General features: G+C 42.0%; 1 protein-coding gene across 6 annotated transcripts; it reads right to left on the bottom strand.

The window, feature by feature from the left end:
• Window positions 1–9,736: 9,736 nt before the first annotated feature.
• PELI1 (pellino E3 ubiquitin protein ligase 1) lies at window positions 9,737–52,196 on the bottom strand. Of its 6 annotated transcripts, none has more exons than XM_079324712.1 (8): window positions 51,915–52,196; window positions 39,180–39,344; window positions 16,525–16,666; window positions 16,157–16,286; window positions 14,554–14,655; window positions 12,350–12,547; window positions 12,043–12,231; window positions 9,737–11,088 (listed from the first exon to the last, which is right to left on the bottom strand). In XM_079324712.1, exons 2-8 carry the CDS (start codon window positions 39,232–39,234, stop codon window positions 10,522–10,524), a joined length of 1,383 nt encoding a protein of 460 aa, XP_079180838.1. In that variant the 5' UTR covers window positions 39,235–39,344; window positions 51,915–52,196; the 3' UTR covers window positions 9,737–10,521. The 6 variants fall into 6 exon arrangements, with proteins under 6 accessions (XP_079180838.1, XP_079180843.1, XP_079180839.1 ...); XM_079324717.1 differs by lacking the exon at window positions 39,180–39,344 and adding an exon at window positions 51,118–51,169 and having other exon boundaries at window positions 51,915–51,989; XM_079324713.1 differs by lacking the exon at window positions 51,915–52,196 and adding an exon at window positions 39,440–39,608.
• Between the last annotated feature and the right edge of the window lie 5,433 nt (window positions 52,197–57,629).

The following is a 57,629-nucleotide window of genomic DNA, read 5'->3' as shown; positions in this document are numbered from 1 at the left end:
GAGGCTGTGGAATGATGTGGGTGCCTAGATTAAATTGAGGAAGCAGCGCCCTCACTGCAGGCTGGCCCAGCCAGCAGGTTTCTGAGTGATGCTTCTGTCCTGTCTTTGACCTTGACTGGAAATCCCAGGAGTTAAAGCAGGTGGGGACCATAGGAAAGATTTTTTTCCTCTTAGACCATGCTGGGTAAGCAGCATCTATTATTAGGAGAGGGATCTGTATGAAAAGCACCACCGGGTCTTTAAGTGCACAGTTTGTCTTTGCTTGCTTTTCTTTGCTCCTACCCTGAGCTCATCTCAGCTTCAATGCCACTGCTGGGATTTGCTTTAAGTCAAATGTAATTCCAGCAACCACTTTGCAATACAGCAGATGGCAGCCTTTCCCCAGACTTTCAGAAATGAGGAGTACCTGGATTTCAGACAATCGAGTCTTTTCTTGTCCCTTGGTGTGTGCTAGCAGCCAGCAGAAGCCTCTGTAGGAACCCAGCAACTGATTCAATGCAGAGATAGAAACAACACCAAAATCTCCTCCTTGCATTTGGAGAGCTTGGCTTCTCACCAGAGGGTGATCATCTCTTGTATCACCTCTTTATTCATCCAGGATGATGTTTCTCTTCCAGTTTATATCAGAGTTCAACACTGAAGCAATTAAAAATCCATACTAATTCATTTATTCACCTTGACAACAATGCATAACAGAAAACACATCATACTTGGTGGGGAGGATGTCAAAATCAAAGTGACATTTCTCAGTGCTTGACTTGCTGTATTAAAAAGCACCTCTGTGAAGAGACCTACGCAGCTGGCTGAATAAACTGTGGTGTGGGTGAGGCCTCAGATTACTTCATCTGCTGGTGATTTTTCAAAAGAGACTCAGATATGCTCTGTGGATTCACACAGCCCTGAAAAATAAGGAGAAAAGTGATCAGCACTCTTCTCCCTCCTGCCCCTTTTTGTTCCACAAGAGGAATGCTTACTGGGACAGGAGTTTTTGAGATGACCATAGCCAAGCCCTTTCTAATACTTCCTGGATCCTTGGAAGCATTTCTTATTGCCACATAGCAACTCCCTTGTCTGAACTGTGCTTTTACACCTACCTGACTGCAATTAGGGTCTGTTTCACAAGAACAAGAAAGATGAAAAGATATCTTCTTCTGGGAGGTTGCTCCTGATGGAAACACAAAAGAACACAGATCTACTTCTACACAGGCTCTGCTTTCAATTTCTACTTTTTATCCTGCTTCTGTTCTCACAAAACATGTTAATGGCATCCAGATGCTTATTAACACGCTTCATAGTAAGAACCAGAGACAGGAAATACAGGCCAGATGAGGAAGAAAAGAGCTTAAACAACAGCTAAGAGAGATGAGAGGAACCCAGACTCAGCAGGGCCAAGTAAAATTTACTCTGGAACCTTCAAGAGACAAATCAAATCGCTGACGAATGACACTAGAAACTCCAGGGAACAGAAGAGGTCCCACAGGACCAGAGAACCTATTAGCAGTATTTAGGGGGACATCCAAATGCAGCATTAATTAAAGACCCACATAAGCCTTAAAGCAACTGCTAGGGGCTTAAAAAAAGCCAGGCCGTGTCTAATCAGCTCCATTCCTTTCTTTGATAAGGCAGCTGGCCTGACAACTGGGAAAGGGAAGTCACGGATGTGCTGCCTGTCCCCCTGAATCACGCTGGGTAAGGCAGCACCAAAGGAAACGCTCCAGACAGCTTTGCTGTGAGGGGAACAGGCAGTGGAGTTGTTTGTGCTCAAGGTGTAACATCCATCACATCCCCAGCTCCGTGTGTCACATCAGCCACTGCCATGGAACATCAGCTCTCAAAATTTGGCTGAAGAGCTAGGAGACTGGATTTCTGTGCAGATAATACTGCGTGGGATGGGAGACACAGGGAGACAGAGTTAACTTCACACAGGAAATCACCATCAGTGAGGAAATGACCCCAATTCCCCACACTATACTCAAGGCATGTGAATTCAGGGGCATCTTTTCCTTATAGAACATGTGTACAACTCACCTTCAGGTCAGCTTTTAATGAAAAAAACACTTAAAATACTCTTCCACCAATGCATGCAGCCCACAGAGCTTGCTGCAGACTGCTGCTTCCAGCTGTCCTTCACAGGAGCCCTCTTGTCCTTTGAAAGCTGCCCTCTTCTTTCCCAGCTCTATAGAGGAATCTGGCTAATGAGGAATGTCGAGGCCGTTCCACTGCCGTTCTCTCATGTTGCTTGCTGCATTCATTATTAATAGCTCCTCATTAAATTTTAATAAAATGGATATCAGAGGTTTAGGGCTTCATAGGCACCTTTCCTCCCGTTTTTTTTTTTTTTTTCCCTTCCAGGTCTATTTGTTGGACAATGTCATCCAGTGTCACACTGGATATGCCAATCGATACATTTTGCAGGAAGTTGCTTTTATGATTTATTTCCAAACTCTGCAGAAGTGCCTGGAATACAAAAGCTTTCGGGTTGTTTCTTTTTCTACCCAAACAGTAGGTAGATATTTGGTCCCAACTTGCTCTTCAGTTTACTTCAGTAGATACAAGTTTATGAGTCCTACAGTTTTATAGTTTGTGAGTTCTGTAACTGAACCATGGACCAGGCTGCCTGGAGATGTGGTGGAGCATCCATTACTGCAGATTTTGGAAGACTAAGCATGTAAAACATTAAGCGTGTTGAGGAGTATTTGGGTAGAACTGAACCTGCCACAGGGTGCACAATTGAAGGAGAGGACCTTGCATGGATCTGTGCTTACATGATGAGCAACATTTTTAAATCAGCTGGTACAAAGAAACTTGCATCTCAAACTTGCAAAAAGCTTGTTTGATGCAGCCTGAGAAGTCTTAGTGGTGGTTGTTGTTTGTTTGGGTTTTTTTTTTTTCCTTTTAAATAGTACGGGAACTCCAGACACACTGAGTTTTTTGAGTATCAAGAACAAAGGTGGGTTAAATATGCCCCGTCCTGAGGACTCCCAGAGCTGCTCTTCTCTTCCTTTGTTGTGCTCTTGGGAAGCCAACTTTGGACATACCACTTCTATCCTTCTATTCTGTAAATGAGCCCCTAAATTACAGTCTGAAAGATTGTTTAGAGCCAGCAGATCCTAAGCCTCTTGCATGATACTATTCAACATATTTTTTGATGCAGAAGCAAAAATAGAGCCTGGCTTTATTAACCATTAGCCTATGAAGTTAAAAGTATCACAAAATGCAGACACACTTGGGCTATAAATATATTTATGTTGTTGTGAGAAACACTAATCCCAGGCCTCTACGGTATGAAAAACACTCCACTGTATAAATAATGTGTATTTGGCAATATTGGTGTAGGGCCAGAGGGGATGGGTGGTTGGTTGGATTTTTTTGCTTCAGGGCTGGCATGGCAAACTCCAGGCAAACCCCACTTTTGTGGAGGCACTTAGCTTGCTCCGGTGACAGCTTTCCCTGGCAGGCAGCAGCCAGGAGCTGCCAAGGACTTTGCCATGAGCATGATTCATCATTGCCCAAAGGTGCTTGAACACACCTTTTGCTGCTCCTGCTCCAGAACAGGTGGAGTGAGATTTCCAAGTGATAACGAGTGACGCTGGAAAAAGCGCTGAGTAACACTGAAAGCCCCTGGAGCGATGGTGGAGCCAAGGTTGTTGGCACTGCTGATCCTGCTTCCTCAGGAAAGCTGCTGTGGATCCACTTCTGATGTGAATAAGTAAAAAAGCACTAAACATCCATGCCCTGGGTGGTTATGTGGCATTTAAAGGCCTGCTGACTGCACTAGCTCCCCTTCAAAAGGGAAGCAAGAACTTCAGCAGCTTTGCTGTGCAGAGCCTGAGCCCAGCTGTGTCCACAGGCTGTGGGGAGACCCATCTCCCTGTGCCCCATCTCAGGCAACGTTTGTCCTCCAGCAATGGCCACAGGTGACAGCACAGCTTCAGCCTGGGGTGGAACCCATGGACATGCCCCCATTACAGAGCAACACTCCAGGGACAGGCAAGCTGGCCAGGAGAAACTGTGACCTCTCAATCCATGGCAGTTTAGAGCCTTTCAGCTCCTTTGAGGTCAAAACTCAGGGGATTGTCCAGGCAAAATTAGAATTGGCACACCTGCATCACAGTCCTACAGAGGCTTTGGAAACTGCCAGATCCTGTGCCAATGGGAAGCACAGGACAGAAGGGAAAGGGGCCAATTAAAAAGCCAGGCTGCCTCTATGTTGCTCAGGGCAAACTGAGCAGATGATGGCATCGCTGGAAGCTGCATTTGCTTTTAATTGTCCTCATTCCACTGAATAACTAATTCTCTCCTCCTCCCACACAACAGCAGGAAAAAAAAAAAAAGCATGGGACTTTTGGAAAGGATGAGTTGACTCAATTCCTTTCATCAAGCACATGACAGCAAGCTGCAGTTTTTAGCTTTGCATCCAGGCAAGTTTAGAATATCACTGCATGCATTTGTTTTGTTACAAATCTTCTGGGATCAGCTAAAAATATTATTTTGGAGAGATGTAGATGTGGAAGCACTGAAGGCTTCTAAATTGCAGCCAGCCAAAGGGAATGACAGGGGTAGGTCCCAACTGTAAGATGGCTATATTAAAAAGTTATTTTACAGAGAGCTGAGAAGTGGGAGGTGCTTAGAATATGAGCATGATCCAGAGAAAGAAGTGGATCCCTTCAGCTTAGAGACAAGCTTTACACAAGATTCAATTTTTGTGAGCTGTTTCCCAAGAGTCCAGGAAAGCTATTGGTCTTCCCTCATCCTTGACCACCTTGTTTTCCAGCATCTTCCAGGACAGTCTGAAGGGAAATCCTAGCTAGGCAGAAAACTAGGTGCCGAAAAAAACCTCAAAATATATTTTGCAGGGCCTGGTTCCAGCCAACATGGTTCAATGAATTAAAAGTCATATATTTTAATAGAATCACATAAGGAAAGGCATCAGCATAGGAAACATGATTGAGAAACTTTCCAGTAAAACATTTGCTGAGAAATGTGAATTTAATTTTTTTTCTTTGGAGGGGTGTTGAAGCAGAAACAGATCTAAGAGTCAAGACAATTGAATAAATAAGCACACAGTCTTGGGAGTGGGTAGGAAAGAAAAAACCACACATAAAGAAGCTTTCCCCACTGGTATAACTATTTAACCACACTCAAATCTGACTGACAAGGTGAACTATCATGTCCTCCCTCCTTTCTCTGTGCACTCACTTTCCCTGTAGTGCTCACAGGGAATCCTCAGGAGTCTGGTGTGTGCCATGCCAGGGCTGGAAGAGGGGAAGCCTTTTCAGGAGACTTTTTCACTACAAAAAGGAAAAGTAGACCATCCTGGCACAAGTTCTAACTCCAAGGAACTCCACTCTCACTGTTTTTCTGGAAGGTAGCAGATCTCCAGTAGCAATCTCAGTACAGAACTGGTACTACAGATGTAGATGAGGTAGAGGAAGTCAGAGCAGATTAATAATTTACTCCTGCCTCTGTGTTGCTTATTGACACTAAATCAGCAAAAGTATTCAAAATAAAAACATTACAATATTGCAGGTATTGCCAAATTGCAGAGAAGTTGTCTTTGCAGCAGAAAAATCCTACGAGTTGATCATGAGGTCATTTGTACTCGTGTGAAATATCAGCCCCCTGCACTGGATCAATGCACTCTCAGCAAGGCTGGCAGAACCCAGGATTTGCTGGTGCTTCGCTGCTGCCACAAACATCCTCAGCACCAGAGCCAGGGAAACACCACAGCCAGCAAACAGAGTGATGGTGGTGCTGGTTGCCATCCTCTCCTGCCAGCCCTGCAAGAGGGGCAGTAGGACAAGGAGTGAGAGCTGGGCACAGCAGCAGCAAATCCAAGAGTGACAGGGAGTGGGCAGGGAACTCCTGACTGCCAGAGCTGGCACTTTGGCTCTGGTTACTCGTCTTGCCTGGAGCTTAGCCTTGAGGAATGCAGCCCCAGGTGATGCCTAACCTGATCCCAAAAGGACTTGTGCTGGGCAAGGCAAACAGGACCTGCTTCTGCTGGCACTTTCTCACTGTGACTGTGGAATGGGCTGTGTTGCCAGGGCTGGAAGGCACGGGGAAGATGGGCAGCAGGAGCTCAGGAGAGTCCAAGGCAGGAACATAAAGATTCAGGCACTGAAGTTTACAGTGAATGCCATTCCCTAGTGCTGCACTGGCCCCAGCCTTGGGCATGTCCAAGGCCACCATCCCTGCTGCGGCTCCCCAAGGCTGGGTTTGGCATGGTTGCTCTCACAGAGACACCTGAGACTCGAGTGAATAAAAGCCTGTTTTTTCTGCCCTTTGAATCTGCTCCCTCTGCTTTCAAGCCAGAGGTGGGACCAGACCAAGAACTAGCATAGCTGAAGGAGCTGGCTGCTTGTGCTGCAGTAGCACCTATCAGTGTTTCCCCTGCTCAGTTTGTGTCACCATCCATGTTTCCATGGGATACTGCCTCCCAACAGCACAGTGATGTGGAGCTGTTTGCCAGGAGGAAACAGGGCCCTGGGCTCCTGCTGCCACCCTGGAAGCAGCATTCGGGAAGGAGCAGGACTGCTGCTGCCCCTGCAGAGGTCACACTTGCCAAGGAGTCCCTGATCCAAGTCACAGAACCATCACAGCTCCTGCAGAGATGCTCTCCCAGATCTTCTTTGCACAACACTACAAGTGATCTGCTAGTCACAAATGAGCCTTAGAAACTGCATTTCTAGGATGATCACAGCCCTTATGTTAAAGCCAAGTGCTACAATTAAAAATAGACAAGCTCTGCCACTGTTTTTACAGAAGGGATGAGCCAAGACAAGGACCATGAAATCTGGTCTAATTCAACAGCAACCAGGCCTAATCCAGGCTGAAAGACAGCATGCAAGTAGCTGCAGTCATCAGGGTAGACTTATATTGCAAAACTGGAAATGTATTTTTAGAACTGAGCCTGGAAAGTGTCGCTTCAGAAGGAGATCAAGCATGCCATGGCAGGATCATTATGGGATTTACAGAGCACCTTCCAACACAGGAGTCTCCTGAGGTGACTTCATGTTTAACCTTCCAGAAGACCAGGCTCATTCTTGCAGGTGTAACAAGCACAGCTGGGATGGGAAGGCCTCATCCCCAGCCTGCACCACGCTGCTCAGGGCCACACCAGCCACTCGTGGGGCTGCTCCAACCCAGTGGCCAAGTCAGCAAAGGAACCAGAGCACTCTGTTCTCCCCAGGAAAGCCACAGCAACCTCCCTGTCTATGGTCCTGCCCCTCTTCTGCTCTGGGGAAAAGAGACAAAAGGGCTTTATTATCCAGCTGCTGCCTTCCAGCAGTGTTAAATCCATGCAATTTCCTACAGCTGAAAGGCAAATTAGTCCATTTAATCACCTGCTTTACACACTGCACTGCCCAGAACAGGGCAGCCACACACAAACCAGAACACTGGCTGCTCATTTCCAGAGGCACTTCAGCAGAGCTTCACTGAACTTTAAGGCTAGAAAGGTACCTGCACTTAAGGGAATGAATGGGAAAATGACATTATCAGTTCCTTATCCCTGCAGTGGTCTCCCAGGGAACAGTCCTATCCCATCTGCTGCTTGCATCCCCAATGCTTCTTGCCAGTCCAACAAACCTTTAAAAGTAGGTGAAAGCCACAGATCTCACCTGGGGGCTGGTCCTTGCTGCTGCATGGGGCTGCTTTAGGCAGTCACAAGTGGAGCTGTGATTGTCTTAAAGCCAGCAAGGTGCCACCTATTGCAGCACCAAAATTTGTTTAAAAGGATTGGCCTTAAAGTTCAGAGTGCTTCAGTGATCTGTTTGAGTACTTTTAATCTGAAATTCACTTTACCATTTACAGATGACTATTGCAATTGTTTATCAAAGAACAGAAGCCTGGTAGAATTCAAACAGGGTACCAGAGCAGAGGTGCTGCTGTTGGTGATGAACTTGCTCCTCAAACTACTCCACCACTGCTATGTTGCCTTTGACAGGGGAATTTCCCTGTCTCAAGTGTTTGGATTCCCCCTTTAGCTGGGATGTCTTTTTTTGAGGGTTGAGGACTGGGGTAGAGAACTACAGTGTAAGTATAATGTATCATCTTATATGGGGTAAAGCCTTAACACGGGCTGCATGTTAGGCATGACCCTCTCTTCTTCCCCTCTGCAGTTAGGTGTGCATGTACCCACCTGCACTCCTGGCTCCACACCAGCCTCCAACACCACTTCCCATATTCCTCCTACCATCCCGTGCTCCATCTGTGCTCACAGTTCAGCTCTGTGTTACTCATACTGCTTTGTGCCTTTCATCATGTCCTTTTCTGTTTTTTCATGCTCCTGTAGTGAACATGATCAGGACCAGAGAAGTGTCAATGAGATTTTGTAGAAGATAGAATCAAGACCTCTTGTCATTTTAGAAGAGTCCAGACATTTAGTTCAGTTTTTTGCTCACATTTCAGTATTTGTAACTTACTCATTTAACTGTGTTTTTTAAAAGACAATCTCACCTTTAACACAGACTTAAATATAAAACACATTGAGAGGACACATCTGAAAGGAGCCATTCAAAACCATGACCAGGGAAAACATCCAAAGCCTTTACATCTGCTGCTTCTCCATGCTCTTAATCCACATGTGCAGAACAGAGCACCCGAGGTGACAACAAAAGGGCCATCCCCAGCCACCTTTCCCATCTCTTGGAAACAAAGCCACAATCCCAGAATTTCTGTTTTTGAAAAGTGTTTACTCACGTAGTTTAAATAAATTAATTTGCAAATAAAAATTAAAACTACAGTATACTATAGTTTGAATAAGATGATTAGAACAACTACAATACAGGGATTTCTTGCTGCATAAGTTTCATTACTTAATGCACATAATCTGGAAAATGTCAAAATCAGATATATTTCTACGGAAAGGGAGTAACAGTAGTTACTTGTACATGACAGCTAACTGAACTTATAGTACAGGTTTCCTGACACATGCATTTCCTGAGTGAACCAAACAATATATATAATTTTTTTTTTTTTAAATGGAGAAATAATTGACAGTCAAAGTAAGTAATTCATGATATCTAAGCAACACAGGTTTCTTTAAACAAAGAAAATTTTAGAACAGCTTCAAAAGAAAAATGAAAGCTTTGCTATAAAGTACAGAAATTTTCTTACTGTCAATTATACAGTACATATTTAAAAAAAGTATTAAGCTGGCCAAAAAGCTCAAATCAATCCTAAAAAGGTCAGGTTGCCATGAAGCACAGTGGGCTGGCAGCAGAGCTGCATGTAGTGCACTGGTCTTTTCTGGAGGATACAGAGGGAAGGAGGGGGAGGAAGGGGAGAGCAGAGAGAGACCAGTAACCAGAGCCCATGGCAGCATCCCACACTGAGGGTCTGAGCCCAGCCCAGCCCCAGCTCTCCCAACAGACTGCCAGCTGTGCCCAGCTGCCCAAGGATGCATGGACACAAGCACAAATCCCCTGGCTACCAGGTTCCACATGTGGCCCAGAGGAGTACCTGCACCTGGCAGAGGGCAAAGGCCAGGCCTGAGGCCCCCTCTCAGTCAGCAGGTGGAAGGCTGAGCATCCGGCTGACAAACCCCTCTCAGGCTGGGACTGTGGCCAAGTCACAAACTGCTCCCCACACACGTACCCAGGTGCATCCACCTCTCCCCTTGTCCCCCCCCACCCCCAAACAGCAAGGAACAGAACAAGCCTCATCTTTCATGACTAACAATGGAAAAACCTTCACAAATGTCACTAATGCTAAATAAAGAGAAGTATTAGCGTGAAGGGAGAAAAAAATCCTTTATCTAGACTAAGTTGCATATTCGAAGAGTCTGGTAAATATTCTCCTCATAACCAGATCTTAAGTACAGTCCTACCAAAAAGACAATTTGAGAAGTCGTTCTTAGCTACCTTTCAACATGGTTAAAGCACAACTCTATGCCATCATAATTTGCATTAGCTTAGTTTAAAAAGCATTTTAACTATTCTAAGAACTCAGTATTTTAGATTAAAAGATTTTTCTACCATTTTCATCCCACGTTCTTCTCCATCCAGAACTACTCTACACATCCAATTGCTGGATGCAACACACTACGACCATGCTACTCTCTAAACATTCTAAGTATTTTCAATAATAAAGATAAATAGAAAAGAGTTAATATACATGTTATATTTTACAATGTTTGCATCCAAGCTGTAAACTAATGTTCTTTGAACTATTTACCCTCCATATACAAAAAGAATGAAACACCTTTCAAACACTGTGGGCATGTGATTCAAAAACCATTAAACTGAAGGCATTGAAGTTCACTCTAGAGCATTTCCTTCACCTCTTCAGAAGTAGTTATTAACTAAAAAAAGCAGGAGGTCTTCCCCTTCTCCCCCCATTTCTTCTATTTCCAGACTTTTCTCAATAAAGAAGGATTTAGCTGTTGTAACAAAAAAACCAAAAAAATTCTTCATCTTAATGCAAACCAGCAAAGCCCAGAGAATAGGAAAAACAGTTGGTTTAAAAATGAGAATCGCTTAGCTTATCAGTTTACTGCAGTCCTTGGGAACACCTGTGTTAGTCGAGAGGCCCTTGGAAAATGAGCCTGATGTAACCCTGCTCACCAGCCAGCTGATGCGCACAGAAGGGACAGGCTGCGTGAAAAGTGTGAGTACCGTGAGGAAGAGGGATCTGGGACCAATATGCAGTTGTCTTTTCTGAGCACACATGTCCACACGGGCTGAAGGCGTGAGTTGGAGGTCCGGCATCCACATAAAATCCCGCCTCACACCCGAGCCACAGAGGCACGTAGGGGCCGACGGAGCGGCACATGGGGCACTCGCGGTCCTTGCCGTCCCTCTCCTCCTTGTTCCCCCAGTTGTGGTAGCCGTGCACGTGGCCGCAGTTCAGGTACACCCACGGCTGCTTTTCGTCCACAACATCTTTTCTCTTCATGCTGGGGAAGGCCAGGGTGTTGAAGCCCACGGGGCACTGGGGCCTGGCCGCGTTGATCTCCTGCCGCAGCGCCTCCAGGTGCTTGACGGTGGGCGTGCGCGCCAGCCCCTCGGCCGTGCGCCACAGCAGCGTCGCCCCGCACAGGTCGATCAGGGAGCCGTCCTGCAGCTGGTTCGTCTCGTTCTCAACCTTGACATGGACACACACACAGAGCTGTCACCCACGGGTCTCTTCAAGAGAGACATGCACTTCCACAATGGAAGATCCAGCCAAGTTTCAAGCAGCTTCTGACCGTCTCCACAAGACACCCAGAGGGAGCTCAGTATCAGCTTCTCTCTCCCCTCCTTTTTTCTTTATTTTTTTGGAAAAACCCCACCCCAACATCTTAAGAGATCAATGTGTGCATTAAAATAGACCACGCTGAGTCAAAAGCTCCTCTCCCATCTTACCTCTTTTCCATCTATATAGCACTCCCAACTATGTTATTTGAAATGCCTGAAGAGTATCACAAGACTGTTTAAGTCCTCCATCATATTTTAATCTGTTTTCTTAAAACACCCCTTTATACATGGCTTTCCCCCATTTTCCCTCCCATTAGCACTCCTAGCTAAATACACCACTTTAAATGTTCCATGTAGGATTTCTTTTTGCTGAAACATCCCAAGTCACACTGAACCCAATTATCACCAATGCTTTGGAAACGAGATGAGGAGGGAAAACTCAGAATGCCAACATGGAAATGAATATCCAATAAAATGATAACTATCCTTCATTAGTTTGTAAGAAAGGAAAAGTGGGAAAACCTTAAAAGCATACACTCACAAGGGAGAATTGGGAAAATACTTGTAGAATGTGCAGATGCCTAGGAGAGTTTGCAGAAATGCAGAGTAGATTGGGAACTCAATTTAGGAGAGCAGCCTAGATATGCAATCAAGTACTAGTTTGCAGATAAACTCAGTCAGTTATTCAGGTTGAGCAAGACACCTTTGTACACGCAGACAGACACATAAAAGGCAGTGTAACTAATTGCAGAGGTGACAGCCATGTGGAATTCCAGCAGATTCCAGCTCTATGCCCAAACCATACCCCTTAAGGCTGCACCATTTTAAACAGGTTGCAGAAAACACTGGTCACTCCTCTCACCATTTTCCCTCTCTGTTGAGCTGATCTGGTTTCACGGAGGCTGAACACATTCCCACACACAGAAATCTCTCTCCACACCCCTGGTTTGGAGTCTTCTGTGAATCCATTACGAGGATGCATAACAAGAACTCCATTTGTTGTTAGTCCATCCATTTGCCCATCTGATGTCTTCCACTTTGCAGCTTTCTCCTAAAAGAAATTACATCAATGAGAACCTTTAATTTGGTTGAAATGGAATTATGGATTAGTTTAAAAAATAAACTTGCACTGAACTTCTATAGTGGGAAAAAAGAAAAAACTTCCTTACCCCAAGAAAAATGTTTTTTGAGGAGTCAAATCCTGCAGCATATATTCTTGCTGTAAAGGGAGGGTTACGTTCACATATGATTCTGCAGGCAAACCTTGATATTGTGCTCTGCACAGACTGTGTATCTGAATTACTCTGACTCCCAGGAACTGTATCTGTTACTACAAAGTCTATAGGACTCTCCGTTGACCGACCAATCTGGAAAAGAATTTTAAAAAAGTAATTAAAAAAAAACTGGTCAGAAGTTTGTCTTTGGGTCTAGGACAATTAAAATTCAAAGCAATTAAAAGCAAGGATACAAAAATCATGACATTAGAAGCTTGTTTAATGGATATTTAAAGCGTTCCTGTCCACCAGTCTATCAATTTAGGTTTCCAAAGCCTCATCTGAATTGATGAATTTTTCTTTCTCCAAATGATCAGTTATTCTGAAGGCCAAATGAAGGAAGGAGAAATAAAATGATGTAATTAGGTCAGTTCTAAGATGATTTCCCATTGAAGGCCTTTTCAGAGGTTACACTCAGGTCAGGCAGACCAGCTGCAGGAGCACCAAAACAGCCAGGGAACAGCAGTTAGAGGGCAGAACAGTGACATGCAGTCATTTTGTATGCCCAGAACATTCTGAACAGTGCCAGACTGAGTCAAGACATAGATGTATGAAAATCAGATTATGTGAGCTGTCTCTTCAGCTCTGGTGGGCATTGAGAAGCAGCAAACCTTTTGTGAAAGACCAGGTACCAGGTGGTTGTGGCAGAAGGGCTACATTTACACACTCAGAACACAAAAATGCAACATGTGACTACAATCAGGTTTTCCTGGTAGCTATGTTTCCTTTTCTGGCTGCAGGAAAACATGAGTTTTGCAGTCCTGCACAACTCAACTGAGTTTGATAGAAATAGAACTGCTTAAGTATCCCTGCTTTTCCAGTCAACTCACCTTGTAGTTTTCCTTGCAAAGAAGAAAAGTAATAGCCCTTTCCCAAGCATCCACATAGCTGGGTTTAAATCCCCCTTACACACTACTACTCACTTACTTCCACAGCTCTCAAGCTCATTGAAAATAGGTAGTTATAGTAAGACTGGTTAACTGCTGAGCAAGAGACCTAAAAGCTTGAGGTGCTTTTTGGTGAGAGCTGGAAAGCTTTCATGAGACTAAAACTGCTTTGTCAGAACCTATTTTTTTATTGCTTCTTAGGCAGGATAACCCATGGGTGAGTACACAAGGACTGCCAGGGGCAATTTCAGAGCAGCACACATGCCAGAGCATGCCTGAAGAGAGAACACTGACACAAACAATAGCTTATGCTGCAGTGATTTCATTACAGTCCTTTTGCTCTGTTGTAAGTACTTGCAGTTGCAAAGCAGCTTCCTCCACCACTTCCCAACACCTCCCACCTCCTTAGATTCTGCAGTGGCGTCACAGCTAAATGCTGAGACAGCAAAAATCCTTGCCATAAACTAGTGGCAACAACAAGGGGAAAAGAAAAAAGCTATGAAAGATCACAGTCTGGGAACCAGAGAGAACAAAGCACACATTAAAAAGAACCCCAAAACAAACCCCTTCCTTTTGAGAAAAACAGGAAACAATTGTAAGATACGAGGGCACACCACAGCTGCAGATGTGTTTGTGGTCCCTTCTCACACACACAGGAACTGCAGCAAAGTTTTTGTGAACTGCCAGCATCAGCACTGAGGCTCCTCTTTCACATCTCCCAGAGTTTTAGACATTTCTGGGTTTGCTTAAAGAAGTTCAGAGTATTTTTCATATTAGTTGTGCCAAAAGCTTTTCTGTGTTTCCACACTGTATTTCTTCTATCCTTTCTCCAACTGGCTGATCCCAAATCCCTTTGTAAATACCAGAAGCAAAGTTCCAAGTGCTTAAAGAGAATGGTGCCCTTTATTCTTCATTTTGCAAGGAAGGACTAGGAGACAGACTAAGCAACTGGCAGACCAGCAATCAAAGGCAAAACCATAATCTTGCACATTAGTCACAAACCCCCCCAACTTTCACCTTTGCCCAAGTCTAAAAGAGATGTACAGGCACACAGACTTGCTCATAGATGATCCTGTGAATGAACAGAATTAAATTGCTCCGAACCCTGACTGCAGAAACTGACACATAAACTTTTGGGTGTGAGAGAAAAAGCCTGATGAGAGGATGCCTTGTTTGAAATTAAAAATGAGAACACACATTTATTTCACATACCTGGAACATATCTGTGTTGCTGTCATGTGTGTATTCAACTACCACTGTCTGGGCCCGAGACAAAGTGTAAGATATGCTGTGTTGGTCCTTATTACTTATTGCCTATGGAAAAATGCCAAACATTATTGAACAGTGCACAATAATTCTACAGTATACAGCAGCAAAGCAGACTATATATATATAAAACCTCACCAGCCTCTTGTGCTTATTAATGCATTAAGGCAGATGGTTGTTAATGACACACCTGCAGTTAAACTTCACAAAATCCAGTCCTGGCCACTAAAAAAAAGCTGCAGGATTGATTCAGCAACAGACCAAACTGGTCTCTTCACCACATGCTGCAACTAAATAAACATAACCAGGGCATATTATTAGTCATGTTTTGTGTCAAAGTGACACTGGCCTGAACACAAAAGGACAAAACAACCAAATGCAAAGGCTAAAACTGAATGTAACATCTCAGTGTGAACTTGGCCAACTGGAAAGTGAGGACAAAATCTTCAGGACTTTATTGTAAAAACAGGATTTGAGTTAATAGTAAAACCAGTAAGGACTGATTTAAGATACATAGATAAAAAAGTGGTAATAGGGTAAAATGAAGAAACCAACATAGGTTGCAGAAATTGTAGCAAAGGTTTCAGTTTCTTAGTCTAGATGTTCATTTTGCAATTACCTACTAGGAACTAACAAACACTTCTGAAAGTGCTCCTAAACAGCACGTAGACTATAAAGAATTAGCAAAAATAAATGTTATTTTCACAAATCTACTATGAATGTAGTTCTACTTCAAAAATTTTGGTAGAAAAATGCTTCTGATTTTTGAATACTTTATACCATTCCCTGACTTTAGGCTCAAGATCCTTAAGTGTCAAGGTATTCTGGGAGCCAAACACCACCATGTTTATTTAAAGGCCTGATCTTGTCACTGGTAGTTTCTAAACAACCACTAAGCATCCTCAAATTCCATTGTTTTAGCAGAAATGCTCCATTAGTTATTGAACACAATTGCACACACTTAACAGTCACAATATTTCATGGTAATACCTTAGCTATGATGCATTAGTTTTGATAAGAATTACAGTTAAACTTCAAGGCCTAAGCCCTTCCTTTCCTGCTTCTTAATAGGAACTCTTATAACAAGCCCTATAAAACCCATCTGCCCTGATCCCTGGGGATCTCCTACCCACTGGAAGGAGCACCAAGTGCACGTGGAGCTTTGGCAAAAGAGCATTTAAAAGCTGCACATGAAGCAAAAATTAGTCCTAAAGCAGAGTGAGTGCAAAACCACAAAGTCTAGAACAGATGTCTATAGTCAGTTTGGAAGGAAAACACATTAGAAAGTTTTTTATATGACTAGCCTGTGCCCAGAACATTCATGTTTCAAAACTTTTTTTTTTCAGGCCAAGGAAAGGACTACACACCGAATCTTCTTTGCTAAATTGTTTCTTGCTAACCCCAATAGGTACTAAAAAACTTTGGATAAGATAAACACAAACCATTCTTTTCACAGTTAGACATTTATGCTGTTTAAACCAATTTCTAATAGCTCTTAATATAGCACAAGGAGAAATCAGAGAGACTTGAAAGGAGAAATGGAGCTTACCTTTGCTGCTTGAGGGGTACAAGCAATGTGCACAGTGCTGGGTTTCACCCCATTTGCCTTGGGCCTTTTAAATAAAGCAAACCTACTTTTCCTTCTTCCTCTATCTCCATTTGGGAGAGACCCATTGTACCTATCAAAAATCACAGAGAAAGAACAAAGTCCATCTTTACTGTATTACATAGTTTCTCATTAGATACACACCTACAAGAACTTCCATTCTAAGCACCAAGTATTCTCAATTAGTATAGTTTTGCTAATTACAGATTTTAAATTAATCACACTTAAACCCAAGAATTAACACAGTACTGGAACATGCCCACAGGATTATAGCACAGAAAACCCTCAGACTCTTACACACAAACACTTACCCCAATACAATCAATTCACCATATTTGACTGGTGCTTTTGATGGATGATTTTCTTGATCAGGAGAAAACATGAGCTTAGTTAATGACTTCTCAAACTTCAGGTCTCTGATCAAGAGTTGTGGCACACTTTTTTCATTATTTCCTGTAAAAATAAAAAATTAGGTGTAAGAGAAAATACTCCAATAACACAAACTTACATTAGGTACAATATTTTGTGTTTTCCACATTTTGGTTTTGTCTGAAATAATTTTTAAAAACACATATATAATCCCACATGAATTAAGGTTGAATTGCCTTGAACTGCCAGATCACCTAAAAAAAATGCACTTAGAAAATTCCACTATAGCCTTAAAACATCCACACTTGTCTTCCTCCATGCCAGTTTTTAGAATAAATGATACATAGCTTCATTTATTATATTTCACTCAGCTATTGAGAAATAGAGCCAGATAGGCATTAAATTTACAGGGAAAAAAAAAAAACCCACACAAACCAAAACCAGCTCATTAGCTAGGGAGGCAGAAGTTTTCATGAAAAGTGTTTTATTCAGAGCTTTCCAAGAAGTTTGTGTATTTGCAGATAGAAGGAAGTTGTATGACAATTTGATATCAAGCCTGCCATAAAAGTTTAGGGTGTGCACTGTGAACTCTTGTGTTTAGCCAGAGACAGAAGTGATATAAACATATGTTTGAAGGATATTTCCTGAGGGAATTCCATGTAACTCCTAATGAAAACAGTCCTGAAGTGCATTTTTTACTCAGACTTCTGCTTTGAGGAACAGTTCATGTTGTATTTTTCACAGCTTCTCATTAGCAGCATTTCCAGACACTTTTGACCTATGCAGCTCATCTCTGACCTTCCTCTAGAGAAAGCCTACCCAGCAGAGCACTCACTTGATAAAGCTGATGAGAGCCTGTCTGAGGCTTTCTTTAACAGAAATAAGAACATTCCCTTGGTCCTTCCAGGTGAGCTTTCATACCTCAACTCAAAGAGTTGCTAATATTTTTTAGTACTGATGGTTAGCATTCTGCCTTCTGTGCAAATGCACTTTTTGACCTATGCAGCACTTTTTGAATCCTGTCATCAACTTTGATCACAGCTACAGAGCTGTATCTCCACTTTCTTCTGCCTTGACTAGACCATGGTTATTAGCAGAAATGATGTCATCATGCAGATTTTATCTAACCCCATGTTATGTTGTAAGAACAGAGAAAAGGATGTGGCAGTGCTTGACAGCCTGCTCACATTTGTTCAGAAGCTGATGCAAAGATCCCTTTACTGACTTATCTCTACACCCTCTCCCAGTCTTTGCTCCTTCACAGAGAAGCTTGGCCTTCAACACATTTTCTCAAATCTACATGTTCATATTCAGCATGCATATGTTGATTGCCATCTGCGATCAGCTCACAGTGCTCTCTAAAAGTTCAAGCTTGCTCCTTCATGTTATTCCACATATTTCAGAGGATTTCTCACTAATACAGGCAAAGACATCACACTGAACTCAAAGCATTTACTATGATGCTTGCAGAACACAACCAGGAGAGTAAATAGAAATCTTTTAGTTTCTCCTTTAATTTCTCATGAGTTTCCAAATCCCAAGTATGGGTACTACAGATTTCATAGTGCTTGAAACAAGTCAACTGCAGCCTGTCTTTGAGGCTAGCACACACAATATCCTCATCCACAGAGAGATGAGTGCATTGCAATAAGCCTGATTTGCACAACACTGCTGTGGAGTGTCTGTGTCCCACCTGCAGAACAGTGACACCAAGCTATTTCTGCTGCCTGGGAAGCAGCAAGCACTTTCACTCCACAGCTGTCCTGGTTCAAGCCTTAGGATACCCAACACTCAGCTGGTGCTGAAAGTGCATTTTACTGATCCAACAGTTTCCCTCTGTCACACAGGAACAATGGCAGCAGCACAGGAGAGAGCCAAGGAATAGAGTTTGCTCCAAAGCAATTCTGGATTGCTGACCCAAGTGTAGCAGTAACTCCCCCGGGATTGTCAGGCTGCTCACTGTTGAAAGTTTTGCCTTTAGGATTCTAAAATGAAGACCAAGCAAACTTATCACGTGAAAATGTGACCTTAAATGATGCCAGTAATCACAGCACATTGAAATGGAGATTTCCCCATTAGATAAAGAGAGCCCCCATAACATTAACTGTGTTCACAATTTTCATGTCTTCCAGGGCCCTCCTTGCTTCCTGGCATCACACCCTGCTTTGGAGCACCTCACTCAAACTATGTGCCAGTGAACACACCTCAGGACTGCTTTACTGAAGTTAATGCTGAACAATATAGATCCTAGTGTTTAATGGTGATCAGTTCTTTACACATATTTTCCTTCTGAAGTATTTCTACTTATGAAGTGAGTAGAAATCTCCACATTTTATCTGCATATAAAAATAAGGATATGTTTTCTAAGAAGTATTTTTACAATCAACTTCAGTGTTTCTTGTTTTATTTTAAGATCTTCTTGCATTATACTTGCTTGTGGATGTCTTCTGAAAGAGCTCATCTTCTTATCTCCTCCCCACATGATTAACCTATTTTCTGCTTGAATATTGATCTCCTCAACAGCCCCTCCCCTGCAATTTAGTCTTCTTCACATACAATTAATTTCATTTTAGCCAAAAGTTGTCCTCTGCCTCCACATTTAACAATTCAAAAGAAATACTACCATGAAACTGTAACCAAAAATTTCAATAGTATAACTCCATATTACAGTGTTAAAGAGCTAATCCTTCCCTTAGAGAAAGTGGGAAGGCAAACATTTAAAATAACTTTAGACATTAGTACAAGAAGAGGTTTGGTGCAGCTCCTCTTCCTCTGTTCATCCAAGTGAACAATTTTAATGGAAAACTAAAAAAAAATACATTTCTCAGTCTGAGACAACTTCAAAGCCTCATGAAAATAACACATGAACATTTACAGGAGACTCTGATACATTACCCGCAAAAGTGACCAGAGAACTGTGCAGAAATTATAATAGGGGTCAGCAGTTCCCAGAGACAGACTTCAGCAATACAAGGAATTATACTGAGATTTTCTGTATAAGGAAAGATGTCCCACATCTATTGCTCATCTCCTCTTTAAAACACTTTCTTTTGCTTTACATTTAAAGAAATCCACTCAAGTTTCTTTTGCATGTGATGGAAATCCACATATCAGACTTAAGGAAGGTTTGAGCGTTAGAAATCTAGAGCCATCATTAATAATACAACATGCTCATCCACTTTCAAAAGTCTGGCTGGAACGTTTCAACTTCAGGGCTTTTTTTTTTCCAAATCTCAGAACCTTTATGAGCCTCACACAGCACTTTCACAACTACTACACCCCCAATTACTTTTAATTTAAGCACATACAAGATTTAGAACTCCTAAAAAAATAATCAGTCCAACATACACACTACTTCTCATCCACTGTGATTGGCCTGGTGGACTGTATCCAAGAGGAAAATATTTTTGCTCCCAGAAATAACAGAGATCAATTATATCCTTCCAGTGAAGTCCTGAAGATTAGTCCAAGGGAAATTACATGTCTGTGAATAAAACTCAAGTGCTGTCCCACTGGAGATGAGTCTAATCTGCCATGGGATAACATCTCCACTCCTGAAAAAGAGCAGACTTATAGATCATTTAAAACTGAGTGAAGAACTTACTTAAAGAAACACTGTTGAGTAGGAGATAAGGATCCACCAAAATATATAATGGGCCTTCTCTTCTACTACATAACCTGACCAGTTCTTATTCCTAGAGCACTAATGTTCTTCAAAACGTTAGGAAAGGCTAAACTAAAAAGATAACTTGGCTCTGAAGGGCCAATATATAGCTAAGGAACCAACTGTTTGAACAAAATACACGTTTTTGCTGCTTTTTGTTGCACCATTTCCAGACAACATTAGAACAGGCTTCCTTAGAGTAAGCTCCGAGCAGCAGACTCTTCTAAATTCCTCCAAGAACCTTCAGCACTGATCAGGAATAAGATGTCAATTACAAAATCCCATCTCATTCAATGTTCTTCCAAAAATCATAGAACTGGCAGCAGCAAACACTTCACGTCAAGATTTCTGCTTCTGCCAAAGTGAAAAGACCAAAGCTGAAAATGCTTAGCTTTGTACAGTCCCATATTATGGATTTGAAAAGATTTTGAGAGTAAAACAACTCGCATGGCTAAAGGTGAGCATAACTGTTTGCAGATAGCCTCAAACCACAGTGGGTACCAGTTAAAATCCTTCAGTATCAAAAATAGGAAACTGAAATAGGAAGAACTCATGAACTTGTTATTCTTAACACTGATTCCTCTGGGGGCAGAAGAAAGTTCAATGCTCAATACTATGACATGCAACTGTTTTGAAGGACAGGAAAGTGACAACAACTGAACTGAGAAATCATTTACAATTTTTTTTGAGGAATGGAAGTCGAGTGCGTTACAAGCCTTCCAGCTAGCTATTATTCACTAAAGCCACAGAAGGCAAAGAGTGGTATAGCTGAGAGAGGAAGCCACAGGTTTCTGACTCCACTCCACAAGAAGGAAAAGTCATATTACAGTCTCTCCTGTCTCATGCAAACACTGGTCCCTGCACCTAGACTATCCCTGGGGAAGACCCCCCCAAAGGATGCTTCAGAGGACGAGGTAAGAGCTCACCTTCATTGAGCACATAATTTCCACGGGAGCCAGAGACAGATGAATTTTGGTTGGTTTTGAACTATTAGCTCTAGCTTAACCAGTCATCTGCAGCCATTCAGCTACCTTTCCTGGTCACCAGACTCACTCACAACTAGTCTTTAGTTGTTGCAGCAAGTTTTCAGATTTTGTTTGCAGTAAGGCATACAGCACCTCGTGAATTAAGTTTGCTATTTTGTAGACCAAGTACAGCTTCTGGAATTGCAGCAAGAATAGCAGTATTTTAATGGTTAAAATGGGGGGCGGGGAGGGTAGAACATAAATTCAATGGGCCCAAGCAGAGATTCATTAAACACTCGGCTGCAAGCTAAAAATACTAGAATAAAAGTCTCTTTGTAATAAATTACCGTCATTTTCTAAACACAGAGCCAGCATTATAGGCTGTTAGCAACTGTAGCTAGTGCCAGACTAGCCCTTTTCTAAAATACTGCATACAAAACCACTTTCACAGTATAGAAAGAAGTCCTCTGTCAATGAATATATTAAAATAAAAATATGCTGATTCAGATGCAAAAAATGGGAATGTTCCCCTCCCATTTTATTATATTTATATTTTATATCTACATATTTTAAGGTTTGGATATGTGGTTTGTTCTTTTTTACATGTAGAAATAAAGCAAAAGATATTTTATCTACCGATGTTTTTATTTTTTTTACTATTTGCAATTCTGTACTGACTACCCTTGCAATTCTCACATCCAGCTCTTCCCTCAGCAATTCAGTGCTAAACCAGAGGGAATAGGGACAAAATGGAATCTAATCCTTTTGACAGGTACACAGTGACAAACAAGAGGCAACAAACAAGCTACAACACAGAAAAGCCTGATTAGCTATTATGGGATGGAAAAACCCTCAATCCACAGAGGCTATGAGATCTCCATCCTTGGAAATCAGTTGCATGTGGCCCTGAACAGCCTGATCAAAAGGCAGTCCAGTCTCATTTTGAGTCCAGGGACTGAACCAACAACCTCCCAACCTAAATTATGCCAGGAAGACAATTTTAGGAAGTCTACACAATTCTATTGGGCAACTGGAATATGCAATTTAGGTACACGTTTGGCCAGTTAAACATAAAAACATTCCCTTGAAACAAGATTTTGTTCTTATCCCTCAAGATTTACACATTAGTGTCTACAGCTTTATTTGGATTTAAAGCTCCATACTGCAAACAACAATTCACAGTGAGTAGTGTAACAATACCTGACAACACACAAGTAGGACCCAAGTTTGCCAACTCCCACTTAACACATTTAAGCCTTTTTATCACTCTGGTTTCCACTAGGCAAGTCTCCTGCAACTGCAGGATCAGAAACCTCAATTCTCTGAACAGTATTTCAGCACTGCATATTCTCTTCTATGGTTACATCTCACCACTTCAAAGGAAAAATCTTGATTTCCAGATTTAAACAACCAGAATACTGAAGTTAAAAGTCACTGTGAGACACAAACAAGCTGTACAGAATACTAGTCTCTCAAGATGAAGATATTTTTAAGTATGGAAGGAAGAGGTAATAATTAATCAGAGAGAAGGAAAAAAAGAAAAAAAAAAAAAAAAAAGACCAACGAAGCAACCAACCAAAAAAAAATTAAAAAAAAAACCCAAATAAAGATGAAACAAACAAAACACACCCCCCCCCCCCCCGCCAAATAACAACAAGAAAAAAAAAAAATCACCAACCCAAAATCCCACAGTAATTCCCAGCAGACTGACTGCTTGTTTGAGTATGTGTTCCCACCAAGCCCAGGTTGCCAGGTTTCATGAACAATATAAATAATGTTACTGATCTCCACTGGTGCAAGCAACAAGGGATCAGGCTCCTTGTATCACTATTTCTGAAAGCTGAGACAAAGGTTGAGAAATCACTTCATTCTACCTAATGGGTAAAGTAACTTTCACCACTGGAAAGTTATTCTCCTTTAACTGTTTTTCCTATAAATAGTTTTGTAAGCATGTATTAAAATAGTTTTTACTGAAGTGATCACTGGGTAAAAAGAGCATGTGTTTATCAACCACAGTTTTAACACTTCTCCCAGTTTCCAGTTAAAAACAAGCTCACGTTTCCTTCCCACACACACCTGCAATTTTAACATCAGCAGGTTTTAGACTCCACTTTTGAGATTAGCCACATTCTGTGTACAGCTTGCATGCATCACTACAGATGAACAGGGAAGGTAAGGTGATCTATCACTTCAGATCAGTAACTATACACTACCTTTCTAAGGAAGGAAAATTAATTTTCTTATTTCTAGAAAAGGGAGTCTTTCAGCATCTCCAAGAACAAACCTTGGGAGTGTGGAGTATCAGTCCAGCCTTCTGCTACAGTATGGCTTATTATTTCCTTGGTCTATAGTGTACACCTTTTCTTTAGTAACTCAGAGTAAGCTTAGTCATCCACTATCCACACACAAGTGTCTTATGATATGAAAGCAAGACAAAAACAAGATATCAAAAATAATACAATGAGGCCAAGCTCTGAAACGAGCAAGCAGCTGATCCTGCACAGAACATCAAGCATAAACCAATGCAACAGCTATCTACTACTCTGTCTTGAGAACATCTGTAAAATCTCGAAGAGGAGTTTTTCATTGTCACAAATAGAACAAAAGCATCTTTTTCATGTAGTGGGCTGGTCATCCTGGAAACAAATCATGCTAGAGTAAGAGCACATACCCACACAAAACCCCGTTGTCTGTGGACACTTTGAAAGGGGCATTAACTCAATAGATGAGAAAAATCTATTGTTTTGCTCTAAGGCCACAGCTAATTTTGTCCAGTCTAAGAGCAGTTTTGGTTGAATTGGAGTCTAGCATTCTGCTTCAAGTTCTGTTCCAGCCCCAGCAGCAAATCTGAGAAGTTCTCAGCAATTTCTGGAAAGGCAGGAGCAAGCAACCTTGAGGACAAGCAACCTTGCTCAATGAACAGGGGAAGTGTTTCAGAATAGGATTTCTATTATAGGCACCTATACAAAAATCTGTACTTCATGATAGTACTCAAAAATAGCATTCCTCTTCAGAAGACTGAAAAAACCCATCCAAGCACAGGGGCCTGATTTCAGTCAGACCTCTGCTAACATCAGTTCTCTCATTCTGAACTGCCACTGATGACATAAGAATGTGGTTGGGTGTACTAAACCTGGAAGATTTATGTAATCAATAATGATCCACTCCAACAGTCTGACAAAAATCAATTCTGAAAATATTCCCTTGGAAAAAGAAATAATCCAGGATTTTTTTTTTCAGTTATGAAAAGTAACAGCTGATCCTCCCCTGAGGAAACCACGATAACCTCCTACGGGTTATAAATGATGTAATTCAGACTGCGTGTGGGAAGCCAAAAACATTTGTCTTTTAGCACAAGGTGTCTATTTTAAAGCTGTCACTGCAATATTATCTGTATCCTTAATTAGCTGAGAAGGTTCTTCACCACTTAACCTGCTCCATTTACTCACAGTCTGAACCCCCTTGCCCCCCATCTCCTCCACGTCAGCTTTCAGATATAGCAGTGACAACACGTGGAGCCTCGCACAGGGCTCAGCCCCTCCGGCACGAGGGCCAAACATCACAGGCTTGTTCTTGCTCCATGAGCTGAACCACCTCTCAGAGCTACTCACACAAGATTAATTCACAAGATTAATTTGTAGCTTCCTCCATGAAGTTCTGGCTGCACCTGCACTTTGCCTGTTAGTACAAACTATGCTGAAAAAAAATATAGCTGTATTTTCATTTCACTCAGATTATCAAACGAAGTTTATTTGCAACCTGCAACCCCTATGAAAATGCCATAAAATAATACTATATAGAAGTATGTTGGGAGAACATCAACTGTTCATTAGCCATAACATACCTATTTCTATCTCCAGAGAGTGCCTTGCAAAAGTACAAACACAAAAGAAAAACTTTGTGCATTACTAGTAGTATAGTTCTGCTTCAGAGTACAGTTAACCTTTAACACTATCCTCTTGACTGCTTCAGACAAATTATACAGTATTACCTAAAAAAAAAAAAAAATACAATCCCAACTTTCACTTAGAGTGAGCCACAAAAGCAAAACTTCCTAGGAGTTCAGACCAAAGCAGAAGCATCTTATTCTTACACAAAGCAATGGAGCTCTTCAAGTTCAGGAAAATCTACTGTCTGATGCACCAGTACTGGAATATATGGCTGAGGAGCCTGGGCTTGCAAAGAACCACAATGACTTCTTGTTCTATGTGCCCGAATGCTACAGTTTTGCTTTTTATGAGCCTCTGACTTCCTGATAAGGCAGTTCATGTACCAAAGTATCTGCTAAATAGCCGTTTATATTACACTAAAGCCTTTTTCACACAGCATACTATATCATCTTACAAAAATAGGAGTTACAGTTACGTTTAAAGCCTTTTTCTTGGTTTAGACAACAGAAATATTCAACAGCTCCATAAGAATTTTCCCTTGGTACAATTTTGTTAGGTAATGACAGTTTTAAGGCACCTTGCTCCGCACCTTAAAAATGAGAAATGACTGACACCTCTTACAATCAAAAGCACTTACTATTCTGTGCACTTTGAATGTCTCTGCCTCTCTGAGGTGGAAGGGGAGCCTGCAGACACTGCCTGCTCTCAGATTCCCCTTCCACTACATCACTGAAAACCACTGCTATTGAGGAGATTTTCAGAAGAGAGACTGAAACAATACCACATTAAAAGGGAAAAGTGACGGCATGCAGAGCACTTACCAGGATATTTGTGTCCTTGCAGTATTCCTACACAGTAGAGAAGAAAAAACCCAATCCTTCAATCTTGTTAAAAATCAGCTGAAATCCACCAACTCCTTCAAACCCCCAGTAACTGCCAGACTGAGTGACTGCTCTGTGTGCTTTTACTTCAGCCGTGGGAAGCACCTCCTGCCTCAAGAGGGGCTGGCTCTGCCTTGCGTAAGCTGGGTAAACACCACGGCACCACACAGCATTGGCTGGAGGCAGAACCGGCATCCTGCTCCTGCTCCATCAATTCATCCATCCCTGGCCCCAAAAAGGAAAAAAGGAAGCAGAGGGTGTGTTGAGAACAATACTGCAACCCAATTGCCTGGCAGCTCTGCGGATGAGGTTCTCAGAGAAACACTGATTTATTTCCTTCTCTTACATAACTGTACCCATGCATGCTATACCTTTTCTTTTTTTTAACCATAATTTATTAGCCTAGCTAGCTTTCCTCACCTCCCACACAAAGAGTAATTTCTTAATACACTGAGAATTATACCAGCAGAAACCCTTCAGGCATTGCTATCTCAATTTTCACTAATACTGTAGGACTGGACTCACAGCACACCCACAGCTGCCACCTGTGTGTACTGGACTGTCATGGGCAATGATTCTACAACAGCTCAGTCCTGTAGGATGCACATTTAGAAAAGCAAATCTGCATGTGCCAGACCAGGTTATGAGCTCATTTCTCATTCCACCAACACCAAAATCACTGCATCAAGCCAGTGGGTGGGATAATTTAAATGTCTGAGCCATAAAGTGGTGATCAAGTTACCACAGCTCCCAAGTTACCTCGTGGAATTGATCATGCAAATGCTGCGAGGCTGCTGCAATCACGATATGACAAGCAGCTTACCATTTACATCCAGCTTTATATGCAGCTGCAGTGGGTGAAGAAGGGATACATAGTTACCCTGGCTCAAACAACGTATATACAGCCTGACATTTTGTATCTCCATATTGTACATGTGACTGCTGCTCCCACCTTGGCTTGCCATCTCAATCTTTTAAACACAATTTTATACACTATTCTGTCAATGTTTTAAAACATTGGTTTATCTGCTCTGTTATTTTTTAGCTGGGTCCCTTCCCCAGTTTACCTCACAGTATGGCCACTGGGTAACACTCGAACCTAAGAACTGTCAAAACAGTTTTTTTATTCATAATGCTATAATGCAACATAAGTTGCAGCTCCACAGAAGTCAGCTTCACTGCTGAGAATAAGGTGAATGCATCTGTGTTTTCTCCTCAATCAGCACCCCACAGCAAACTTTCCCCTAAGTAATACAGTACAGATGTCCTGTTACAGGAACTTTGTCACCTACCCAGAAAATTTTGCTGCAGAACACCTTGTCATAGGTTATTATGGATAATAAAACTATACATGGGCTCAACGACACTTATTTATCTCCTACCATATATTATTAAGCACAGAAATAACACTTTGCTTCATAGAAGTGGTTGAGCTACAGCTGCTGAACACTGGAAAGTGCTTGGAGAAACACAGGTGCCCCCTTGTTTCCACTCTTCTGGTCACCAAAAAAAACCAGAGGTCTGAACACTGCTCTGAAATGGTATGGTTATTATCACAGCTTTCAGATTACTAAACTGGCAAGGGTCTAAGCAAAAAACCAAAACCACACACTAATCTCTAACTATTTCAGCCCAAATAATTTTAATTATCTGTTTTTGTGGGTTTTTTTCTGTAATCCCATTATACTAATGCAAATGTGGGGATAGCGACCCTCTGCATCAATCTCAACAGAAACACCAGAGACTCATCGAGAGCCTGATCTTGAGACTTAGGTTGAATCCTTCTCCCTGCCAAAAATCAACAGCCTCATGCTACTGGCATACAAACCTAGCTTTTCCACTGGTAATGTGTAGATCCTTAAAATGGCAATTTTTACTGGGGTGGAGAAGTCACATCACCCCACCTCCCCAAACACTTTCAAGTATTTTCTGTTTCGTCCCAGCCTATACAAAGTAGGCAGCTTGAATGCTGTTATAATCAGGACTAAGGGTTACTTTGTGATTTTTGTTTAAAAAGAAAAAAAAAAAAAAACAAACCACATCAGGACTGCATTAGTATCACTTAACATGCAGATATGGCACCAAGAGTACAAAAGGTGCTCTGTATTCAGGTATTTAACTGTAGTGATTAGTTACATCGGTATGACCACTTCTACGTTGCATTACTTTTCTCACAAAAGTTGTAAAACTTAAATTGTACTGTTTCAGAACATCCTGAAAAGCAGAACTTGAAGACTAATTTGCTTTTATAATTCCTTTATTCTCATTTTACAGATGCAACTGTTCAAGTTAATAAACTTGTAGATTACTTTATGCTGCAGCCACCTAAGAAGCAGCAGCAGGTGGATTTGCTTTGTGCCACCCCATCCAGCCTCCTGTAGGTAACAATCCTTACCTGCTTTCATATTAGTGACCCTCTGGAACTTTCAGGCAACACCACACCCTTCTTATAGCTAATCATGCCCATCTTAATCCAGGTTTTTTGAGGGATTATTTTGCCCCAGGGACACTCCTATGTAGCTGCCTCTGAATCTTTGTCTCCCTGCCTGTGTTTACTCACAGCCACGCTCTACTCAGCTGTTCTTATGTCAACATTGCCCCCCACTTTTATGATGAGGGGGGTTTAATGATTTTCAAGGAATCACAATGCCTTGAGGACTGGAAGCAAATGCCTCCAGCATGCTGTCACTAGGCGAGCTGATTTCTCCTGAAGTACAGATACCATGCCAGACTAAAACAATGCAATCTGTAGCCCAAGATATCACTGCTAATTTCATGAAGTGATGCTGAATTGCAGGGGAGGTTCTTTCCTTAAAGTTGTTAAAGAAATAAAGGGCTCTGTCATCATGTTCTTCTGTCTGACTCACAAACAGATGCTGTACAGTTTGATACAATTACGTGATTTCACATGACATTCAACATAAGCTCTGAAGAGCTTTCTAGCAGTTCCAGCTAAAAAGACAGCCTTACAGATAGGGGCAATGGGCAACAGTATGGCCTCTAGTGTCCAGATTGGCAAGGAGCCTGAATGGCAAACTCCTTACACTGGAGTTAACCTTATCAGTTTATTACTACTACATTTCAAGACTAACATTCTAAATAACTGTTGATGATTTTATACAACAAAACAGGAAAGGAGTGGAATAAAAATCCACACAGGATGACAGCTTGAAATTACTACACACAGGGTATATAAAAACAGAGACTGAAGGAAAGGAAACACTGAGAAAAGGGTGCAAAACATCTGGTGGAAGACCAGGACATGTAATGATCCCACAGGGGAGGTATATTTGTACACTCAATGTGGAATATGCACTCTACACAACCTCAACTGTTTCCCATGAAGTCAGGGGTTGAACTCTGATCAAAGCCAATGGCATCCAAATAAAAAAAATATTTCATGTGTTATAAGGCATTAACACTGTTAGGGGGTTCCCAGAAGCCTAATCTCAGGTGCATGAGGGAAGAAGAAAGAAGGGAAGATTACTGACTTACCATCCCCATTAATCTTTTATTGTGCTACGTCACATGTAATCTCTGTGCAAGGAGTTCCCATGTCACGCTGCTAATAAAAAGTCATACTACAGTGTTTTAAAGAGATTATAGAGGGGGGACACCAGCCTGAAGCCAAGAACATGCTATTTAGAGTATACAATGGAAATGCTAATCAAATAATCGACAGGAAGAGAAGGGAAGGAAATGACCTAATCCTCTACACTACTGTGTGGTGGCTTATGGCAAGAAGTAAGAAAGTTCTTACAAGGGCCGAGAAAACAAAGGTCCATTGTTACAACTACAGCTTCCAGATAAGAACTCTTTTCTGCATCTCAAGTTTCTGTGACATGAAGGGTAGATGGTGCTTAAGGAAGTCTTCTACACTGACCACTTCTGGAAGGGGTAGGAGAAGTTAATTAGATTTACAGGACAGATGAGTAAAAAATCTAAATAGAAAGCCAAGCTCTTAAGGCACAACAAATGCTCTCCAAACATATTTGCCAACTCTAAAATGTTGTTCATCCAGCTATGTTGATCCTTAAGCAACTGTGGAGTAATTTTTCATGGAAGCAACCTAGTTACAGAGTGGCAACAAGTCATCATACTACACAGAGGTATTTCCCATCACAGGAGTCATACTTTGCCATCAAGCAAACCTAAAGAGCATTTCTTATAAAGTCCTGTTCCCCCCTTACATCTTTGTGTGCCTGTTCCTCAGCTACACCAGGGAAGTCCTTCACAAGAAAAATGGGGCCCAATTCAACACAGCAACTGTTGCCCAAGTAAGACATCTAGAAATTAAGCTGCTCTTAAAACAATATTGTTTTTTAACCAACCCCAGCCAGTGACCAAGTACCATGCAGCTTGCTCAAAGCTTACCTGGCCCATGAGAAAGGCAGGAAAGTCAGGGAAAAAAAGGTAAAATCCTCAGGTTGAAATAACAACAATTAAGTAATTGAAATAAACTAAAACGAACCAAAAAGGAAAAGGGAGACAACATAAAAGGAGAAAGAAAATAAACCCAAGAAAGTGACACACAATTGCTCACCACCACACCTACCGATGCTGATCCATGAGCAGCAGCCAGCCCCTCCCAAATACTCCCCCCAGTTTATAATACTGGGCATGATGTCCTCTGGTATGAAAATCCCTTTGGCCAGTTTTGGCCATGCTCCCTCTCAGCCTCTTGTGCAGCTCCTGGCTGGCAGAACACAGGACCCTGTAAAGTCCTTGATTTAGAGTAAGCTCTGCATTAACACTACTCTCATCCTGAACACAAAGCACAGCACTGTACCAGTTGCTACAAAAACTAACTCTATAACCAGGACAGATGGCTCTTCACCTGGCTTCAAGAACCAGTTGAAGCATCAGATGTGGTGAATTCCTAAAAATTCAAGACTGAAAGAATGATAGGCAAAGTCTCATTCTGAAGAAAGCACATTTATTTCCAAAAAGGTCAAACTTATGCAAGTCATCTGCCAAGTCAGAGCCATACAGATGTAGTTGCACCAGACTTCTTTCAAAGCCAATAAAATTTAACTTCCCAGATACCTGGAAAAAGCTATTGTAAAAGATTTCTTTTTAAGTTCTCTAGGATCATTTCTGGTTCAATTAGTCTTGGCTATGCACAAGCACTTTCTTAAAAATTTTTTAGATGTTGTTCAGCAATCTTTCAGCATCAGAACACAATTTCACTGAGCTCCAGGTATTATAGTTTCTCCTAAATAAAGAAAGGGAGGCCAAATTTGAATTCATTTCCAAGACACAATTTTTGTAATTGCAAAGCCTTTAAGGTTATAGCGGAACTAGCTGAACCTGCATTACCTGAAATTTTTCATTCCCACAAAGCACAATCATTTGACCATGGACTTGTACAGAGAGTCCTAAGACAGCTGCTAGAAATAGTAACACTTTCAGTTCTGAAAAACATCTTTATCTCAGTGATGAAAAACCTTTAATGTTAGATTATTCATTTAGATTAGCAAAAAAATAGAGGAAAATTATTCCGTTATAGAAATTCAGCTATAACTATCTCCTCAACTCACACTCCCCACATTCCCTATTCTAGGGAAAAAATAAGTTAAGAGGGACAAAGTTTAAAAACCATTCAGTACCATTTCTAATCAATTCCCACATCACACAGATGGGATCTCTTACAAGAAGGCAAAGGTATTTACCCTCTAAGAGATCGTGAAGCAAAAAGTCAACTCTATCCAACAGCCCTCTGTTTTATTGTAAATTCCTAACCACACTTACTAAACTCTTGACACTCACCATTTTGACTGTAGTCGCTCTGTGTTTCTGGCAAAAAAGTGCTGGATAACCTCAAAACAGCTCCCCTCACTGCTGTGTCAGTGTCCCAAGTCCATAGTTCACGCCTGCTATTAGACACAACCATCTTACTATATTCTTCTCCTCCCTTCAAACTTTGGACAATCTTTACACAAGGTAGAAAACGTGGTCCTTTCTAAACATATCACCTGCAGCATTTGCACACAAAAGCATTTGAGGGATATTCCTCTGTTGGAGGGCTGGCTGCCTCTGCAGGCCAGGAGTCAGGTTTGCACAGCAGCCCACTAGGAGATGTCAAAGCCCTGAACAGACACACGGGGTTCAGCACCTCTGTATCCCACACTTCTGACAGTCAAGGACAACTTTTTGGGAATACTTTAATAACTGTTTTATGAGCTCAGGTACAGAACAAATACTCCTTTAGGCAGGAACCCAAGAGAACAAGAATTGATTGCTTGTCACATGCAATATGTTTCTAATAGAGGTATACTGAAATATGTCCAGATACATTAAAAGCTGTCCCTTAAAAACTAAGGTAAACCAACTTTATGCTAATACAACTTGCATTTATACATGAACACAAAACTAACTTTTTGCACACTTTAGTTCCCATGCGCATCACCTCCTACAGCCAGCCATTCAAACAGGACAGTTCCAACACCTTTTCCTGTTGGACCACCTGCCTGTTCACAGCTGGTTACTGCTCAGAGAAAAAACAAAATCCCAGTTGATCAAAAAATGCCAGTTGATCAGATCTTCATTTTTCCTTTCTAATCCCATAGGCAATGCATATAGCATTTAGCATATAGAGGCACAATACTTCCAACACTTCTAATCCAATTTGGGTAAGAGGTTTACTGCTTATAAAAATAAACAGGCAGTTGCACTCTACCTCTATGCAGGCACTAATACTTTAAAAAAGGTCATTCCCAAATAGTAGCAGTTCAGTGCTAGAGATGCCTAAATTCTACTCTTTGGCTGAGATAGAAATATAGTTGCTTCTTTAGAGGTACAGTGGAGAGCTGGTAGCTACTCTAGGCTCTAGTCACATGCAATGTTTGGTATTATTGTGCCAAATATATTCCCAGCAAAAATGCCCAGGACAGAATACCTCAACCATGGAGATGGAGCTGTACTATTTCTACAGGGACTCAAGGGACTTTGGTGTGACCATACATCAGGTTTTAATTAAGAGCTAATGAAATCATTATGTTTCACATTTGACTTACAGTCACATGTTTTCAAGGTTATCACTAGTTTCAAGTTTTTAATTTTCTATGTCCAAAGAAAAATGTTACCTTCAACTAACAGAAGGTATATAGCTCAATATGGCAACTTCAAATTAGTACAGCCTTCAGTTACAACCAGAAGAATATTTGGAATATTGGGAAATATTCCCAAGAGTGTGTGTCATAAAAGATAAGCAAAGGCATTTTGGTAGTAAGAGAGTAACCTGTTTGTTTCCAAAAGAGACAGGCATTTGAAGTCTGTATTGCTTCTTGTCTACTCAGCATATGTCAGACAAAATTTAGCAGATGAAGACAAAAGTAATTTTAGATTGGTTGAGTACAGGGATAGTGACAGGCACTGTGACAGAACACTTTTCCAGCAACTACCAAAGTGATGCACCCATTGTGAGGCAGTGTTAAAAAGTTCAGCTGTAGTTTCATGGACTGCCCCAGCATTTTCAATTACGTTACAGCACATTACAAACTAATGCAATTACATTAGCAAGGCAGCACTTTGACCCTTTGTAATTCTACCAGCAAAGAAAGTGTTCCTGAACAGAAAAAAATGTTCAACCTTGAGCCACAAGAATTCCACAGCAGAATTCTGTGTGAATATAAACCTTCAAAATTTGGCCTAAACTAAGATTCTTAAAACTGAGGTTTGAGAACAAGTTCAGCATATTGCCCATTAACTAATGCTAGTTTATTTACTTGACATAAAACAGTCACGCAAAACAGCTCAAGAATTTCTTCTGGGAGGAAAACAAAACAAAACAAAACAAAAAAACAAAAACCCCCCAAAAACACCACAAAAGACCCCCCAAAACACTAAACAAAAAACCATGCTTAAAGTTCTGTCTTGGCTAGGGCTCTGGCTCTCTGTACTTATCAGCTCATATTTAGAAGCTACCTGGAGAAGCCTCCAAAGGGAAAAAAAAAGCCAAACAAACAAAAAAACCAAAACCATTGAAGATGGAACTACGTTTGGACTAACACAAGCATGAAATAATATCGACATTTTTCTCATTCAGGCATTTTTCTGACATGCAGAAGTATCTTCAAACTCACTTCCAGTAATCACCTTTGCACTTTGTACCTGGATGCCTTGAGAGGCAGGCTTTGTGGAAAGAATTACTTGTTTTCTCTCAAAGAAGAATTTTTCCATTCAGGAAATAGGAAACACTGTTGGGCAAGCACATTAAAAAGAGCACACAGCCACAAAAAAAATGGCAGTTTTGACAGCACCACAACCAAGTGATTTTTTTAACAGTACCAGATGATTCAGAACACAGTAGTACTTTAGAGAGTTTGGAATTAAATTTCAGATGATTTACAGCACCACTTATTTATTAACCACATTGACTGGTTAATATAATACAGATTTCTTCCTTTCTGAACCTTGAGAGATAGATTAAGAGAAGCCTTCACTTCAACCCATGGTGTGCCCTCCAGACACCGAAACGCAGCCTATGTAGGTATCTTTCACAGAAATCTTAGGCCCTGTTTTTCTAGTACAGAAATATTAAGAGTAACAATTTAGTCTGGAGGAGCCATTTCACTTGTCCCTTTTTAGTCAGCCATTCAATGCAGATCGATTAATTGCAAGAAATCTGGCTCTTGAGAAGCGATCTTCAAGCTTTTCAGGGCAGATTGCCCCCCTGGACTGATATCGTTTGTGACCATTGTTTCAAATCGCTAATAGCGCTCACAGCTCAGCGGCGGCTCGTTCACACCTACTCCCAGCGCTTTGTAGGAACCCCGCTCCCATTCAGTTTGCCGCTTGTCAGCACTTACTCGAGAGCTTAGGGATGTCTCCTGCCATCCCTTTCTGCGGCAGAAGGCTCCGAGCTAATGAACTGTCATGGGCAACTTTGACACAAGAAGTCACCACCCAGATTCGGCAGAGATGTCTGATACATTCAAGCTTCTGAACCGATGTAAATTCAAAGTCAAACAAAACCAAAAAACTCCTCAAACATTTAAGGAATACCATATATGTAATTAACTATTCAACAGACATACTGAAAAAAAACCAAACCTCAAATATGGCAAAATCATTGGAGCCAATTTGACACCCAACGTGACCTTATGAACTGTCAGGTGAATTTTGATGAAAACTACGAGTTTGTCAGGCCCATCAGAGTTGCCTTTTGCACTCACTGTGTTGCCTCAACGCAGCTTATTGGCAGAACCCATTCCCAAGCACGCTCAGTCTCACTCCAGCAATTTCAACCCCAGCTGTAGAACAAATATTCTTTAAACATACAGGAAAGAAAACACTTTCTGTGGATTAGCAGCAGCTATTGTACCTTAACTTTTTAAAACACTGGCGTCATTGTGTACTTTTAGCATTTCACTGATGGAAGCGTGTGGATTGCACGTCCCCAAAATAAACCTTGAACCATACAAATAAATAGAGCACTGTCAGGAGCTTGTCCTCCTCAATTTTATAATAGGTATTCTTTGTGTGCAAACACAACTGCTAGGACAAAAAGATGCAAGGTCAGCCACTCTGAAATGTTATCAACACTACAGAATGTCACAAAATCAACATGAGGAGTGTATCAGCTCCAATAATTTTATTAGTTTCTGAGGTGAAGTATTTTTCTTTTAGTAATCACTTCCAAGCTGAAGCTTTTTTTCCTTGTTAGAAGGGAGGCACTTCATTTGAATTGCAGAAAAATACTTAAAAGCCCGACAACAATAAAAAAAGGTAAGCACAAAAAACTATTTTCTACAAAAGTCTTCATTTTAAAACCATTTAAACCATTTAAAACAATTTGAGGCCTAAGCTCTTAATTTTGAAAGCATAGTTTAATATTGTGGTGGGAAAGAATTTATAACTTTACATATACAGCCTGAACTTTAACTTTCATTTTACCTAAAATCTAACAGTTATAGTAGCTCTTTCATATCAGAAATAAATACACTTTTTACATCTGCTCAAAAGACTGATGTGAATATAATAGACTTGCAGCTGTTGACACAAAGTTGCAGCCCTGAAACTTGCCCAACAAGAATCATGAGTCAGAGCCAGGGACCCGTGAAGCAAAGCACCACTTCTGGGAACAACTGCACATCCCCAGTTTTGTGACAGAGACCTGTATTTTACTGCTTCTGGTATTAAAATTTACAACTAAGCATCCTCACATTTGCTGTACTTGGATCTGACAAAGTCCAGTTGCAGGACTAACAATATGTTTTACTTGTTCTAGGTCCTTCTTTTCAAAAACAGGACTGAGCCTAACATGAAGAGGTGTGAGTTTAGGAGCTACTGGATTTCTTTTCATAGCTAGTCCTGTCTCTTCCAGTCATCCTCCCTCATTCAGTAATAATGAAAATCCTCACACATTACTTGTTAATTATTTTATAAATGCATTTAAATAAATTTGCTCCCCAAAGACATAGCATTATTCCTTAACTTTTATAGAAGTCTACCTAAATCATAAAGATTGTATAACAAAAAGGCAGGCAGCAATTCTCATCCCCAAAACAATACCACTATAATTGTGTATACTGAAGCAGCAAGATTTATCTTTATTGGCAAAAAAAAAAAAAAGTCCAGAATACGAAAGTTAAGCGAAGATAACAAAGCCTACACAAAGGGGCATTGAAATATTACAGTCAAAACTCCCAGTTAAGTGGCAGCCAACTGAAATCAAAGATCATAAGAAAAGCCTTCTTGTTAATTGAAAGCAACATGAAATCTCTTTTTGACCACAAATGCACAGAGCAATCTAAACCAGCTTCGGCATGCAGGATACTGAATCCTTTGACAGAACTTCAGCCTTTCAGGTAACTGCCTGCAAACTCAAAATGCTCCAAAGATGGTTTAGTGTCACAAATGAAGACTCTCTAATTAAATTTTAAAAAGTAAAAATACTTGCAGCCTGTAAGTTTAGCCCAAATCGGAATTCTGCAACAAGATACTCTTCTTTAAGTGTCTTTTTAAAGCGTGCCAAAACCATTAGCTAAAAGGATAATCTAAATAAAGCCATTGTTAAAAAAATAAAACTACATCATGCCATGGTTGGAACAGCTAAGGTACTGGTCAGTGAGGAAGGATCATTTCCTGGCACAGTTACAAAGCAGCAGACTTACTTCTCTCTCTCTTTTTATTACTATATTCAACCTCCCCAATGTTTCACAGAAATAAAACTGAGATTTGTAGCTAATCTGATTAGCAGATGATCAATTGTACTGAGCAGCAGGACTGACTTTGTTTCTAAGCACACTGTTGAAGGAAAAAAAAAAGAAAAAAGCATGCTAAGTAAGGAAATGAAATTAAGAAACTGAAGCCCATATACTGCTTTTCACCATCTACTAGGTCACTTCACCAAACCTGATACTTGAGCCCAATTACACAGGTAAGTAGGGATTCAGCTGCACTGAAGGCAACTGAATTCAGCAGAATAAGCAAGATCACTATCAGCCTACCTACACAAGACTGTACTAGAGCAAATCTTGGCTGGACATGTAATTTAATTCACCACTCTGGTTCTGGTAAGCCCCAAACCTTCAAAATAATTACACTGCTCTCAGAGAGAATGTTAATTCTCAGGTATAGTATTTAAGTTGTGTACTGTTTCTCTGAAGCACTTAAAAGCCAGGTACCCTCCAGCTTTAACAGTTTCACAGCTCTTCCTAAAGTTTTTCCAAGTGTTTTTGGCCTATGTACAAGCATTTGAACACAGCAAGTCCTCTCTGACCACCAAGTTTCATTAGATAGAAACTTCTTCCTAATGCATTTTCCAATGAGGCTCTGAAGTCTATAAAAGAAAGCTGTAACACCTACATTACTTTTAAAGGTCTAGACCATCCATACTGCACTACCTCCTGAGCTTCCCCTTGAAACACACTTGCAGAGTAAAGGAATTTTGGACTAAGAATTCACTCGTGATAGAAACTTGACAGAAAATGAAGAGGGACAGTGAAATACAGGGCTGATCAGAAACTAAAATAAATATGCAGCATGAATTCAAGTTGGCATACTCATGTTGAATAATGAAGTGGTGCTTCCCATACCTTAAATGTTTTGGGCTGTTAACCACCAATACTGACTGCTCATAACTAGTTTCAGGACTTTGGCAGTTGAAACAGAAATAGCAGCCATTGAAGTACTGATAGCTTTGATCATGAAAAACATTATTACGATTAGTATCTCATGCCTATTTGCTCCAATTCCCCAAGATGCAAAATAAAACTATAAACATTTTCAAAGTTATGCTGAAAGTCCTCTCACTAATAATCACACCTTTGTACTTGAGGTTGTACTCTCAATTTCACTAACATTAACTCCACTTGAAAACTGGTTTAAGCAAGGTAAAGTTGATGTTCTCACAACACCACATTAATACTTTGGTTCAAGCAATACTGAGAGGAGGCAGCAGCTGTTGTGCTCAAACCAGAAGGCTAAGGAGAAAAAGAACAAGCCACAGACACATTCACAGGCAAAGCTACAGAAAACAATACAAGAATTTTAATTCTACCGCATCAGAAGGCTATATAGTCAGTCTAATAACAAAACTTAAGGTACAGCTCCCTGAACCTCTTAGGAAACTCCCACAATTAATTTGTTTCTCTTGAGTTAGTAAGAAAACTCAGCTCATGGAAAAACTCTGGTCAGCAGGTCTGGTGTAAAGACAGGCCAAGGACTGCATAGCTCAGATCTGGGGAGGGGGAGCTCTGTGTGTGCACAGTCCAGAGAGAGGAGATGGAGAAGGCAGCACTCTCATCAAGCAGTAAATATTGTATCAGAGCCTCGGGAAATAACCTTATGTAGAAATCCAGCATTAGGGCACAAGAAAGTAAATTTGGCACAGTTTAGAAGGCATGTCACTAATGTAATAATCTACATTTTATAAAAGTTGTAGTTGCTGTAGAGAGATACTATCCAATGAACTAGTTAAAGCATTCTCTTCCACTTATTAAAAAAAATACATAGTGATTAGAGAACAAATACCCTTACAGATAGTTACAACAAGACAATAGTTTGCTTTGTTCTACATGTGTACTTTTAGCAGCTTATCTCAATCAAAATCTTCCAGAGGTAAATAAAAGCTCTATTTGAAAGGAACTCCAGAAGTAGTTCCCAAATTTTCTAGATTAAAAATTTGAAAAGAAGCTCATGTGCAAGTAAAAAAGTTGTTCTTGGGGAACAACTGTGCAGATGCAAACTCACCGTGTCCAAGCCCCTCGAGATTGTAACCGTGCTTCCACTTGGATTTACGATACATAATCAAAAGCCTCACGCGCAGAGGGAAAGGGACCTGCTGCTGCTGCTGGCTGTCAACAATGAGCTGAGATCAGTTAGCTGCTAGTGCAGACAGGACAACGATTTTCAACACTGCGAGAGAAAGCCAGAGTGAGACCATATGGTTAGGCCCCGTCCACATCAGCAATTGAGCACTGTCAGCTGGCAGACACAGGTAGGAGATCCACCTGTCACTCACAGCCACTAAAGAGTGGTTCTGTAGAGGTTGGCTCAGTGTCTCCTGGAGTACATGTGTCTTTGAACACAGCATATACCCTCCAGTCAGTACTCAGTGTAAGGCAATGCAAATGTTCTTCAGCACTATTGAGGGAATTCAGTTGCCAGTTGGTGTTCAGGACTTACTGAAATTTAAGAATATGTCCTGGAATTATCCAGGATAAATAGTAGTTTTACATTTACAGAAGCCTGCCAGTTGCAGGTTAAGCATTAGGCACTGTCAGCAGACTCCCTGGATGTGTGTTATTCAAAACTGTGCAAAAAGAAAGGGATGAAAGGGCTGGCTTTAACTTCAAACTGCTTACAGTAAGGGGAGTTGGACCAGATGAACTCCAGAGTTCCCTTCCAAATTCTTCTCTCCATTGACAAACCTGGCCATTAGCACAGAGGAATGAGTTTTGCATGCAAAGACAGGAGCCCTGCATCACAGAGCTATTATTTATCACCTATTTGCATGACTGCAGGAATGCCTGAACTTAGTTGTTAACGTATAGCAGGAACGCATTCTGCAATTAAGCAATTTTAAGGTAGCATAAAGCATTGCAGCTTGCAAAAGCAGCAGGCCTGCCTGTGACCTGGCAACTACATGGCACAAGGTTCTGCACAACCATGGTTCTCCACAGACCCACGCTCCAAACTGTTTCTCAACTGGACTTACTCAGTGCTGAGTGCACCTGAACAGATGACAGCAATGAAGAGCTGGGACCCCTTTCCACAGGATTCTGTTCATTTCCAGAAAAATGGCAAAATTATGTATTTTTAAACACATGGATTAATTAGTAGTAAGACAACAGGAAATAAGAATTTATTCCAGAGCAGTACTTAAAAGCAACATTAAATCTTGAAAAACAAGGAAACTTTACTCCCATTTTTAACTAGAGCTAATTTTGCTTTCTGCATACTTACTCTTCTTTTAAATTTATTTTGTTCTTTTAGGTAACAGAAGCTACATTCATCAGTAAAGACTGATTAGTACAGCAATAATATTATTAACATGCATATGGAGTTAAAACTAAGCTTATATGAAGGATGGTGGAAAATTAAGCCTGAAAACAAGAACAGTAACAGCAATAAATGAGAAAATTAAAATTCTGTCTCAGTTACAAAAACACATTTGGAACAACCTGAAGTTCTGTCTCCATCAAGGCTTAATAATTTCCAGCACATTGTTTCACAGGGCAGTATTTCGTCTGCTCACATTAATGCAAGATACCGCCATAATCAGTTGCTACAATAAAACCTGGGATGCACCAACATTAACACAGGTTATGGTCCAGTTGTAAAACTCTTTCACCAGCATTTCTTCTCAACTGGTCACTTGCTTGCACGCTGGGAAAGCATCTTCTGGCACTGCCTAGCAAAGATAACCTGCAGAAACTGAACATGCCCCAACAGAGACTCCAGTACATGGAGTGGAATGAGAAGAGAGGTATAGGTAACAAAATACAGTGTCTGAAAACTACGAGATATCTGAAGACTACCAAATCTTAAGTAATGTTCTCAAAGACTAATCAGCATCTGAGATGGAGTAAAATCTGAAATATAAACTGTGGCTGAGAACTAGACACATCACTTAAAACCATGCTTAGTACTTCAGTGCAAGAGTGAGGCCTAAGAAAAAACACCAAATGCCATGGTTAAGCTTACAATACAGACTAATTTTGAATTCCCACATATTTGAACTACAATTATTATCATTGGAACTCATTGCAATTTTAAGTCTCTCTCTATCAAGAGAGATCCCCACTTAGATGTAGGTCTCTGAAGCACTGAGCAATTTTACCCTCTGCTAGGGTTGTTCAAGTTGTAAAACAGAAGCCAGAACCAGCTGCCATTTAATAAAAGCAGCCTCAGCAGAAGGAGTGAAAGGGAAAACCCAGGCTTCACCGAATGTCATGCTGCTCCACATCACAACACAATGGAGGGGAATCCTGTCCCACTCTGAGTGCTATGAGACACCTGGCCAGAAGCCATGCTTATGCACAGCTACTTGGCCTTGAGGGTTGAAAATAAAAGATGAACAGCCAAAATTTGAGGCCAGCAGACACAGCTGGCAGGCAGGGATCAGCAGATCTTAGGACTGTATTATTAAAAAAGCTCCAGCCCATACTGGTTGGCAGTTTTGCCCTATATCCTATTCTTTCCCTCAGTTATTTCCTTCCTCTCTTTGTCTACCTACCATAGTTCCTACTTGTGCTCTGCTTCTCTCCCCAACCTCTTCCCTTTTTTTGTCTCTTTGGAGTCCAAGGTCTTTCTCTCAGGCTTCTTTCTATTCATATAGCATGGAAGTGCTGAAAAATCAAAGTTCATGATTTTTGGTATGTTCAACTTCCTGTCTCAAGATTTTATAAAAATCAAGTTTCTTGAAAGACAGTTGACAGACTCTCCTTTTAACACTGTCCTCAGTCACAACATATCAGTCAGTACTGAAGAAAAGAGCTCACAAATAATGCAGTGTGCTGATTTAGCCTCTACAAATGAAGAGTCTGGCCACTGCAGAGACATATGATCTACAGCTCTCACTGACATGAACAGTCCCTAGCCACACAAATAAAGACCATCGTAGTTCTTCCCCAAACTCCTGCAGGGAAAAAAAATTAAGATGCTAGCAGATTGGATGGAACAGCTCTAAGAAAAATCAATAACAGTAACTGTAAAATCTAAAATTAAAGTAAGTCTGTTTTTGATGCTTTCAGTACACACGGTACATTAAATTTGGCTTAAGCCCAATGGAACATGAAGTACTTGTGGACAACGTCTGCCAAGAGCTAGAAATATAGTACTTAGTCTTTAAAGAACAAACAGAAAGCCTCAGTTCATTTCTACTTTATGCAGCTGAAAAAAAATTAAATCAAGGTGATCTTTCAGGGGGAACATTTGTATTAAATCTAATTGGCATGCTTTGTGCAACGCTGAATGGAACCCAGGCCCATTGGCAAAGAATCACTATTTGTCATTCCATAATCCCTTCCACTTGTGACAAAAGGTTACAAACAGATGTTAGACCTCCCCACATTCCAAAACACTGTGCTTTCCTGCTCAGCATCAGGTTTGTGCTTCTCTGCCTGGTCCTCAGTCATGCTGACACTTCTAAACATCTGACAGGGAAAGCAGAAGAAAAATGGGAAGCCTGAACTCATGGAACTTAGGCTGGCTGTGTATTTTTTTCACCCACCTTCACATTTGCTGGTACTTCATTAGTAGACATGCCTCAAAGCAGAGCAAGGTTGGATTAGTAACTGAACACTTATTTGCATTTCTGTAGCAGCCTCCAAACATTAACAAATGAAGCATCAACACACCTGTGAGTTCCTTACCTTTCTTAAAATAAGGACAAAAACAAGAGACAAGCCTAGCATCCATTTGGGGCTTTGGAGACATCATGCACCATCTCAGCACACAGGTTCCTCTCCCTGCCATCTCCTACATCCCATGCTCTTTCCTATTTGAACAGGAGAGTGGAGCACAATTCCAGCTTTGTTACATCTCAGCTGCAGCCCTCCCTTGGGAAACTGGAGCAGCAAGAGAAGAGAAAATAAGCAATGCTACACTTAACACCAGCCCAAAGTCAGGCAAGAAACTTCTCATGTCATCTCACTCTACATGTCAGCCAAGCACTATCTTTAAAGCTGTAATTTCTTGGTGATGGAGGTTTTAAAATATATAAACCAGCCAGATAAATCTGATTGTTACTCCTCCTCATTAATAGCTGTAAAATAACAGAATATCTACAATACTTGCTGTTGTGGATTCAAGAGACTGAAAGACACCAGACACATGATCACTAATGTGATAAGGTTCACTTCTCCCTATGACTGGTCTCTCCTGGCTTTAAAATAAGCATTAACTTTTCCCTCACCTATTGGATCAGGCTCCTCTCTCTGCTCCTGTTTATACATTGGCAACATTGAATAAGCCCCTCCCCAAAGCTGGGGGAGTAAAGGAAAGACAGCAAAAATTCTTATGACACTTTCCTCTTGAGGTAGGGGTTCCTCTTGCTGTCTATGAATATCTCAGAAGAGTCACATATGAATGCTTATTTCAGTGAGGAAAAAATTAAATAGCCTATATACAACAGCATAAGAATTCAAAAGTAGTTGCTCTATCTCAGTCATAAAAAGTTTAGAAACCCACACTTTCTACTAGAGCACCCTAACCTTTCTCAGCCAGTAGTGAGAGGTACAAGAATCTACTCTATGTTCACATCTGCTGCTCAGAAACCCTCTGACAAAGCTAAAATACTGGCCACAGTACTGACTGCATAAATATGCACACGTGCAAGGGGGAAAAAAAAGGATAAAAATAAAAGCTATTTGTGCATTTATTTGCCTGCATGATCGAGTTCAGCTCCTCAACTTCAGCAGGTGGCTAACAGTCTTAATACAGTAACACACCACTTCTTTTCAAAACAAGAGAAAAAACCCCACCAACCAGTTACTCTCACCATGGTACACTCCAGCTCTCAGGAACAACCTTGAGCAGTTTACAGAAACCTCACCCAACAGGCAGCTACTCACACTGCCAAAAGAGAGAGCTCAACTGGAATGATATTTCACATCCAAACACAGCACCTAATAAATACTAAAACAATTGATATGGGCTACCAGCAGCACAGCAATTACCTTATTATAAAAAAAAAAAAAGAAAAGAAAAAAAGAACAAAGATCCATAACTTGGCCATGGAAGTCATCTAAGCACAAAGGGGTGATCACCTATCTTCAGGCTAATATGCATTACAATGTAATTTGTCTAAGGCTTGGTCTGATAATCCGAGGGTATGAAGTGCAGTTATAAATATATATGATATGTATATATATCTATATATATGTATGTATGTATATTAAAACACAATCTTTTAACTCTAAGAGGTACAAGGACAGCAGATTGGAGCAGGAAGCAGTGTTTATCTGATGTGTTGGCACTACCATCACAAATTTGCCTCACCATTTACACATGAGAAAAAGAACAAATGAAGCATTATGTGTCTGCTCTTGGGTGTTCTGGTACTCTGCATACCTGCTGCAGAACTGTTACACCTTTGCCCTGTTAGAAAGCAGTTCCTAGCTGACTGTCTTTAAGTTTCAGGCCATTTGAGCTGGTTCTGTCCCAGCTCTTTATTGGAACTGTAAGGGAAATTAACCCACAAACACCAGAGGTTTATGTCCAAAAAGGAGACAGAGGAGTCCTTTTTGCTTTATTCGAATAAAGGGAGAGGCCATGGGGCATTCCCCTGGGATCTCTCAAATTTTTGGAGGACGCAGCCTCCCTTTTTATTCTATTTTCCCGGCCGCTTTTCCCTCTCTCTTTCCCCATTGGCTGAGGTACTCGAGAGGCACAGACTTCCCGGAACGCCTGACACCTGACATTCCCCTCTAATGTATAACCCTCCCTTTTAATTTTTAATTCTTGTAGAATTCAGTTTTCCCCCTCCCCGTTGCTTCTTTCATCTTCTGTTACCCAATTTTATTTACCAGCAAACCTACAGTTTGTTTGTAAAGGCAAATCTCTTTTTCCATTCATCAATCAGTGTAATCCCTCTCATTGTTTCTTTTATCTATAGGTGCTAACTTTACCTACCAACAGATCTACAGTTTGTTTGTAAAGACAAATGTAACATTCCTCTCAGAACTACATTAAATAAATACCCCCACAGCTAGCGGGTGCTGAACGGAGGTGTTACCACAATGACTTGTTTTACAGCTGGACTATTATCTTCTTCCCTTGTAACTATTCAACTGCACAGACAACGTGCTCATGCCACTTGCAGGCATGATACAGTTTTTTGTGGACTTCTGAAAGCAGCATCCTAAATCTGAAATCTAATTACCATAAACACTTGATCATGAAGATGAAAATAGTATTGACTGAACACTCCATAACTCTAGCTTCTTAAATATTAAGTCAACTACTCTGGTTTCCTATACAGGAGGAGATCTCCCAGTTTCTATCAGAAGATTTTGTAGCATGTTCCTAAATTCAAAAGATGGCAGCTGCCCAGCAAAAAGGAGTCAGATCCAAATCCAAGAGGATAGGACATAACCTACCTACAATATTAGTAAGGCTTTAAGCCACTTTACTATCTTGCACTGCAGCACAAAAGTTTAAAGTAATCTCTTGCTAACCTTAAAGGACAGCAGCAATCTAAACAGAGCAACTCAAGTGTCTACCTACATTTATTTTCTTCCACGCTGAGCATTCCTCAGAGTATTTAAAGTGGCTCAGGAATAAAGTAAAACCAAACAAAGAAAAATATTAGTGGGAAATGACAGAACTGACATTTTTAGAATATAGCAGTTTATCCCAAGAGGTGCATTAATAAAGCAAAATAAGAAACAAGTTCTTTAAAAACAAATTACTTATAGTAAGCCTCCATATATGATGAATTGTGCATTTTTACCCCTAACCTCATACCAAATAAACAATTCAGCTCCATGATCTGACATAAGGATCATTGCTTACTTTCCCTGTTTAAATTTGTGTTACATCAAGATTAAGACAATAATTATTCTTGCAAAAACATTGTATGGAACTACAACTGCTTCAGACAAGTGGAAAGGATATCAAGATAGCATGAGACAAAAATCTCAGTATACATATAAACACTTAAAGAGAAGAGGAGCCTTGAGATTTCTTAGTGGAAATTCTTCAGGGACCACTTCTATCATTTAACAAACAATTTGACTTAGGACAAAGAAAATAGAGATGCAGTACTCAGGCTTGTATGATTTTAAAAATCAAATCTTTACTGTTTCATACTGCTAAACTATTGAAAGCAGAAGGATCTGGGAACAGAGAAAGAGGCACTTTGGGGCAGACCTGCAACTGCTGGAAAGGCATGATCTTGACACAAGGAAAGGAACTACAAATATATGGAGACCCCAGCTTACATTTGTGACTAGTTAAACCTTGCCTTACAGGACCCAAAGGATGGGATGTTTAAGGGGGCTGCACAGGCACATGAGCTCCCTTTCCTAAAGCCTCCAGTTCTACCCAGGTGCCATGCAAGCTGTTCCAGACATCACCAATCAATTCCTGGACAAAGATGACCAGCTGAGTGAAACATTTCCAGCTAGATCTAACCCAGAGATGCCAGTTTGACTGTCCTGACCCAAAGAACAATGAAGCCATTAGTGTTTTTGGCCCAGATCAAGGGGTTACCAAGGGGATAAACTGGCAGGGACAAACTAACCCAACAGCTGCAACTTACCAGTTGCTCACTACGTGGTTCAGATAATTAAGCAGAAACACTGAAGAGCCAAGCAGGACATTGTGAGATGCACAAATCACATCACCAAGTTTCTTCTCACTATGCCTTCACAAATTTTTGGCAGGCCTTGAGCTCCACCAATGTCAAATCTTAACAGTCTTCACAACAAAAACCAAACCAGTGCCCTCAAATTCTATATGTATTCCCTACTCTCTCCATAAAGTAAGGAAAATAGGTACCCCAGCTCAGAAAAGAGCATTTTCAAACATTTATAATGAAACCCAAAGGGTTATGTAATTACAGAATCATTACAAACTTGAAATACAAGCAGCTAAGTACATCTAGACAGATGAATCAACTGGCAATGCAAGACAAAAAAACATTGATGGTGGTCTACTTAAAAGAAAATTCTGGCTAGGCAGGGATTTGTGTTTTATTAGTTTTCTGGGTTTTGGTTGCTTTGGGGTTTTTTCTTGGTTTTGCTTGTTTGCTGTTTTGTATCTTCAAGTCCTAGCTCAAATAAACTATTCCCTAGAGAATCCTACCTTAACTTAGTCCAAACCCATAACCTGCAAGTATCTACACATTTATGTATCCCAGTCACTCAAAACCTCAATCAATCCACAAAATATAATTATCTAGTAGCTATTCATATTATCAACTACCCTTAAAAATTGCAAAAAAATATTCCAGAGATCTTTTCTGGTTTGGGCCTTTTTAACTATAACCTTTCAGTACCCTCCTTGCTGTTCACACATATATATACACACCCTAATGTAGCCAGACCAGCATGTCCCTGCCTCAAATATCTCTGTATTATTAAAAAAAAAACTTCTCACAAGGAATGCTTTTCTCCCTTCTAAAACCACATTTATGCAATTAACTTCTACAAGCAGGGCTAGCACAGAAAAACATCTGGCTGGCACAGCTGTCTAGCCAGCATTAAGGCAGACCAAGAGTGTTTTGAGCCAACACTGACACATATCCCAAGTCTTCTACAACACATGCAGGTGAACAAGGAAAGTGAGTGTGAATTGAAAAAATCCTCTTCCTGACAGGAATATAATTACTGGACCAGAGTAAGAGGTTTTGACTGCTCCTAATCTAAGAACTGCAATATAGCTTTAATTAGAAGAGTAAAATTATAGGATACGCCCAATCCAGAAACCACAGCCAGAAACTCACTGCAATGTTTAGTCCACTCTGTTCTCGAGAACAAGATTCAATCCCAAAATTCAGCATTTACATAAGTACCATGGGTGGCATTCAAGTCACTGTGATTAAATGCAGCAGCATAGATTAAAACCAAGGTCAGCAGATTAACTTTTATTACCTGTTCATGAACTGAGTCGTGCTCCTGCATGGCAGGCTCCAGGGGATACCATCAATCCTTAACCAAACCCTCCCACTCAGGCCCTGCATTCAGCCCCAACCAAACAAGCTGCTGACAGGCTCACACTTGAGCCCACGTCCCCAAATGCCACCTCACATGCCAGCCAGGAGCAGGACTGCTATTGATGAGCACCTACCTCCAGCACAGGGTGCCAGCAGAGGACAACAGCTTTTTGCTGCAAAGCCTGTGGTTTCCAGTCAACTATTTGACAATCACCCATCACTACAGGGTTATACCAGAAAGGTCACTTTGAGCAGCTAGGAGCATTTAGTGCTCCAAATCATGTCACACGGGTCAGCAAAAGAAGGCTATGGCATAGAGCTCACCTAGGTAGCCCAAAAGCTGTGCACTCACTCATGCAAAGCACCCAAGAACCTCTGCCTACCCTAAGAAAAAGTTTATTTTCAAACCAATATAAATACAGGATACTTGTAAAAGAACATACTCATAATATGTAAGACTCTCATTTTTCTGCAAATCAAGTAATTTTCAAAGAGTTTTTACTGCTTTCAGCAGAAGGCAGAACCAAGGTAGAGCTTGATTTGTTTTTTAAGTTTCAGGAGAATTTGTAGCAGGACAAAGACCTTCCATCTTTTTTAACTTGAAAGGCTGTCTTTTGAATACATAGATTCAAACCTTTTAAACAAGAAACACAATCATCTGTAATTACTAATTGCCACATCCACTACAAAACGTTAAGGCTACAAAAAAATGTTCCATGATGCTACCTCATTGCCCCAGACCACCCCCAATCACCCACTGGAGAGCTACAGCAGAGGAGGGACAGGGCAATGTATCCCACAAGCTGCCCACCACCTCCTGAGAGGCACAGAGCCACTTAAGTTTTGCCCAACAGGCACGATTCTTCATAACCAAATTGCTATTTTACCTTCTTCCCCATGGATCTCTTTACCCAGGTAGGCTAACTGGGCCTGACTGGTGATACAGTATTAATTTCACCAGAACTGGGGAACTACAGTAGGAGCGTGACACTTCCTGGTGCATCCTGCAAACCGGTAGATTGAAAGGAAACAGAAACAAGATCAGAAGGAAACACATTCACTCTTTTTCCACTGAAACTCAGCAGCATTCAACAGCGCTCGATCTACCATCCCATGTCTTTGCTGTCACTTCCTTTGACAGTTTGTCAGCATGCCTGTGAATCTGGAGATTAAGGAATGTATGTCTAGGAGGCAAAAGAGCTGGACTTTTTCATCCTGATGTTCAGTCAAAACTTTTACAATCTAACCAGCAAGGCACACAGTGACCAGCCAGCAACAAGTACCTCCAATTACTGGCATCCAGCAGGAACTGCTAATCAGCTGTGTAATTCTGCTTACAAGTGTGCACTTAAAGGTGACTGATTTCTCATGAAACACCCTCATTCTCCCTTTTTTAGCTCAGAGCATGGATTAGCATCAACAAACAGCTTTGGATTTTCTGCTGTCCTGTACACCACAGTTCTTGTTTGAAAAGACATTTTATATTAAAAAATACTTGTAATTAGCTCATTACAAATGAATAAGAGTTTTTAATACCACTGGCTCCAAGCACATGACCCTCTATTTTGTAACTACAAACCCAGTCACTAGCTATGAATGCTGAAATGAAAGTATCCTGCTTTCCACACCTGGTTTCTTAATAGAAACTAATATTGCTACCAAAATACAAAATGGTTGTAGCAAAGGTAGCATACTAAGTTCTTTAACTGAAACACTGGTAGTTACTCAAAATGTTAATTTCTAAGATGAACACTAGCACTGTGACCTGCCGTGTTGAGAAATACATTCCAGTGTTTAGTAAGAACGGAAACATTCATGAGGCACACGTTACACGACTTTACTCAGCGTAACAGTAGGTGCTCCTACATGTTTAATTCGTTTGAAATAGGAGATGTTGAAGCTTAAGGTACCCAGTAGCAACCTACATACAACCAAAACGCATTCCTAAAGCTTCCCGCCAGGCCATTCACACAGCTTCAAAGAGTTAGGACACTTCTCTTGCACAGCACCAAGAGAGTGTAATTTTCTAACTACCAATGCTCAATTTTCAACAAACCACACTTTTTCTTGGGGGAAAGGACAGTGGTGGAGAGGAAAGGGGGAAATGTCCCGGGCAGACGTCTGAACTTTGACTCCACATTACTCAGTCCAAAATTGTCGGCCTAAAATATTACAAAGCCACATAGACCACAAAACAACACATGCAAACGAAGATCTGAGCGGCCTGTTCATCTCCACTAACCTACAGGCGCCTTCTGGAACAAAAAGCAACTGAAGATGTATCATCAACAGGTCATCCGGCTGCTTCTTTGTGGGAAAAAATATTCGAAACGCTGCTGAACAGAAACCGGAAACTGCCTTTTTTTCCCCGGGTCTCCCCCCGCCTCCCTACGCGTTCAAAATGAGAAAAAAAAAAAAACCCAAACCCTATCGTCCTTCAGATGCAGGAGCACCAGCTTCTATCTAGCTGAAAGGCTTTGTAATTTTTCTTGCCAAGTAGTGTTTTTTTTTCAAGGCAGACGAGTCCCAGAAAAAAAAAAAAAAAAAAAAAAAAAAAAAAAAAAAAAAATGTGGCCTTTAAGGCCAGAAACACCAGTATTACAGCCAGACTGCTTTTTGCTCGCATGTATTCCAGAAGCTGCATTTTGCAGAGGTGAAGTAGCTGCAGTTTTTGAGGCGGTAGTTAAAACAAAAACAAAGGGGGGAAAATGCTTCCGGTATAAAAACGTAACTGCTTTGAAATATACCCTTTATCAGACGAAAATTCTTCAGCTAAAAACACAACTGCTCCTTCTCTCCCCTGCCTTTTAAATATCTTCTCTACAGCTGTTGCAGGCAGAAATGTCCCCCTCCTACAAGATCCTCCTGAAAACGCATTATTTAACTAGGTGAAAACAAGAGTGAAAAGAAAAGCCAGACATAAGTCGCGCTGGACGGCGGGCTGCTCACAAAAGAGCCAGGGCTGAGGAGATGGGAGAGAAACCCTGCAATTCCTCCAACAAGCTTAAAATTAAAGACACAACTTACCCACCGCCCAGCTGGATTTTTCCAGAGTAAAACAACAACAAATTTGGAAACGCTAGGTATTAAAAAAAAAAAAAATCCAGAAAGAAAAAGAAGCAAGCTTTCCCACCAAGATCTTTCAGGTTAACAACAGCCAAACAAAATCCCCCTTTGTTTTGTTGTCACCCGCCTGCGTGCTGCTCCCATTCCGCGCTCCGGCACGGGAGGCTGCGATCAATGGACTTGGCGGGGAAGGCGGGGGAGAACGCGTTCTTATCCCCAAAAAATACACATATATCACCACGGCCGCCAAAAAAAAAAAAAAAAAAAAAAAAAAAAAATCCACCCCGAATTCAACAGAACCCTAGTGTTCGAGCACTGAGCGACTTTTTTTTCCTATTTTTTTTTAAGTGATGTTCTTCCCGAGGCCAGACGGCTCGGCAGCCGCTCCATGACAAAGAGCTTCCCCAGCACATCCAGCCCCACAGCCGGGCCAGCTCCGGGCGGGTGGGAAGCAAAAAAAGATTAAAAAAAAAAAAAAAAAAAAAAAAAAAGGAGACAAAAAAAAAAAACCCCAAAAAAACCAATAAAACAAACAACTCCCCAAACGCCAGTGGAGGGGAGAAAAGAAATACAACTAAAAAGGAATGGAGAATTATTTTAGAAAGAAGCACAACAAGGGAGCCTGCGAGGCGCAGTACAAAGCGCGCAGGGCGGCGAGGGGAGGAAGGAGCCCGAGGAAGGCAGGAACGGGGCAGGCCCCGGGCAGGGCCCCCATCCCCTCGACAGCGGCGCTCTGTCGCGACAGGCGCGATACTCACCCCGGGGAGGAAGGAAACGGGCAGAAGAGGCACCCCACGCCGGCAGGCCGGGAGCGGGGGAAGGGGCAGCCTCAACCTCCTCACGGCCGCGCGGAGGGCGATAGTTCCGACTGAGCGCCAAGGGGCGAAGCCTCAGAGCGCTCACCTCCAGCCAGTAGGGCTGCGGGTGCTGCGAGCCACGGGTCGGGGAGCAGCGGCAGCAGCTGCTGGAGGCGGCCGGGGAGAAGAAGCCGATGGACGCCGCCGGCTCCGCCGCCCTCACACCGACTGCCGCGCGCCGCCTCCCGCCCCGCCTCACCGCGCGCCACACCGGCGGGGCGGGGCCAGGCGGGGACACGCCCCCTACTCGCCCCGGGGCACGGCGGGAGTTGTAGTCCCGGCTCGCCGCCCCGCGCTGAGTGCCCGCACACCTGTGAGCAGCTGTGTGTGCGCCCACCTACCTGTGTGCCCACACAGCCCTGGGCTGCCTCAAAACGAGTGTGGCCAGCAGGTTCCCCCCTGCTTTTGCTATTGCAAGACCCCACCTGCAATACTGCGTATGGTTCTGGTGTCCCCACCATAAGAAAGACATAGAAGTGTTGAAGCAAGTCCAGAGAAGGGCCATGAAGCTGTCAAGAGAACTGCACAAAAACAGGCAGAGAAATCTGGGGCTGTTCAGCCCAGAGAAGAGAAGATCATGTAGAGAACTCACAGCAACTTTCCAATACCTGAAGGGGAACCTTCAGAGGAGCCAGAGAAGCTGTAGTGATAGGACAAAGAGTAATGGATACAAAGGGAAAACGAGGAAATTTATAGAGGTTGGATGTTAGGAAGAATTTTTTTCAGTGGTGAGACACTGGAGCAGACTGCCCAGGGAGGCTGTGGATGCCCCAACCCTGGCAGTGTTCAAAGCCAGGCTGGACAAGACTTTGAGCCTCCTGGTCTACTGGAAGGTGTATCTACCCAGGGTAGGGTGTTGGAACTAGACGGTCTTTAAGGTCCTTTCCAAATCCCTAACATTCTACAATTCTATAGTTCCATGTCTGCATGTGTGTATGTGTATGGACATGTGTGTATGTATGTATACATACATATAGATGCATAGAAAAATGTATGTATGTTATATACCTGTATATGTATGTGTATATATATATATATATATATATTTCAATTGAAATATAGCCACATAAAGAAAGATTATGTTAATTGGTTTTTTTCTCTGTTTTCCATAGCTTAAGAGAAATCACAGGCTTGGTGTGGTCTTCAATTTTTTTCTTACACATGGTGAGAAACAGATTTTTAAGGGAAATGGCAGTTTTTACCACCACAACCTTCAGAAAAAAAAAAAAAAACCAAAAACCATGGTCCTGCCCCAACACAGCACAAAAAGGCAATGGAGATGCTTTCATAGTCATCACATCATGAGCTGCTGAAGAATTATCCAGGGTCAGAAATATTTGTGGTGCCTGACTGTGTAAACTCTACCCCTCATTAACCTGAGTTTCACTGGCTCTGGGATTTTTAAGGAGAGATTAAAAGACATAAATTGGAGTTCCCAGATTATAAGAACAAAAGGTGTGTGGGTGACCATCCCTCACGATCTCTGGTGTAACCCTGCACATCCCAAAAACAGCTTTTTCCTCAAAGGCAGTATTCTTTTAAAACACCCGAGACAGAAATAGCCCTGATGGCAAACTCACCACACCCCAGCTTTTGGTGGCTGCAAACAAAGCCCAGTGCTCAAACTGAGCTCTCCTCGGAGCGTTTATTGGTTTGCCTTTGGATTTGCTGTAGCTTTGCTCTCCGTGCTCAGCAGCTCGTTATTCCCTGCCTGTTTCCATCCCAGGTGTTTGCAGCCCTCTAATCGGGGGTGCTTTAGCCTCCTCTTTGCTGAGCTCCCGACACCAGCATCCCCCCATCCTTGCTGTGGTGCTCACCCCCGAGCAGGAGCGTATCCCTCATTTCCCCATAGCTGCTGGAGGTTCCCACGGGACTCAGGCGTGAGGGAGTAAGGAACACACCTGCAGGCACGTGGCAGATGGGTGCAGGTGGCAGCAGGACAAAGGCACGGGTGGAGAAACTCCTGGCCCCAACTCTGACATGGAAAACCTGAGCCCCCCCTGAGAGGGTGTCATGTCTCAAGGCAGGTGCTTCTTTTCTAGAGGTAGTGGGCAAAAGTTGAAGGAAATGGGATGGGAAGAAGGCAAGGGATAGGTGGAAAACTGCAGCAGTCACAGACAGGCACCATGCTGGAATGAGCTGCCTGACCCTTGCATGCTGCCTGACGTGCTCAGAGCTCAGCGTGTAATGAATCACCTGCCACACATGTGATGTAACACGACAGTGGTAACAGATCTCATTATTATCCAATTTACATGGGAAACTGGGGTGTGGAGAGGTGAATATTGTGCCTGGGGCGTCCCGAGACCAGATTACAGAAGGCCTCACTCTGCCATCCCATGCTCACTTTACTAAGCTCTATAGGAATTAGGTGCAGCTGGCAGAAGCAGACATGGAGTATGCTGAGGAGAGCCTGGGGGGAGAGGATCAGCTTGGCATGCACAGTACAGAACCTTGCCCCTAGCATCTGTGTCCTGCCACAACAAATAGTCCCTCTTGCTGAATGGGATCCCCTTCAGCTCCCAAGAGCTGCTCCAGGTCGCTGTCACACACTGTGCTCTTCTGTAGCATCTGATGTGTTTATCACTTTGCCCCCTGGGAGGCTCTTGCCTCATTTTGCCTGGCCATAACACCCTCCTGCAGGAGACAAAATGATGGTGGGAGATTTCCAATATGCCAGCCTTGTCCCAGCTGCCTCAAGGGTGAGTCCCAGGTGCTGAGCCTGGGAGAGCACCTGCATCCAGACCAGGGCTTGTGTCCCATCACTGAGGGACCATCTTTTATGTAACTCTAAATTAGCACCTTCATGACGGATTTCTGTTTAATGAATTGTCCCAATCCCTTCTGATACCCATGCAAGCATTTATCCTTTGCACAACCCCCTGGCTCAGCACTGCTCCTGGTTCCCTTTTCATCTCAATCCTGCCTCAGGGTTAATTTCTTTCTCAAAGACGTTTCAGAGGAAGCTTAAGAGACAAATCAGCATTACAAAACATTCCTCTTGTAGAAGAAAGAGTTTTCAGAAAGCTTTTCTGTCCTTACTTTATTAAAAAAAAAAAAAAAAAAAAAAAAGGAAACAGCTGAGTTTGGTGACTCTTTTTGGTATTTCCTTATATTTAGCACACGTCCCTTGCTATGGAAAAAGGTCGATCATCACTGATGGCTTAAAGTCCGCTGTTATGTGCCCAGAGGTCTGGAGACACTGGTGCTAAAAACTGGGCTTTAGAACTCAGCTCCTTGCTGGCAGGAAGCCTGGGGGCTGCTTTTCCCTCTGATCTTGCCATGTACCATTGTACCACAAGCTTGTACCACTGCACGGAGAGACAGCATGAAGCTGAAACACAAAACACTCAATGTTTTTGGGGAGATAAGCTGAACTGAGGTGACCCTGCACCATGGATAATTCATTGGAGAAAGAATAGTTGGTAGGTAGAGAGTCACCTTTTCTGACCCATCTCATTTCACCCTGGTTTTCCCCTCCCAGCACTGAAACTTGGAGCTGCGACTCAGACAATTGGAGCTCTGAAATAATCTTTGATATTTAAACAACTATTTTCTGTTTTCTGACAGCCACACACTGTTCCAGTGTTCGTGTTGAACAGGCTCTCTGAGTCAGATGCAAAATAAAGTGACACATGGTCCCCTCCAATGTTCCCATCAGAGCACGTATCGTCCTGTGATCTCACTGCAGCAACGAGGAAACAGGGAAGGCTCTTGGCCAGGTCTCTGTGCTGCTCTTAGCTGCACATGGCCTCAACAGAAACAGTTCATTCACACCTCACTGCCCCTCTCTGTATTATTAAATAAAATGATCCCCAGCCAGAGTGGCTTGGCTGGGCTCAGGGCCATGCTAAGCACTGCATCTCCTAAAGCACCATGGCCAGTCCAAAACTCTCCAGTGCATCTCCTGGCCATGCCCAAATAATTTTCCAGATGTGAGCTGCCAAGATCAACCTGCCAGGACACTTCACCAAGCCCTCCCCAAAACCCTGAGGAGGCCCCTCATTCCTAGGGGAGAACCTGTGTCTCCAAGGGGTGTCCTCATGCCTTTCTAAACCAGCTGCCTCCCTGGGTTACAAAACTGAAGTTTGTATCACCTTTCTCATACAGCCCATAGGATTCCAAGGGATTCAAGCCTACACCCAGGCAAATTTCATTGGGGACTGATGCTACTGGGACTGAGCATGATGACAGGGTGCTGGGCAGCTGCTGGTGCCACAACATGCTGCAATTCCTGCCTGTGTGGGTAATCAGCGCAGCTCAGTGCCACGAGCTGTGATTAAGTCATTAGTCAGATGCGTGAAAATATTTGAGATTACAAGTCGATGCTGAATTCCTTCTTGGAAGGGTTGAGGAAATTAATATTTAGCTCTGGTGGACACGAGGTCAGAGCCTGTCAAACACAAGACATGATGCTGTCACCTCGAGCACAGGCATCAGCCTGATCATCAGGTGCTGGGCTTTTCCAAAGGAGTGCACTAATTCCTCCGACTCACAAGCTCAGCCTTGGGTTCATCAGGGGCTAATCATCAAATCATTGCAGAAAATTGAAGCACCCCGAGCCTGGCAGGTGATTCTTTCTTTCTCTGCCATGCCCAGTGGTGTGCACTTGCACCTGCACTGCACTCAGGCAGAGTAAAGGGGTGGCTGTGCAATCACCCACAATCAATCAGGCTGATCGTGTACACCGATTAAATTATGTTCCTCCACCAGTTCTTAGAAATGTAATTTGCTTTAAGTTAATAAGCAAACATCTACCCTCTCAAAGTGTATTTGCAGAGCTGTAAAATCAAGGGGCACTTCATAACAGCAGCGAGGAGGGGGGGAGGGATGGAGCTGTGGTACCAGCACAGTGTTTGGTCAGGATGCTGCTGGAGTCAGCCACCTGGATGGACATGTGTCAATCCCCCTGACATACTTTAATTAATTAGCTATGTGGAACAAAAATTGCAATCCTTTCAGAAGAACTCCCTTTGAATACAGCTGCAAAAGAGGAGGTTTGAGCAGAACATGAAGCCTCCTGGTGTCCTTTTGCTGAGGACAGGATTGCACCCCATGGGCTCTGGGATGTATTTCTTTGCTTGTCCTTAAATGTGGATCTGAGAGAAAGTTTGTTCAGCATTTGCAGTGATTTCTCCACCAACTGTGTCCTACTTGGTGGGGTAAGCAAGACCTCCACCAGCTGTTCCCAGGTGCATCTCTTGGGTTGCTCAGGTGGGAGAAGGTGTTTGGCTGCTGCTCAACATCACAGCTGTCCTCCCATGGACCATGTGAACACACATCCCAGCTTTCCCAGACATCCAGTCTCAAAATTAAAGTCTTTTCCCCCACCCGCTCTTCTTTTGTTCTTCTCTAAAACAAGGTCTCTGAAGCTGTCGTGTGGAAAGGACACATGCATTTTCCAAGGGAGGGGGACATGGCAGCATCTCCCCCTCACCCAGCCCACAGCACAACCCAAAAAATGGAGGAGGCAGGTGTGACTTGAGCAAGGCTCGTTTAAATGCCTTTAATAAGGCAAAATGAAAACACCACGCGTCGCTCCCTACAGCTGCTGTATCAGTCTGGAGGGTGAACTAGTAAGAAAATCAGCACATAATCAGCATGTGAGTGCTCCCA

This window comes from Erithacus rubecula (genome assembly GCF_903797595.1).
Source record: "Erithacus rubecula genome assembly, chromosome: 2".
Lineage (NCBI taxonomy): Eukaryota > Metazoa > Chordata > Aves > Passeriformes > Muscicapidae > Erithacus > Erithacus rubecula.
The sequence above is the reverse complement of the archived record's forward strand: the minus strand, read 5'-3'. Positions and strand labels throughout refer to the sequence as shown.

Coding starts and splice junctions, on each gene's coding strand:
- PELI1 (XM_079324712.1), bottom strand. CDS start 39,234: ATGTATCGTAAATCCAAGTGGAAGCACGGTTACAATCTCGAGGGGCTT. Junction 16,287..16,524: donor GGTGAATTGATTGTATTGGG/GTAAGTGTTTGT, acceptor GATTTTTGATAG/GTACAATGGGTCTCTCCCAA. Junction 11,089..12,042: donor CTCAACAGAGAGGGAAAATG/GTGAGAGGAGTG, acceptor GTCCATGTCAAG/GTTGAGAACGAGACGAACCA.